This window comes from Balaenoptera physalus, assembly GCF_965194825.1.
Source record: "Balaenoptera physalus genome assembly, chromosome: 1".
NCBI classification, from domain to species: Eukaryota; Metazoa; Chordata; class Mammalia; order Artiodactyla; family Balaenopteridae; genus Balaenoptera; species Balaenoptera physalus.
In genome coordinates this window covers 131,365,532-131,437,620 of record NC_138882.1, presented here as the reverse complement: position 1 = coordinate 131,437,620, position 72,089 = coordinate 131,365,532, and the positions used below count along the sequence as shown (strand labels likewise).

The 72,089-nt window shown below is 38.1% G+C and overlaps 2 protein-coding genes across 6 annotated transcripts; one reads left to right on the top strand and one right to left on the bottom strand.

The window, feature by feature from the left end:
- Nucleotides 1-13,078: 13,078 nt before the first annotated feature.
- Nucleotides 13,079-37,258, bottom strand: CRYZ (crystallin zeta). 4 transcript variants are annotated; one of them, XM_082421011.1, is made up of 10 exons: nucleotides 37,138-37,245; nucleotides 36,485-36,585; nucleotides 32,105-32,228; nucleotides 30,322-30,474; nucleotides 26,132-26,295; nucleotides 21,763-21,814; nucleotides 17,255-17,404; nucleotides 14,007-14,108; nucleotides 13,812-13,907; nucleotides 13,079-13,373 (listed from the first exon to the last, which is right to left on the bottom strand). In XM_082421011.1, the coding sequence occupies exons 3-10, from the start codon at nucleotides 32,213-32,215 to the stop codon at nucleotides 13,209-13,211; spliced, it is 993 nt and encodes a 330-aa protein (XP_082277137.1). In that variant the 5' UTR covers nucleotides 32,216-32,228; nucleotides 36,485-36,585; nucleotides 37,138-37,245; the 3' UTR covers nucleotides 13,079-13,208. The 4 variants fall into 4 exon arrangements, with proteins under 4 accessions (XP_082277137.1, XP_082277136.1, XP_082277138.1 ...); XM_082421010.1 differs by lacking the exon at nucleotides 36,485-36,585 and adding an exon at nucleotides 32,344-32,439 and having other exon boundaries at nucleotides 37,138-37,238; XM_082421012.1 differs by lacking the exon at nucleotides 36,485-36,585 and adding an exon at nucleotides 32,344-32,422 and having other exon boundaries at nucleotides 37,138-37,210.
- Nucleotides 37,259-37,262: 4 nt separating this feature from the next.
- TYW3 (tRNA-yW synthesizing protein 3 homolog) lies at nucleotides 37,263-54,329 on the top strand. Of its 2 annotated transcripts, XM_082421160.1 has the most exons (6): nucleotides 37,264-37,539; nucleotides 40,090-40,170; nucleotides 41,265-41,363; nucleotides 41,581-41,652; nucleotides 43,917-44,050; nucleotides 53,855-54,329. In XM_082421160.1, the coding sequence occupies exons 1-6, from the start codon at nucleotides 37,366-37,368 to the stop codon at nucleotides 54,081-54,083; spliced, it is 789 nt and encodes a 262-aa protein (XP_082277286.1). In that variant the 5' UTR covers nucleotides 37,264-37,365; the 3' UTR covers nucleotides 54,084-54,329. The 2 variants fall into 2 exon arrangements, with proteins under 2 accessions (XP_082277287.1, XP_082277286.1); XM_082421161.1 differs by lacking the exon at nucleotides 41,581-41,652 and having other exon boundaries at nucleotides 37,263-37,539.
- The last annotated feature ends 17,760 nt before the right edge of the window (nucleotides 54,330-72,089 follow it).

The window sequence follows — 72,089 nt, the reverse complement described above, 5'->3', positions numbered from 1 at the left end:
TCTGTGTAAACCACTCCCTGCTTTACAAAGTGTTTTTATTTCTGTATCCAAACCCTAATGGGTACACTTCTAACTGAGATTAAAAATCTAAGTATTTCCTCATCTATGAGGCTCCCTGTTAAATGCACTGTCACCTTCTATTACTCTCCTTCCTCCTCATTCCACCTCAGTCACAGCTCCCTGATCTTCCTGAAACCCACCACATGCTCCTTCCTCAGGCCTTTTACTTGCTATTCCCTCTGCCTCGAAAGCTCTACATCCAGATATCTATCTGCATGCCTGACTCCCTCATTTCTTCTAGATCTCTTGTTCAAATATCACCTTCATGGGAGGCATCCCTGACCAAGCTACATAAAATAGAAATTGCTTCCAACACTCTCTTGCCCCTTACTCTGCTTTATTTTTCTGTATAGCTCTTATCATCACCCAACATTCCATGTACTTACCTGTCTATCTGCTTATCCCTGTCTCTCTCCACTAAAGTGTAAATGCTATGAATTTACTGATGTATATTCATTGATGTATATAACCTGCCTATAGAACAATGCCTGTCTGAGAGCAGGTGCTTAACAAATATTTAAGTGAATGATGTTTATTTGAAGTAGTTACGAAAGTTTTTCATCAGATGGGAAAGGTAGAGGTCTTCACAATTTACCAACTATTTACTATGTGCAAGGACTAGTCTCTACCTTACTTGAGACAAAAGACCATCACCCATCCCTGGACAAACAAACAGAGCAGTGGGAGTCAGACAAGTCAAAGGTAATTGTAGTCAATTATACCTCAGTACAACTGGGAAAAATCAATGATTGCCATTCATTCAATCATTTAACAGGTATTTATTGAGCACTTAATTGAAAAGAAAAATTTTTCACAAGTTTTCTCTGTGCCAAGCACTGTGCGAAGGCACAGTAAGATTTATCTATATATTTTATAATAACCCAATATGGTAAGTAACTATTATCCCTGACTTACAACGAAGAAATCTGAGGCCTACTAAGGCCCCAGGTTACCCCACTAGTGAAAGATAAAGATTAGACCCTAGTTCTGTCTGACTCAATACTGTTATTCTGCTTAAAGGGATGTGGAGAAAAGCCATTTAACCTGTTAGTGAGATCAGAACAGCCTTTTGGGGTAGAACACTGACTACCTCCAAAAGTAATATGCTGGAATTAGGCAAAGATTGGAGGGTAGGGCATGCCTCCATGAATGGCATGCATGAAATATCGTGATACTCTACTTTCCGTACAGAAAGAAACACGGGTCTTCTGGGCTTCTGTTTTCATTAATAAAGTAGGCTAAATTTTGGCCCTCTGAATTACAATAAACACACACACACACACACTCACACTCACACACACACACATCCCATTAGAAACAATGGCAAAATCAATTTAATATGTGATATAACCCAATCATGCAAGGCAAATAATCAGCATGAAGGCATTACATATAAAGATGAGATTGAGGAAGATCTAGTATTCCAGACTCTAACAAACGAGATATGATTGCCTATAAACAATATTTTCCATTTATAGCATATAATTAAATAACTTACATGGCAATTAAATTACATGTCAATTAAATAGAATTGCAAGTTTTAATAAAACAAGTTAAAAACAAGTGGAAGTTATTACTGAAGCACATCAATTGCTTTTTCTTCTACTAAGTTGAATTGACATTCTAAAAATTAATACTGACCTATGTTATGCACTTTCAGTATTTAGAATATAAGTTTAAGAATTAGGTTGCTAAAAGTTTTCAAGGTAAAAATTAAATAAGGTTAAGAGGGTTACATGCTTGTTTCATCCAAACGAAATAATAAAGGAAAATAAATGTTTTGATGGATTGGTTCTACTTTTATTTTTTTAAGCATTCCATTTTTTTCTCTTAATCATCCAAAGTGAGGTTTTCTTTGAAGCAAGATGGCATGAGCTGAGCTTTGATAGCACATACTTGATCCAAATATCAATTTTGTAATTTATTGTTAATGTACAGACATGTATACATACCTCTGTGTGTTCTTCTGTGACACAATTTAAACTTCAGATTAAATACATATACATGATATACATTGTGTGTTTGTGTAACTTGAGAAAGAAAATTTTACAGGTAGGAAAACCTAACCCACCTTTATCCTCTTCATTCCTCAAACATTTGTGTGCCTGCCCTTGGCTAACATTCTGCCAGGTCTTATTCCTCGCCTCAGGAAGCTTAAGTTCTAGTGCAAGACAGTTAAACGGAAAGATGAAAATATTCACTCTTCCTGATTAGCAACTGCTTATCATACTAAGATTCAGCCATTCCATCTTCTTTCCTATTGTGTTTTTTAAATTTATAGAAATTTGCTTTCATAAATGGTTTGAGTGACATCTGATGAATAGCTGCTCCCACATTCCACCTATTTACCAGAGGGAAAAATGTCTTGCTCATCTTCTAAATACTGCACACAGGAATACATACAAATCATCTTAAAATTATTCAACTGATTACTTGCCAACTTTATCTGGAAGAAGGATTATAAGTGGGGAATAAATGGCATGGACAGGAGTAAAGGCAGGAAAGTTCTGAGTCTGAAGGGCAAATCAGAGGGGAAGGCTGAGCAGCACATGCTACATTCGATTGGCTAAACTTAAGTAGATGAAGCCAAGTGGTGAAAATAAGGTTGGAATTGAAGGTTGATTATGGGTTTGGTCCAGGGTTAGGTTTCATTGAGTAGCTTTTGTAGGACGGTGGTTGAAGGTAGTTGAGGGTGTTCTAGTGACCAGCCTAGGCTTGATGGAATGTGAGGGCTGGTTAAGACCAATGGACTGAGGAGCAATGAGGAATCAAATGAATGAAGGGACTAAATGAAGGTGAAGAGCAGGTATAATTAAAATAAGGGAAAAGGATTTTAAACTACCTCTGCTCTGGAAGCTGATTTCTCCCCTCTAATCACTTTAGAAAGGAGTATTAAATTTTCCCAGTCCTCACCCCCTGGGTACTGGAAGTGAGGTAAATGAGGTCACAGTCACAGTAATAACACAAATTCTGTTATTTGAATTCAGTCACTGGCTCAGGGCATCCAGCTCCCTGAAAAATCTTCCCCAAGTATTCCTTGGGGACTCAGGGCTGTCTAGACTGAGTCTGCTTTCCAAGAACCTGAGGGCTGCTGCTTTTCTACTGGGCACCCCAGTCCCCCAGTCTGCCTCTGGCCACCCCCCACCCTTGGGAAAAATGGGCACAGTGCTTGGACCCACCTGGTTGCAAATTCCCTATTCCTTGGTGAAATCATAGTGGTCTGAATTTTTACTTTTAAAACGCACTGTGAGTAAATTTTAATGCAACAATTAGGGTATGTTCCACAAATTAATACATAACGAATATTTATTGATTTATTCAAGAAATGTTTGCTAAGTTCCTTCTATGTGTGAGGCACAAAGACGGATTTAGGAAATGAAAGACAGAGCCCCAGCACTCAAGAAACTTACACCACTCTGGTCAGAGAAGCAGGCAAATAAATAGTAAACTGCAATAGCATACGATGTGCTTATTTGTTTCTATGTTTGCGGTGTGTGTGTGTGGGTGTGTATAGACTCATCTTCTTCCAAAAAGAATTTAAAACCCTAGGCAGGGTGGCAAGTGTTCAGTTTTACTCTAGGAGCACAGAGGAAAGGTGCCTGACTCTGACTAGGGGTGCTTAGGGAAGACTTTCTCCAGGAGCTTATCCTATTGGAAGGCCTGAAATTCCATGTGCTGCCTTGACCTCTTAGAGCCTCACAAGGCCCTAAAAGTTTAGCCGTTGAGCTCCTCTGCTCTTGCCACATAAGCCCTCACCTGGCGGGAAAGCCTCTCCACCCAGCTACTTCCTCTATCAGTCGGACTGGCGGCCATCTATCCTGTCCTCAACTTAATGGGTCTTCCCTCAATGCCAGCCTGTGAAACGCTTCAAACAGACAAGTCATATCCCCCAGTGGGAACCACGGGGTCCCCTATCCTCTTGTTCCTACAAGGTCTGCTTCCCACACCCCATCTGACTTCTTCTGCCCCCAAGTGCACCTCCCATGTGGCCCCGCAGGGCATTCAGTGCCCTCTTCTCCGGGCTGCGAGGATATGTGAGTAATAAATAACTCTTGCTAGTCTCATCTAACTAGTGTTGGGTTGTGTGTTTAGCCATCTCACACTATTTAGGGCAAGAGATCCCTCCTTCACCACCTGGGTGACTAGAAGATGATCAGAACAGTCGTGTCAGTTAAGTTTTGAAGAATTAATAAGATTTAGGTAGATGGAGAAATGGAGAAAAGCATGTCAGAACAGAGACATAAAAGGGTATGGCACATTGTAGGAAGGACCAGTAGGTTGGTAAGACCCACACGTAGTGAAGGCTGAGGCTAAAGAGGCAGGGCCCTCTGTGCAAAGCTATGGAGCTCATCATTTTTCCTAAAACACATTAAGAGATTTTAATCAGACATTTTACAAAGAACACTCTGGCAGTGTGTGGTCAATGGATTTAAAGTAGGGCAAGAATAAAAGCCGAGCAGCCAGTGAGAACGCCATGACAGAATTCCAAGCAGGAAGCACAGACAGTTCAGACCAAGGCACTGGCAGTGAGTCAGGTTCTGTAGGTACAAAGAGAATAGAATCCGTTCAACTTGGTGGCCACCTGGATGAAGGACTGGGGACACAGGAGAGGGAAGAAGAGAGAATGACTGCTGGACTTTGGTCACCAGGTTCAAGTTGTCTTCATGCACTGAGACGGGAAATACAAGAAGAGTAACAGGTTTGTGACTGGGAAGAATTCAATTCTGGACATACTGATTTGGAGAGGTTTGTGGAACATCCAACTGGTTTCCAGTGGGGAGTCCATATATAGGCCTTAGAGCAGCTGGAGATAAATGTTGGAGAGTCATCAGCTCAAAGGTGATACTAATGCCTGTGTTCAGTATAAGCGAATGCATAAAGACAAGGGGGATGCCAGTCAAGGACAATGTATACAGGAAGGAGTCACAAAAAGTAAAGCACATCCACATTGAAGAGGCGAGTGGAAGAAGCGATATTTGCAAAGAAAATTGAGAAGGGTCCAGGGGTATCAGGAGAATGATGTTCTGGAAGTCCAGATGGGAAAGAAATTGAGGTGTTTATATTTTAAAGGAGATAATGAAGGTACAGGATTAAGGGGATAAATGATAGAGCAAAGTTCATGAAGAGGCCAGAGCAATGGGATTCAGAGAAAAGACAGAGAAATTATGCTTAATAAGGGAAGTTATCACTTCCAATGAAACAGGAGATAAAGACAAAAGGATGCACATAAATTTGTATGAATAGGGTTAGTATTTTCTTCATTGAGAGAAAAAAATTCCAGATAAATTGCCTACCACTGGGTGGAATAAAACTCTGGAAAACAGTGTTCCTCATTTGGTTAACCAGCAGGCTGATGATAAAGAGGCAAAAAAATTCCAGCCACTTTAGAGTTTTCATTTATGTGGAAATGTAATTGGATAGACATAAAAGGAACATAATCTGAGATGCACTTAGAAGCTAGTGATAGGTCTATAAACAAGAATATGTGAAACCAGTTAATAAACTCAAAACCTACTCTAGGATGAAAGAAACTGCAAGACATGTAAAAACTCAAATTACATGTATAAGCTGTGAAATAGAATTGCAGTGTTAATTCCTAAGAAAATAATAGTTCACCAAATAATACAAGGGTACGATTTTGTAAAAAAGCATTTGTCACACCTACTAAAACTGCTTTGATTAGAAGTGATGATTTCAGTTGGATCTCAAATGTGATGCTGCAATCAAAATAAAGGTCCAAAACAAATTGATGAACCCAGGTTCATCTTGGGTTTTATTTTAACCATGAGTGAAGTATGAGAGTTCATTACTGGGAATGTAAACACAAAGTTTTCCCAAGATCAGATAGTTCTTATCATCTGAAGAACACTTTATCTTTTTAAAAGAAAATGGAGTATTTTCAGAGGACAATGTATTATTTCAAAAAACAAGAATAAAATAAATAAATCATTATGATCCACTTAGTGCAAATTTAGTACAAATACACTATAATTGTCTATGGAGCATGTCATAAGAATAAATCACGAATTATCAACACAGGTAAGAACTAATTCTGAATGTACAGATGTACAATTACAGAAGATTCAAGGTAAGATAAATGTATGACTCTGAGATGTAAAGTCACTTATTTTGATTTATGATATTAAACTCTAGATCTTTTATTTTAGAAAGCATTTCTCTTAAATAGAATTTAGCTACTGATTTGTCAGAAATAACTTTTTGTTAAAAAATATTTGAAACTGTTAGAAAAACAAAAGTGTTGGGGGAAATTATATATAACCCCCCTACGAAGATAAAACATTTTGATAAATACCTACCAGGTATGTCTTGCAATTCATTAAGTAAACACAGACAACTATATGGAAGTAGAATTATATTATGTATATTCTGTATCTGCTTTTTAAACTTAATATTCTTAATACTATGTCTTGAACATCTTCCCATGTTAGTAACTAAAGATCTACAGGATCATTGTAATTGCTACATTATGTTACACTGTATGAATGTATTAGCTTTTTAATCACTCAATTAATGAAAATTTAGGTTGTTTCCATCATTTTACTATGATGAACAATGCTGCAATAAAAACAATCTTGACATGTATCTCTACAGACATGTCTATCTGTTTAGGATAAATTCCTGCAGTGAAGTTAGTGGATTAAAGTGAATCCACATTTTAAAGACATTGCCTCTCTGTTCTCCAGAACAGAAACAATTCTCTACTCCCATCAATAGTCCTTTGGTGCCCACTTCTTGTACTACTTAAGAGGTTGAACAACTCTTTCCATAAGTTTGGAGCCACATGTATCTATTCTTGTACAGATTATCTACTCATGACCACCTCTCTTGTGGGGTGTTCATCATTTACTAATTAATTTGAAAAATTCTTTTTTAAAGGCTACTAATCTTTATCTGTTACTGGAGATCTTTTTCTACTTTTCCTAATTTGGTCTTCCTTTTATAATTTGGACTTTTCACCTCTCAAGATTGTAAAAATATTCTATCATGTCTTTGTTTTCTATAATTTCATTTATTACATTTTAAATGTTTGAACCATCTAAAAGTCTTTTGATGTTGCATGTGAAGTCAGATTGTAGTTATTTTTTTCCAAATGGGTAGCCAGTTCTCTCATTGAGTAACTTTTCTCCCACTGAAAAGCCTTTTTTATCACCCACAAAAGTGAGAAGCATTTCTAGATTCTATTTTGTTCCACTGCTCTATGGTTATTCTTGGACTAATATGTCTCTACTTTAGTAACTCTAACTTTGGGGGAAAATATTTCATATCTTCTGGGACTTGTTCCAACTCTTTTTTTTTCTGAAGATTTCTGGCTATTTGCCCTATTTTACACACACACACACACACACACACAACTTTAGAAACATTTTTTTCAGGTTTCTAAAAAGTCCTATTGAGATTTTAGTATGAATTACTTTGACTTCCCAGAGTATGAGGGGAAGGAAAATCTTCACATGAATCTGACCAAGAATTCTTTCTTTGAGTGTTCTTCTATGTCACCCAGGAGAGTTTTATAGTTTTTTTTTTTTTAAGATCCTGTACATTTCTTGTAAATTTGGTCACTTATATTTTACCATTTTTGAATTAGTAATAGTTGTACTGCCATTGTGAATGAGATCTTTTCCCATTACATTTTCTAACTAATCAACTGGTTTTTATTAATTTTTTGTATATTTATTATGCAATTAGCCACCTCTCTGAACTCATTCATAGTTTTTCTATTTGTTCTCTTGCCTTCTCCAGGTTTTAAATAACAGAACTGTAAATAATGATTCTTCTGCACACTCCCTTCCAATATCTGATTATGTAAAATTTTTAAAATTTAAAGGATATGCTTATTACTAGTACTTTTCATTAATTTTGCATAGACATAATATATACTATAAGTGAATAAACTTAGCTCTTTTGGTTAGCTCAGTAAAGATTTCCCTATTATTTTTTTCCTGGGTTTTTTGGAGGGGGCACACATAATTCAAAAGTTGCATTTATATTTGTTTTTTGTTTGCTCTATCTTATTTTTTTTTCTCATCCCGTTTCTTTACATTTTTGGAGAGGGATAAAATTTATCCATATGACCAATGAAGTTTTCCGTAGTCAGTAATGCTGACATGTACCTCCTATTTGTGAATAGAGAATTTGTGTTTGGGGTTTCCTTTTATTTTTTGCATATTTCAGGATGCTCCCTCTTCATTCCTCCCCTTTTTCTCAACTTATTCTTTATGGCTAATAAAAATGAAAGAATAATTATTTAGACACATCTTTGTGTAAGACAGAGTGCTAATAAGTACTTCATAGATATTAGCTTAATTTGTACAAACTCTGAGGTAGATGTTACTACCATGTTACATGTAAGGAAACTGAGACTCCAAACCACTAGGTAACTTGCCCAGGACTCCACAGCTAGTCAGTAGTAGAGCCAGGATTTAAAGCCAGGTCTTTTGCCTCCATAAACCATGCTTTTAACCCTACCAGAGGGTTTCATGTGCCCTGGCTCTCCTCCCTGCTCATGAGGGAGCTCAGTTCTTTTCAGATATACACCTGGAGTGAGGTGGTCTCCTAAGTGCCTGTGTCAGTTCCAGTGCCTGCTCAACCAGGGCATGAGCATCTTCTGCTGTCACCTACAAATTGGCACTTGCCATCTACCTCTACAAGGATCAAATTATGAGCCACTGCAGCTGCTGACCTTCAACACCCACTGAAAGGAGTTCAGGGTGGGGATCAGAAATGAGGCACTCTGCTCTGGGAAAAACTGGCAGAACAGGTCTTCAGATAATTATTTTCAGGAGATTTTATGAGCCCAATTCTTGCATCTCCTCGTATTTAGAAAAGCACTAAAATCCTTCATGGTGACATCTGCTCCTCGTGACTAGCAGTAATCTTCATGAGACTAGCAGCAGCCTTCTGCCAAAAATATGTGCTTGATTGCATGTACTTCCCCTTCACCAAAATCACATATATACTGACCTCGCCCCCCCTACCTCTTTGGAGCAGTTTCTCAGAGCTCTCTGGTCTCCCAGGCTATATAGTCTTCATTCTGTCCCAAATAAAAAACTTAACTCGCAACTCTCACATTGTGCTTTTTCTTTTTTTTCAGTCAACAGCTCCACAATTCTTAGTCTGGTTTTGCTACAGTCAGACAAATGTTCTTTGCATGAGTGCTGTATACTCTCCAGCATTTGCTGCAATCTGAGAGTCGGCTACTCTCCATCCATCTACAAGGCCATCTCTGGGGTGACTGTACATCCGAGAGTGCAAAGTTCCCCTTCCTCCTGAATCTGCAGTTGTACCAAAAATTGAATCCTGTAGTCTCTAAAGGAGATGAGGGATCCTGAGGGCTGGGCATACATCCCTAGCTGGCTCAGATAATTTCTGTGTAATAAGGGGTTTGATTCTCTAGGCAGTGTACCTCTTGTGGCCTGCGTTAGAGGCAGTGACTGAGTGGAGGCTTTTTCTTACCTACTCTGCAGCTAATGTGGGTCAATAAATCAAATGACTGACACTGAAGTTAGTATAAATTCCCAACGGATTTTGGTACACCAGTTATTAGTACTGTTGCAGTCTTTGTGGGTATTTTTACATGAAGCTAGCAAAGGATAAAATCCAAGACTGCTAATCTGTGGCCACATTTAACACACAATTAATGAGCATCTGTATCATGCAATCAGTTTGGGATCAGTGTTAGACTCCCTCTTAAAGAACATATGTGGACTGCCCCCATCAACACCGAGTGGTCATTGACACAGGCCAAAGTGAATCTAGATTTCTATGATACATTTCCTAGGCTCTTTCCTTGGGTGGAGGAAGCTCCCACAATATGAGCTATTCCTAAACCCTATGGATTAGCTAAATTGTCTTATGACAATTTTAAATGACATTTTTTTAAAAAATCGCTCTACCAAAAGAAAAGGTAGTGTTGGAAAGAGAATTAAGGATTGAGCTAAGGTGTTTTCCTGTCTGTGAGACATGGTTGAGGAGGCTGAGAGAGCCAGGTCAAAGTGACCTGATAGGTCTTGCTGTTCTTGAGCTATCTTGTGCAGGGAAAAAGCTTTTACACTGTGAATTGTGGAGGTCCCTTGGAACACATAGGATTTCTTGTCTCAGTAAAGCTGAGCTAAGGACATTATACAATGCTACCTGATTTTTTTTCCCTTTCAGAAGCATCCAAGTTATTTTGGTACTTCTATGGCCAAAGCTACTTTGGATAGCAGGAGGTAACAAATGCATTGAAATATTAAATGTGTAACTGGAAATCCCAAGCTACACTAGGTGCCCTTCATCTGTGTCCCATGTCACCCCTTTGTGATGGTCAGTTTTGTGTCAACATAATGTCATCATGTCTTATGTGTTTACAAAGAGTCACCTGATGATTTTAAGTAGATTACCCTCAATAACGCAGGTGGGTCTCATTCCATCAGTTGAAAGCATTGAACAAAAACTGAGGTTTCCCAGAGAAAGAATTCTACCTAATACTGCAATATAAAAACTCTGCTAGTCTACCTCATAGATTTAGACTTGTCGGGCTCCATAATTGTAAGAGAAAATTCCTTAAATTAAATCTCTTTATACATACACATGTTTTACTCAGCTCTCATCCCTGCTCAGCTCTAAGCTCAAGGATGTTGACTGTGTCTTTTACATCTTTGTATCCTCAAATTCCAGCATGGTGCCTTCTGAAACTCTAAGTATTCAATAAATACTTTGAAATAATGGATAAATGGATAAACCTTTGGCATGACAGTTTGCCTTCTTAGGCTCAGGGTGGCTGATCCATTTGATCTTTTAACACATTATATGATTCTAAGCAAATACAATTCTAAGGTCAAAGCAAATAGGAACAGAAATTCAGATGGTTGAAACGCAAAATGCTTGTTGATTCTACAAGTTATTCTCTACTTTGTATCAGGGACAGCACTGATGAATGGGGTAGTAGCCCTTGGTCTATAAGCACCAACAGTGCAGTGAACATAGTTCGCTGAAAATTAGGACAAGAACAGAACTAGAACGACAAGATTTGTACAGGGAACATGTCCAATGCTACATAACCATAAATATGGCAGTTAATGCATAAACTTTGGCTAGTTTTACCTTTGAAATTAACTGAACTGTATCAATGGATTGTGCAGTGTTAAGTGAGCAGTATGCCTTAGCTTATTCTATACATGAGGAAAATGTGAAAACAGATTAAACTGACTTTTACAGAATAATTATTCCTTTATCTTTTTGAATGGCAAGGAATCTTACATTTTGAAATGTATATAAAATGCTAATCTCTAGATTCATGACATTGCTTTTTTTTTTTTTTTAAACTTTGGGTTTATTTATTTATTTATTTATTTACGGCTGTGTTGGGTCTTCATTTCTGTGCGAGGGCTTTCTCTAGTTGCGGCAAGTGGGGGCCACTCTTCATCGCGGTGCGCGGGCCTCTCACTATCGTGGCCTCTCTTGTTGCGGAGCACAGGCTCCAGACGCACAGGCTCAGTAATTGTGGCCCACGGGCCTACTAGCTCCGCGGCATGTGGGATCTTCCCAGACCAGGGCTCGAACCTGTGTCCCCTGCATTGGCAGGCAGATTCTCAACCACTGCGTCACCAGGGAAGCCCCATGACATTGCTTTTTTAACAATTTTTTCAAACGTGTTATTTTTCACTCTACAAGACTCTAACCTGTAAAAGAAATAATAAATAAACTTGGAAAATGCTAACAGTAAAAACACTTCAGCTATGGCACGTAGAGCCAGAAGCCAATGACAGCCCTCAATTATAGACGTTAGCAGTGCTTTCTGTTCACTATGAAAGCAGGATTCCACATTCAAACAAGAAATTGTCATTCAACAGAACAAATCAGGTCAAGAGAATCAACCATATAATATAATAACAGATAGGAGGCTGTGTTCACATGAAGAAAAACAAGAACGAAAATAACAATCAAACCTCATTTCCTGGGACATAATATTGATGGCAAGATTTCTAGGTAATCATTCCTTAATTTAGTTTAGATAAAAACTTCTAACACAGAGCACTGTTAGGAAGTAACACTGATGTAAAAGTGATGTAAGGTGATGTAAGGCAAGTACTATATGTAAGACAAACTAGAAATACAGTTTTTAATTTCCTCTAGAATTTACTGTAGTTACCATGTCATAATAACAAAAGCAGATCATTCTTAATGTGTAAATTCATTTATTAATTTGAATAAAAATATATGATCCCCACCACACAAACAGGTAACTCTAAATCTACTTTGAAGTTGAATCAATCAGTAAGCATCTATTTGGAAACTATGCACCTAGTATCATATTATACCAAAGATAAGGCTCCTGTCCTCACAGAATATATGGATCATTGGTAATCAATCATTAACCCAGTGAATGTCATGATATATTGGGGAATATATTGGAAAACTAACAAATTTCTCTGGACATCATTTATCTTGTCCTTCTGAGAGACTTGTAGATCTAGATGAGATTAGTTTGGAAAAGGTGTCTTGTTTAGTCCAGAAAATCTTCACAGTCCAATATAGTTCTGGGCTAATCAGAGACTAAAGAACAAAGGTTCTTCTTTTGTTGTTTTTTTTAAAGATTTTTGGATGTGGACCATTTTTAAAGTTTTTATTGAATTTGTTACAATATTGTTTCTGTTTTATGCTTTGGTATTTTTGGCCCCAAGGCATGTGGGATCCTAGCTTCCCAACCAGGGAACAAACCTACACCACCGGCACCGGTTGGCGAAGTCTCAACCACTGGACCACCAGGGACGCCCCTATAAGTTTCTTATAAAGAAGTAGGCTTGGAAATCAAGCAGTCTTACTTTGAATTAGCATGTTTTAGTCAAAGGTATGGAATCAATGATCAAGTATCAGTTAGGAATTTCTGTAATGCCCTCCAATGCCAAGTGACCACTAATATTCTATTTCCTACTATGATGAATCCTTGATGAGAGGCAGAAGGCATAAAGAATATTGCCAGCTAGAAAATAAATTGCACTCCAATGTCTATGATCGCTAAAGATAAATCTTTTTTTTTAATATAAGAAACTCACTGAATCAAATGAATGCTAATTAAAGCAAATGTATTGTACGTAAAACTGAGGTAAGAAACCTTTAATTACGCAGGAAATCTGTGGAAGGATTAATCATTTTAAGAGAAGAATCATTTTTCCAGTAGCCCCACTGCTGTGAATGATATCTTCATGAGCCTGGGCCACCTTCTCCAGTGGATACTGGGGACCTATTACTGGTCTCAACCAACCAATTTCCATTCCAGCTTGAAGGGCTGCTGCAAACTGCTGAAATTCCTCCTGAGGAAAAGAAAAAGATTTTTCAGTAGAGGAACACATGACTTAATTTTCAGAAGCATTAAAATTTTTCAGAATCTAAGAGAACATTAAGAATTTCTCACAAATATGTGGCTTTTGTCAACTTGTCCAGAACTACAAAAAAAGTAGTTCTCTATAGGTTAACCATTAGTGCAATTTGTCTGTGGCGGTCTCAGTTTACAAAATACCTATCGTCCTGAAGTAATTAGTAATTGCAAATAGTATCTCCTTTCTCTTTCATAAGTGCCTTGGCTTGGAAAATAAAATTATATTGTCACCCTAGTTATCTTCTAGGGATTAATCCTTAACCCACTTAGTCAGATAACTAACTTTAACATCTACTTAAATTTTCAGTCTGCCTGACTAGACAAATTGTATCAATGTTTAAGGTACCAAAATCAGAGTCACTTCTTTTCCTACCTTGGTGGATGAATAGAGAGCAACTCCTATTATGCTAGATTCCTTTGCCATGGTGTCCCGAGGGTTTATTTCAATAGGACCCCTGCTGCCAACAACCTAGTATGAAAAACAACATGTCTATAGTTAAAGATGACTGCAAAATAGAGTTAAATTATGATAAAACTACAAAGTGGTAAAAAAAAATGAAATACTTACTATTACTCGTCCTCCATGTGACAAAAGATTCAAATCGTTGCTAAGATTTACATTCGCTAGCATTTCAATAATCACATCAACTCCTTTTTCACCAACAGATTTCTATATAATATAAAAGAATGCAGAGTAGATTAGGAAAAATAACTGTTATCATAGTCCCATATATTACAGAACTGTGTTTCAAATGACATAAGATGCTATATTTTAAAGACTAATAATGCAAATTTTAAGATAATGTAATTATATAGTGATGCTGTAATTCCAAGGTACTAGCCACAACATCTAAAATGATAAAGGTCTGTATTAAATAAATTGCTATAATGAAATAAAATTTGTCTAAAATTTTCAGGCGCTTAGACTCAACTTGACTATAAAGTACTTTTTCCTTAGCTGAAAATTTTCTATCTTCAAAATGTACTTCAATAGAGAAAGAAGGAACAAATCAAAAATCCAAAACTGGACATTGGGTTTCCCATTTTTATTAAAAAAAAACAGAAAACAAAAGAAAAAAATCACTGGCTGTTTGCTGTTGCAGGATTTTGTGTGTGTGTGCATTCAGTTTTGTTCTAAGTGGTCTACAATCAGCTTGGCAGACTATTTCTTTTCCTTTGGGCTCTCAGATGTTGGTTCCCAACATCTAAAACTGGCTCTTAAATAAGTTATACAAATCTACCTTACATTCATTTATTTTAACAAAAAAATGAATACCTGTGTCAGGCACTGTGAGAGGTACTAGAAATGCCAAGATGGACATAAGGAGCTCAAAACAAAGTGAGGAAGATGGAAAACACTACAATCTTCACTGTGATGTGATGGGCTAAGTACTATATTAGCAGAAATAAACCACAGGTTACGGAGGGAATAAAAGTTACAACTCTGATCATCTGTAAAGGTCAGAGAAAATTCCACAGAGATGATGACCTGGGCCCTGAGGGATGAGTAGGAGTTCCTTAAGTGAAACAGAAGGAAGAGGGGGCAAGAGGAAGTTAGACATGAGGCAGTCAGTCTGGACAAAAGAAACAGAAAAGCAAAGATGTAGGGACTAAGAGTGCAAGTTGGAACTGGAAAGCGGCCCAGCAGAGCTGGAGTACGTATTTGGGAAAGAGATGGGGGTGGGGGAAGAGGTGGGAGACAAGAAATTGCAAATTGGTTCAGACTGTGAAAACATACCAAATGCACGTTAAAAGATTTGGACTTTTGGGGGGCAGGTGTTCATGAATTAATTCTTGTGCCAGACACTGTTTTAGGCATTGGAGGTGCAGCAGGGAAGAAGAAAGACAAACATTCCTGTTCTCATGGGGCTCTCATTTCAGCTATTTCTGAAGACTTTTTTCTTTCTTTCTTCCTTTTTTTAAACAGAGAACCAAATAATGCTGGAGACACTAGAGAAGACAGAGGGGAGATTAGCTCAGCTGGGAATAATAGTCAAGGCTGAAGAAGATGAGGACTAAACTAAGTCACAACGATGAATGGAAAAGAGAAACAGACATATGAAAGGCATGTCAGAGATGACACTGATAGAGGAGGTGACCAATTTGATGGGTAGGAGGGAGAATGGTGATTGAACAACAGGGACAGGAAATGAAATGTGGGTTTCTGTCCTGAGAGACCAGATGAGTGTCAGTATCTAATAGGCTGATGGCGTGAAGCAATGAAACAGACCAGAGGCAGTGTTGGAAACCAGCAGTATAAGGGTGTGTGTGAGATGAATCAGGATGCAGGTGCAGCACCAGAGAAGATTAGAGAGCAAGGGGAAAGACCTAAGGAATACCAACATTTAAGTAAAATGAAGAGAAGGGAGACTGAAAATGAAGTCAGAGAAGTAAGAAGAGAGCCAGCTTCTAGCAGGTGTGGTCAGGGTCAAACAGGATGAGGACTGAGCCAAGAGCAGCTGCCTGGTAACTAGGGGCTTACCAGCAGCCCTGACAAGCCGTGTAAGCAGCTGGGGTGGAAGCAAAACTGCAGTGGGGGGTAAGGAATAAGAGCAGTAAGTACCCCTGACTTTTTCAAGAAATGTGGTGGTAAAGGAGGGGGAGGGGAGATAAAAGGTTAGGAGAATGTTTTTGGAGAATGAGAGAGACTTAAGCAGAAGGAGCCAGTAGAAGAGACGGAATTAGACTGCAAAACAGAAACATATTCTTAAAATAACTGACAATTTTTCATCTCTGATACTGGTATCATGAGTGCATACTCAATCAATTTTAGGTTCCCTCAACATATAACAAAGGAGTGCCTTTACTCAGTTTTTTGGCAAGATGATTCAGTGGTAATAAACTCTCGCTCATATTTTTCCTCAGTTTGTAATGACCTTATTTACACAGTAATCAGTACCTGGAATATACCAATTCTTTCTCAACATGAGCAAGTAGTTTGGGATTAGCAAAGTAATAGGTGTTTAGTAAACTGCTACTATAGCACAAATGGAGAACTTCAGAATCTGTTTGAATTCTGTTGCAGCAATGGAATGGATGCAATAATAACTAAATTCTATCTCGCGCTTTGGATGAGGTAGTGCTTACTCCTCCAAAGTATCCAGTAAACAAATAAACTTTACTCCCTAGGCTAAACAGATCCAGTTTTTAATCTGTGGATAACTTCTCTTCTATGGAAAATTTACACCAATAGAAATTATATTAAAACTACCTTTTAGTGGCCAGAGGTGGGGTGGGGGTGGGGGACGGGTGACAGGGGTAAAGGTGGGATCAGAGGTACAAACTTCCAGTTGTAAAATACGTAAGTCATGGGGATGTAATGCATAGCATGGTGCCTACAGTTAATAACACTGTATTATATATTTGAAAGTTGCTAAGAGAATAGATCTTAAAAGTTCTCATCACAAGAAAAAAAAATTGTATAACTGTGTATGGGGACAGATGTTAACTAGACTTGTTGTGGTGATCATTTCACAATATTCACAATATATATTAAACAAACAAACAAAAAAACTGCCTCACAGCTGCAAATACAAAGCTGTGGTGGCTTTACTTAAAATGTGATTTGCATTAAAGAGTACCAGTTTTTACAGCTATAAGCCTCTAGAGAGGCTATATTTTACTTAGTAAAAATAAACAAGAGAGAAATGATAGTGAAGGTTTGAAAACTAGACATCTCTGTTAAATTAAATCTTTAAAACACACATAAGCAAAACAAACAACTTTAAGAGGTAGTTGATAAAAGAACTTACAAAAAAAAGTTAAGTCTCCCATGAAACAAAATTTTACTTTTATAAAATTATAGAACAATTTTACCTTAATTTTATCAATGTAATTAGCTTCTTTGTGATTAAACACTTCGTGGGCTCCATTTTGCAAAACAATCTTTTGTCCTTCCTCAGTACCAGCTGTGCCCAAAACCTTTAAGCCATAAGCTCTAGCAATTTGGCATGCTGCTATTCCAACCTGAAAAACAAAATATGGCCCAACATTTTAGATTCTTTGCATCCCTGCAAACATTTATTAAATACATATAATGAACTTTAGGTTTTTCTAGGTTCTAGCTATTGTTAAGAAGTTTAAGAGCCTAAACAAAGAAATAAGAACAACAACAGCTAACTATTACTGAGCATTTATAATATGCCAGGTATTACACTCAATACTTTCTATGTATTGCTTCATTTCATCCTCACAAGAAGCCTATGAAGTAGATATTGTTATTGTCCCTGGTCCACGGATGAGAAAACTGAAGCTTATATATATGGAAACAGGAGCTGGACCAAATCAGATTGCAGAGCTTGAGTTTGTAACCACTGCACAAAATGTTCATTTAGCATCTGCTTTGTGCAAAAGATACAGGGTTTAAAGGTGATGAAAATGTGCTCACTGACTTCATACTTTAATTGTACATATAAAATATTACATAACAAAGGTAAGGCCTCTACCACTTAAGTGGAGGAGACAGGTACATACATGAGCAAGTTAATTTATTCATTAATATGATGAACGTTTATTATTTACTATGTGCAAGACATGATTCTTCATGCAAGAAACTTATGTTCTAAGGTAGGGGGAAGATAATAAACACATGAACAAATAAATGAATAAAGTAAATTCAGAAAATGAAAAGTACTTGAAAAAAATAAAATAGCCTATTGGGTTATAAAGAGATAGGGAAAGGGGCCAGTTAGGTCATCAGGAAAGGCTGCTCTGAAGAGGTGAGACCTGAATGAAGTGAGGGACAAGCATGTGACGGTCTGGGAAGCCTGCTGGAGATGTTGTAGGCAGAATGGTCATGGCTGAACCAGGAATGAGATTGGGACCTTCAAAGGTCAGAAAGAGGGTCAATGTGGGACTTCCCTGGTGGCGCAGTGGCTGGGAATCCGCCTGCCAGCGCAGGGGACACAGGTTTGATCCCTCACCGGGGAAGATCCCACATGCTGCGGAGCAACTAAGTCCGTGCGCCACAACTACTGAGCCTGAGCTCTGGAGCCCACTGGCCACAACTACTGAGCCCGCGTGCCACAACTACTGAGGCCCGCATGCCTGGAGCCCGTGCTCTGCAACGGGAGAGGCCGACGTCGTGAGAGGCCCGCGTGCCGCAACGAGGAGTGGCCCCCGATCGCTGCAACTAGAGTAAGCCCACGTGCAGCGGCAAAGACCCAATGCAGCCAAAAATAATAAATAAGTTTATTAAAAATAAAAAAAATGAAAGAGGGTCAATGTGGCTTGAGGGCGGGACATGTGGGACAGCAGAAGATGAGGCCAGAGGGGCACAGAGAGGCCAAGGCACACAGGGCCTTGGAGGTAAAGGCTTTGGATTACATTTAAGAGCCATGCAGAACTACTGGAGAGTTTAAGCAGGAGAGGCATATGATCCAAATTAGGCTTTTAAAAGAAATTCCAATTATATGAGAGGCAAAAAGAAGGTAGGGGGAAATGGGAGTAGGAAGACCAGGCCTTCCTCATAGACTGAAGGTGGAAGGTGAGGAAAAGAGAAAAATTAAGGATGTCTCCCAGGTCTTTGGCCAGATTAACTGGGTAGATTGACTGGGATAAGGAAGATTAGAGAGGATCAAGTTTGTGAGAGCATCAAGAATTCACTTTGAACATGCTGAGCTGTATATTGCTCACCTAACTGAAGATGTAAAGTCATCAGCTGAATATGGGTATGGGCTAGAAAGAATTCAGAATTGGAAACGTAAATTTGAGATTCATCAGTTTACAGATGGTATTTAAAGCCACGGGACTTGATGAAATCACTAGAGCACTAGATAAATGTGCTTAGTATAAAGGAGAAATAAAATTATTTTAGTAATATAGATAAAAGCAATTATGTAAATTGCAATACTAGGAAATACGTTTGACCACATGCCAAATGAATGGCACAGATAAGCGTCACATACATTTAGAGCAAGCTCTCTCAAACTTGGCACTATTGGGCCGGGTAATTCTTTGCAGTGGGGACTGTCCTGTGCAGTGAAGGATGTTTAGCAGCATGCCTAGTTTCTATCCTCTGGATGCCAGACTCCTTCACCCAGTTGTAACAACAAAAAATGTCCCCAGACACTGCCAAATGTCCCCAAGGGGGAGAAGAGATGATATAAAATCACCCCTTATTGATAACCACGGATTTAAAGGAAGGTAAAATGATTATAGATTGGGCATGATAGAAAAGAATTAAGGTGAAAAATGATGATAGAAATTAGTTAAAATTGTAACAGAATCACAGACTCCCAGGCCTGAAACAGACCTTAAAGACTGTACGGCATTTGGGAGTGATGAGCCTGAGCCCACTTGGGTTACGGTGAGGATCTGTCTGATTAACCAAAACAAACACTGGGAACTCACTGCCCACTGAGGGCAACAGACATTCAATTCCATGAAATAACAATACACTATGTGGTTAGCATGACTGATTTTTGCTACTTTAATTTTCAATTAAAAAAACAGGGGGCTTCTAATAAAACCACATTTTAACCTAAGAGTTAATGTAAATATACCTCCTTATGCTCTAACTACTTCAAAAGGGCACTCAGTAGCTATTTTAAAGGCGCTGTTTATTCTATTCTTGTCAACAATTATACTAACAATATTCCTTCAATAGATTATATACCATTATGTGTCAACTATTTTTTCTTCTATTTATTTTGCTGACACTAAAATAGGGTACTCCCCACCAACATATCTGAATAATAGCTGTGTTCATACATTCTACACCATTTTAAATACACAGCATAATCCCAAAGGAATTTGATTTAAATGAGGACAGAAAGTACAAACAGAAGCTAGACAAAGCCCAGCACTGGCTCCCTCTGATAGGGCAGGCAGGATCAGAAGCGCTTCACACACCAGGTCGCCAGCCTATCCCCGCCAGCCAAGGATTTAACAAACTCAGCCAGCACAGAGAACAGTGCAGACTCTGTCTTTTAAAAAAAATCATGGTGAAGCAACATGGCTTTTTACAAGAGAGTAAAGGGAATAAAAAGAGATTGTCTTTAAACTCTTCTCTCCCCTTCCTACTGAAATCTCTCCCTTTGATACAGAGCACAAGGGTAGCTCTCTGAAAGCCAAAGCAATTTAAATACATGAATGTTTGACAGATCCTTTAGTTATTTAGGGTTAAAGTTAATTTAACCCCAAAACAGCCTCTTCGCTGAAGCTAAACAAGGGGCGTTTTTTGCCAAGGTATGTCTGTCATATTTTCTCAAGCCCCAGAAAGACAATCCTGGTGTTTTTTGGTAAACAGTCTGATCTGTGAAATCCTTCAGAATTAATCTATTGAAGGTACACAAGAAGCTGGGTGTGAAACCTGGTGATACATTCACGTTAAGTAACAGATATGCAGAGGTCTGAATTCTCTGTTTGTATTATCTGGCCACTTTTAGAGGTGAATTCACATTTTCAGGATGCCTCTCATTATTCTGGGAACAATGTGCCATTAATAGGTTACTTCTTTCCATCTACTCTCTGGAGTACACAGTGCCCCGAAAGGGTTAACCAGCTTCCTCAAGGTGAGCCATCCAGCCCCAGGCCCTGTATTTTAAAAATACGAAATCTTGTCTCCAAAATTTCTAAAGCCTTTATGTGCCAGATAGAGGTCATGTGGATTTCTTGTTAAATTCCAACCTCAGAGCTCTAACTTTTCCTCTAAGCTCTTCGGAGGCAGATTGACAGCCAGTATCTTGAAGAGGTTTCTGACAGCCTTGCGTTGAATGATTTCACTGCAGGGCTGATTTTATAAGTTCTGAGTACCCCCCCAGCCCCATTAGCATTTTAAGCCATGGGTTGTGGTGTGAAGGACACAGCTGTATACTGTGCACCCCACGAATGTCATCAAAGCGCAGCAGGCGAGGAGGAAGGGAGCTAGAAAGGACGAAGAAGACTCGCAGTGTGGCTTTGCAGTGCTGTCTGGGGCAACAGCGGTAAAGCTTTAATGAGCCTTAGTTTCCTTATCTAAGGGAATGTGGAATTTACATTAACATTAAAGAACTGTTTAAAATTCTAAATATTCTTATAACATTCGCTACTTGAAGAGAAAAACAAAGCCAGTTTATCTTGGTCCATACCCAACACAGGTGGAAAACCTAATGCATACGTTTTTGACCGGGTAATCTATTGAATTTATTAACCAAGAAATGCTAAACTAATGACAGGGAATCACCTTCAGAAGACGGAATTTAAAGAAGCCTCGCTACAAAAAGAAAAAAAGCACCCTTGACTATATTTACAAATTTGGCTTTTAAAAACAACTTAAAGAAATACAACGTGAAACGCACAAACGTAAGCTCTTTTAAAAATAAACTTAAAGAACAAATACTTACCCCTCCACTAGCCCCATGAACCAGAACACTTTCTCCAGCTTTCACACGGGCACTGAAAAAGAAAGCATAGCTTCATAGCCTTACTCTGGAGCTAATTAAGCTCAATGCTTGTCAAAATTCTTAAGAGAACTCTACCCTCAGTTCAACTAACACTTACCCAAAGAGGAAACTCATCCTGATATATAACCCAAGACATTCTCCAAGCTCCACAGGATCAAACAATGGTTCTTCAGAGCCACAGATAAAAGTAAACCTTCAATTCACTTATTCATTCAACAAATGTTTATTGGGAGTCTATCACGTGCCAGGTACCGTTGGGATGCCGGGATCACGTTATTGGGCTACCTTCTCAGAGGCCTTGTTGGTGTGTTAAGTGAAATTGCTTCACCTAGAGGAACTGGAGTCTGCCATTCATTCCCACAGAAAGTGTCTCAAAACAGGGTCGTTACAGCTCAGTCTTTATTCCACGGTAAACACAGTAATACCCAAGTAAACACAGCAGCTACTGCCTTCCTTCTCCATGCCTCTGAACATCTGGCTGCACGGCCTCTAAGCCCTCGTTTCAGGAAGCAATGCTGAGTCAGCGATGGTAAGAGTATGAAATACAATAAATCCTGTCACACAGGTTCCCCTATCAGCCCCTAAAATGTCCAGACCCGCTGGTGAAATGACATATTCTTTTTACTTCTGGTTCATACCACTGTTTTTCTATTACACTGAAAACACGGAACGTGGAACGTGCAGCAGGACAGAGAGGGATGCCTTATCATTTCAGATGGACAAGTGCTGGTGTCACAAGCCAGCAAGCAACGTGCGATCCGGATCTGACGCCCAGCAAGGATCCTTTACCTACCAGGACAATAGGGCGTGGCCACCCTGTACAGACATTATGTTCAACCTGGGAGTGAGAACACGGTAGCCTGGACGCCTGCTCAAGCCCCCGTGCCAACAGCTGACAAATGGCAATTGTGAGTCAGTAAATGAAGTTTCTCCAACATGCTTGCTTGGAGATGGGGGGTTGAGGGCAGTGAGTTAAACTGAGGGTTTGCAATGATAAACTGAGATAGGTATTACCAAAACACTTGACATTTTAAAAAGTAAAATACAAATGTAAGGGAATAGGATTACTAATGTTACGCTATGGGTCATGAAATACTTCCCAATGATTTTTTTTAAATCTTATAAACAACTCCTCACACACTAAGCACATTCTCCTAAACCTCTGGGCCTGCAGTGGGCGGAGAAAAAGCTGGCTAACCTTCTCCTGGATCCCCATGGCTACGATCCTGCTATCCTTGTGTAGGGTCACTGTGATGGTTAATTTTATGTGTCAGCTTGGCTGGGCCATGGTGCCAGATATGGGTCAAACATTCTGTGAAGGTGCTTTTTTGGATGAGATTAACATTTAAGTCAGTAGACTTTGAATAAAGCAGATTATCTTCCATAATGTGCATGGGCCTCGCCCAATCAGTTGAAGGTCTTAATAGAACAAAGACAGACTTCTCCCAGAGCAAGAAGGGATTCTGTCAGCAGATTGCCTTTGGATTTGAACTGCTACTCTTATCGGGCTCTAGAGCTTGCCAGTCTCCCCATCAGATTTTAGACTCACCAAGCCTCCACAAATCAATCTATCAATATACACATTCTGTTGGTTCTGCTTCTCTGGAGAACCCTAACTAACAGTCCTCTGTCCCTGGGGCCCACGGCAGGCCCGGAGCACGTGGCCTGGCCTTCTGTGCTGCTGTAGTTCCCCATCGTAGTTACTGAAGACTAGGGCCTGGCACATAGGCTTCCTCCTCCACCCCAAATCCAGCCCCAATCTGGGAGATTTCAACATTCACGGGAGGAAAACCGCAAATCACAATTCCTGAATTCTCCTCTGCTTTTACCACTCTCTCCCTACACCTGGTAGCCACCCCTAACCATTCTACCTGAGGAATATCAGACACTAATAAGCGATATTAACCTCCTATCCTGATTCTGTAAGCCCACATTCTCTCGAAACTTCTTCTTCAGCTTCACAGATTGCTGTCTCTCAGCTGCTCCTTTTCTGCCCTCGTGCTGCTCCTGGCCTCACTTCCGTCCCTAGTCAGCCTGGACCCCACGGTACATTGCCCTAACTTCTCTCTGTCTTTCTCCTTCAGCGTCCCACCTCCCTGCCCACAAACTTTCCATAATTACACCACTACCTCTTCCAGGCTTTACAGATGAGTTCTCCTTTCGATCTGAAGCCCATCTCTCTATCTCTGTCCTAAGTCCTCTCCTTCTTGCCTTGCTCAGGATCTTGTCCCATCTGCCACTCCGCCCTCTCTTCCAAGCCTTCCATCTCTGCCTCTCTGACAGATCCTTTCTCAGCTACAAACATGTCCAAGTCCTGTCCATCCTTAAAAAAAACCTTTTGCTCCCAAACTCTCCTCAAGTACTCTTCTACCCCTTCCTGCCTGTCTCCCCCGCTTTTTAAGAGTAGTCTCCATTCAAGAATCGATTTCTTTTTTCCTTCCTCAACCCACTCAATCAAGCTTCTGTCCACCACTCTACTGAAAATGAACTGACGAAAGCCACCAATGACCTCCTAATTGCTAAGCCCAGCTGGTATTTTTTCCTAAATAGCCCTCACTGCTGCATTTGACAACTAGCTTACCTCCTTGGTAGCAACATCAACTACTACCCCTAACACTACCCACACTGACTGTACTACTCACATGCTAAGAGCTTTACATGCATTAATTACCTCATTTAATTCTCACCACACCCCATGAGGTACGTGCTATTATTATCCATGTTTTTCAAGTCAGTAAACTACAGTTGAGACAGGAAAGCAATTTGACCAGTAGTAGGTGGAGACAATACTATAACCTAGGTCTCCCTGTCTTCAATACCTATGAGCTTAACAGATGTTTACCAGACATGGTGACTCTGGACTCTCTTGCCCTTGGGATACACTCCCTTTGGTTCCCTTAGGACTCTGTTCCCTATGTTTGACCACACTCTTCAATGTTAATGCTCACTAAGGTTCTGGTCTCACTCCACTGTTCTTCTCACTCCTTGAGGGATTTCAATGACTTTCATTTTGTCAGCTCTCATCACATGCTGACAACCCCAAATTTATACCTCCAAGGTTCAAGCTTCAGACTCTTTCATCCGACAGACCACTGGACTTCTCCATGACGATGTCTGTCTTAGTTTCACATCCAAAACTGAACTCAGTTTCCCTTTGAAACTTTTTCCTCCTTCTCTTTGTCAAAGTAAACATTACCCAAGTTTAAATCTTTAAGTATTCTTAAGCTCTTTCTCTCCCTCATTCTCCACATGCAGTCACCAAATATTTCTGATTTTACCCCCTAAACAGTTGTCCTTTCCTCTCCATCTCTACCACAACCCTTGCTCTAGCCCTTAAGTAGTGCTCCTAGAGGGTACTTCTATAAGACCTTCCCATCTCTTTCTCCATTCCTGTCATCAAATCCATCCTTCGCATAGCAAATAGGTGATCTTAATGAAACACAAATATGACAATATCACTCTCCTGAAAAAAACACTGTATGACCCCCCCAATCCCTTAAAGAAAAATGTGTGAGCGTTATAATCTAGCTTTTTATTATCTGAATCCCGCCTATTTGATAATGGCAGCTAACATTTATTGAGAGATTACTATGTTCCAACCTTATTCTTCAGCACTCTTTGCCTTGAAATCTTCTATCTAACAAAAGCAAACTGCTATAGCTCTTTCTCCCCAGATACCATGATGTTTGCCCCCCACACCAACTCTTCCCATTGTCTAGGACGCCCTCCCCACTCCCAGCTACCCTTCCCCAGGATAAGTCCCTCTGATCCTTTTCAAATATCTAGGGAATTTAATTACAATATAGATTCTCAGGTATCATCCATGGAAACTGACCAGTGGGTCTAGGGTAGAGCCCTTTTAAGTTGCAGCAATTAGCTTCTGGAGCTGGATAACAAGATTTTTGAACCGTGGCTTTAAAATAATCCAAGTCTTACATCTTGCCAGGAAGCCCTACCTCATCACCTCAGGCACATCCCTTGTGATCCCACAAATCCCTATGCACATCTCTACCACTGTCCTTTCCACATTATACATCGATATTATTACTCTTTCGTCTCCCTCCCTTACTAGGCTGTGAGCATGCTGAAGACAAAGACAGTGTTTTGCTCTTCTTTGTTTTCTTCAGTGATTAGAACAGTCTCCCAAATTAGCAGTTTCCGCTCCATAAATCTTAATGGGAACCAAATGGGAACCAAAAAGGACCGACAGTGGACGGGTGGTAGGAAGCATAAATTATATATTATCCTCCTCCAGTTAATGTCACCCTCCTCTAGTGCTGATTATAAAGCTGACAGAGTGTGTTATTACCTGTGAAGCAGAGCTCGATAAGCAGTAAAATACGGGATCCCGATGGCAGCTCCTTGTTTAAAGTCCAGTTTTTCTGGCAGTGTGTAAACAGTGTGATCGGCTGCCAGAGCGTACTCTGCGTAGCCCCCAGAGATTGTGCTGGTAGTGAAAACCCTGTCACCTTTCTGGGGAAAGCAATAAATTAATAAATCTTTAGGGATTAAAAATGATGTCAAAATGGGTACGATCCTTTATAATGCAACCTTTATAACAAGAAATAAATGAGCATTTATATATTTTTTTCTACATCCTAAGGTCTCATAAAAATAACTTCAAAATACTGAACAGTTTTAAATGTTTTATTAATGGGAACTAGTAAGAAGTAAAATCAAGGGAAATAGGAAAAATAAAAGAAAGAATGTCCAGCATGGTCTAATAATAATGTTGAAAACTAACCTTTATTGAGAGCTTGCTGTGCTAGGCACTGCATTAAGTGTCTAATGAGTATTATCTAACTTGATCTTCATGACGGCCTATGAGGAAAGTACTTTCATTATCTCCCTTTAGATAATCCCACTACACAGATGAGGAAATTGAGGCACATACAAGTTCAGTAATTAGCTCAGATCAAGCAGTTAGTAAATGGCAGTTAATATAAACCTTTTTTTTCTTTTTCTTTTTTTTTGGCCCAAAATACTAGGGAGAAGAAACAAATAAAATGTAAGGTTTCTTCCACACACAAAACACCTGTTCTAAATCTTTTCCATAGATTTGTTTCTGTATTTCCCTCATTTTTCATGCATACACCAAAAAGCAGGCAACTCTGCCTGGATGCTGACAGCAAAGATGAGCCAGGACAGATGTCTTCAGCTGTCACAGCACCAGAAACATGAAAACTCTCAATAAACGTCTGCTGGGTCCTTGCTACTGGAAAGCAGATGCATGACTGAGGGTAAGGTAAGGCACCACACAAGCACTACAGGCCTGCCCAAGGTAACCTGCGCACTAGGGAAATTAGACTGCCCAGTACAAGCACCTCTCCTAACTCCTATTTCTATTTTTTCTCCATAATACATGGAAATCTTATAAGATTTCTTTTTAACTGAGCATGAAATAGGCAACAGATTTGTTGCCACCTATGTAGAATTACAGATTCAAGAATAAATATATATGACAGTGTACACACACATATACAATAGTTTACAAAGATACAGGAAAATAAAAAACACCTGTAGAAAATATTTTTCATGTTACTTGTTTTGCAGGTCAGCCTAAAACAAAACTTAGTGGCCAAGTTTGAGAAAGAACGGACTTCCATTCCTTTCAGTAATATAAGAGTATACCGTACAATGATGAAAATCATTATCATTTTTTGCCTCTTCTCATTATTGCCCCCCTGCAACACACACACCCAAGATAAAGTAAGAGAATACAGTTTTTCATAATCTATTTCACAGGTCTATTAAAGAACTAGCCTCAACAATCTCAATGTAGTAGAGAGAATATGAACATTAGAGTCTGCCATACCTACATTCAAATCCCGGCTCAGTCATTTATTAGCTGAATTCTATGTCAGCTATGAATTACAATAAAAGCTAACTCCTATTTCTTGAAGAGAAAAAAAAAGTAAATATTCCTTGGAATAAGCAAAACAGTAAGGTAATAATTCTCAATATACTTAAATTTGCCCTATAATAAAGCACTATGTGGTGAGGTAGAGATAAAAAAGGTTCAAAAGGCATCTAGGAGTCAAAGACAAGCATCACTGCTTAACAGTGTTGCCTGAAAATGGTCAAGTATGACTAACTTAAGATTAATTCTGTTTTTACAGCTTAAAAACACATTGCATTGATTTCAATATAATTCAAACCTGTTCTGAGACTCCACTATGGAAAGTAGTACTTCAAGTTCTGTGATGGATATTAATAGCAAGACACTCTCCCTAATCTCAAGCTTCTTAAACGTTAGGAAGAGGAAAAAAAAAAGGATAGAAATAATTACAAAGCAAGGCAAATATGATAGGCCATCAGAGATAGGTATAAGAGAAAGAAAGGAATTATTTCTAAGTTGAAGGACTCAAGAACAGCTTCACTGAGAAACTAGTATTTGAGGTAGGCTTTGAAGGACAGAACAAGATCTTGAATTGAAAACCAGACCTGGGAAAAGTCATTATGGGTGAAGGAAACAAAGTACGTCAAGGAACAGTGGCAGGAATAGGTGCTGAGAAATCACCAGCATTCATTCCCAACGAATAAGTAGTTTAATGTGTGGAAAGTAACAGTTTCAGCAGATAAAATGAAAAGAAATGAAAGCTGGAGGGTAAAAGCCCTTGAACCCATGTTTATAAGTTTCAGTTTAGTTCTGCCACGCAGAAGAGCTAATATGAACAAAGACACAGAGATGAAAGAGCATGGGGTATGCAGGGAAGAACAAACAGTTATTACTAAAGAATAAACTACAGGGTGAGAAGGAACGGGAGATAAGAATGGAAAAAGATAGGTGGGGGAGAGAGCACGAAACAGTCTTCTTTCATAACATAAGCAGTTCCAGCAGTACCTTGAAATCTACAGAGAATTAATGCAAGAATTGTAACAGAGGTGTATAACAATCATAAGTACATTTTAGAAAATTACTCCTTATAGAGCAAGGATGGATTCTCGGGGGAAGAAGGGAGGGTGGTAAGTTGTATCTATTATAGAAATCCAGGTAAAGGACCATGTAAGATAACTGGAACTACACTACAGGCAGTGGGGAGGAAAAGAGGAGAGAGGAAACAGTTCCAGTAAGGGAGAGCTGAGTGAGGGAGAGTGAATGGAGAGGTAAGCCTCAAATCCCAGATGTCACCAAGACAGTCACACAAGAGAGCAGCAGATCTGCTGTGAGAAAAGATGAGCTCCCTTTTAGACACAATGAGTAAGAGGTTCCTGGAGGCTGTCGACGTGGGTGCTGTGCCCTGCAACACAACCTTCTGTGAGGATGTAAATCCTCTGCATCTGCACTGCCCAGTAGGGTAGCCACTAGACGCCTGGGTCTATTACGCATTTGAGTAAATGAACTTTTAATTATAATTGAATCTGAATTTTAGATAGCCACGTGTGGCTAGTGGCTACTGTATTTGGACAGCACGGGTCCAGAGCTTATCAGAAGATTCTAAGCTAAAGATATCACATGTGATAATGGAAACCAAGGGCGTGTATGAGACCATCATGAGGGAGAAAATATAAAAAGCAGAGTCTAAGTAGGGACGGCGAGCGCTGGGCAACACCAAGATGTGAGGAGCATGCAGAGAAAAAGGGGCTTGAAAAAGGATGCCCAGAGAGGAAGGGCGAGAGAGAATGTCACAGAAGCTGAAGAAAAAGTTTTTTTTAAGAAAAAGTAAGTGGCTGAGAGTGTCAAATGTCACAGAGAAGTCAAGAGAGATAATGACATAAAAGGGCCCATTAGCTCCAGCAATATAGAGGCCATTAGTGACATGAGCAAGCATCGTTTCAGTGGAGCAGTGGGGGGCAGAAGCCAGAGTGCCACAGGCGGAGGAGTGGAAAGCTGCAGGAATTTGCCGGCTTCCTGGGCCCGGGCCACGTTAATCTTCGCTGTCTCAGTTCAGTTTTGGTAAATGTGCTGCCATAGTTGAGCAGGTCAAGGAATCATGAGGAAAGATGAAAGAACACGAATATACTATGTTTTTTATGACTTTTGGCACATAAATAACGAAAGCCCTGATCATAACATTTTCACTGACTCGGTCACCTCGGTCTGAGTCACAGCTCTAAAAATGTAGAGCTGACCTTGCATTTTTTCATCTTTTACTTATTATTCAAAAGAATTAGCCTTCCCTTTATTCTGTGAAACAAATTTTATAGAAGGAATAAAAAACTATGTTGGCTGTGTATTACCAAGAGTTAGGAAATAGTATAATTTCCTTGCTTCTTTTCTTTCTTTACGTATTTCTGTTAAATCAAAGGATCACAGTTCAATTCTGCAGGGATATGGAAACACAGAAATGACCTAGCACTTATTCCCAACAATCAGACAAGCAAGGTCTCTGGATAAAAGGTAATTTCTTTTTTGACTAGAGGAGTCCCCCAAGTGGCAGAAATTGTGTAATGGGGCCTTTTAAAGACTTAAACACAGACACATTTTAAAGCTACGTTAAAATGTTAAAAAAATATATACATATTAAGCTAAAATAGGAATAATTAAAAATGTAATACCTTGAAAGCAGATACACTCTCCCCGACAGCTTCTATTATTCCAGCCACATCTAAGCCAGGAGTATAGGGAAGAAGTGGTTTTCTACTGTAAGTACCAGAGCGAATATATGTGTCCACTGGGTTTACACCACATGCTTGGACTTTAATTAGAACCTGCAATAACAATGTACTTTAGTTCAAACAGAGCATTTAGGCATTCATTCAGCATTACGCTAGGACTGTAGTGATTATGGGAGCTATAAAAATGGTGAGGAAAACCCTGCCTTCAATGAGCTCACGTTCCAGTTTTACAAACCAACATATACACACACTATAATATATAAAATAACTAATAAGAACCTGCTGTCTAGCACAAGGAACTCTACTCAGTACTCTGTAACGGCCTATATGGGAAAAGAATCTAAAAAAACAAAGAGTGGATATATATATATGTATAACTGATTCTCTTTGCTGTACACCTGAAACTAACACTACATTGTAAATCAACTATACTCCAATAAAAATTTAAAAAATAAAATAAAATCTGAGTGCACTCATAAAAAGAAAAAAAAAGACACGACAGAATGGTTTATGTGCTATATTATAAACATTTGGGAAAAACAGTGGTGGAAATATGAGCGGATGTGTGGCAGAGACCACTATGTGCTCATCAAACCTATTTCCTCCTCCTCCTAGGCAGGTAGGAAGAATATTCCTTCCTGGCTCCTTCACAGTTACGAGTAGCCAAATGGAATGTGAACAAAAGTGACGAGAGCTACTTTCAGGCCTGGCCCACAAAGACCTTCCTAGGCAATTCACATAGTGTCTCCACCCTTTCATAGCAACCTCAGAAGAAAGGTGTTGAAGGTGGCAGGGCCACATGATGGAAGAAATCCAGGTCCCTAAATCACTTTGGAGGAGAACTCTATCCACCAACATTTTAGAATTGTGGAATTTAGTGAATGAGACATCATTTTCTACTGTTGAACCCTTGACGTTTTGAGGCTACATCAACAATAGAAGCTAATTTTACCTTAACTGATACAGAATGATTACTTCTGCTATAAAAGTAAGGAAAGGTCTTACAAAGGAAGTGTATTTGAGCTAGGTCTTAAAGAATGAGTAGAAATTCTTTCAGAATGGGAGAAAAAGGCTATTTCATGTTAAAGGAATAGTATGTGCAAAGACAGAAGGAATGACAGGACCTCTTGGGGAAACCAGATAAAGCTTGTGTTGTTACAGCAGTCTGTTGAGAAGGAATGATAAGAAATAATCTTTGCCAAATTATAGCCACACTGTAAAAACTCTCATAAGGCTTGCTAAGGAAATTAGACTTGAGAGCCATAGAAGGTGCAATAATAAAAATACACAATTTTTATTGAAAAAGTATATTGTTGAAGTCACTGGAAATGATTAAACTCTGCATTTAAATTTTCTTATATGTGAATAAGCATGTATGCAGAAGAAAATTATTTTCCCCATGCATAAAACAAAGATCATGACTGAAAGTCTGTAATAGAATAACTTGTTCAAACCTACTTATGACTCCATTCAGAAAAATCCAATTACAGAGATGATTCTCAACTTTAAAACTTTTCTTATGTTATTCCTTTTCATACATTTACTTCACTAGTTAGAATTATGTTAGCTTTGTGAGAGCTTATAGATGCAAACAGTGTAAACTCTGTCCTAATTCAATGTCTTTATAAAGCATTGTGAGTTTGCTTCTTTCGAACATTAGCTTGATGTGCTAGAGACACACACTCAGTGTAATTATCGCCTGTTTTTAAGTAATGATTTCCACCTGATGGTCTTTCGGAATTGGTATGGCAACATTCGACTGGAGTTTTAGCACTTCTGGTCCACCAAATTCAAAGACTCTAATAGCTCTCATCAACTTCTGTCCAGTCGCCATGGTGACCTAGATACTAAGACAAAAAATTAACATATTGTCATATTGTATCTAGGCTATCACTATGTTCTTTCCCCTGGAGGGAGAAGATCAAACAATTTTTCAAACAACAGTTTAAATCATGAGCTTACCACTGATCTCATTTCATGTTTGAGGACCTTTCATCTTACAAATCCTTCAGCTATGAAGCAAAGTACTTCATATTACTTCCTGTAGGGATTTAGTGCCTTCAACAAGGGAATCAAACATACAAACAAAAACATCTGGATAGGTGAAGCATGATACAATATCTTAGGTTTCCTTTGCTGTAAGCTTGGGCTGCAACATCTTGGAATTCTAGGAGCTAATTTAAGTTTTCTTAACATTAGATAAATAGATCTTCTTTTGTTAGATTATGTAATATTTCAAATACAGAAAGAAATATAAAGAATATAGTAAACATTTACCTGCCACCCAGCTTTAACAAATCTTAACATTCTAAAAACCTAAAACATGTAGATGTAACCAAAGCCTCCTGTACCCATCCCCAAACCCATTTCTGTCCCACAGTTTTAAGAGATGACTATTCCCATAAACTCAGGGCTCATCCTTCTCAGGCATGATGTAATACCACTGCCACATGTATTTGCATTGGTAAACAATATGTGCTACTGTTATTGTTTTGCATGTTTTCAAACTTTATTTAGATTGGATCATATTGTACTGAATTCTGAAACTTGCTTTTTCCTCTCAGCATTAAGTTTTTGAGATTTATCAATGTTGAAACATTTAGTTTTATGAAGTTAATTCATCTTAACAAAGAAAAATAAACATTAAAAACTAAAAACACTGCTTTGTATGTAATCTTTTTTAATCACGAGGGTAAATTATAGTTAACCTTTCTCTGCTACCACTGTTAATATTGAAATGAAAAGAAAACTCAAGAGTTAAAATAAGTTTAGAAAAGGTAAAGAACATTTATATATAGAATTGGATAACTTTGAAAATCTTATAGAGATGCAATGAAAGGGCTTTGACTGATCTCCATAATTTTATTTGTGTGCTATGACAATTTCTTGAAATTAACCATATCAAATATCGTTAGACTCTGCCACCACCGGGAACATCTTTGCTAACTTCTGGAATAATCATATTCACTAACCACGAGCCACTGAAACATCAAAAAGAGTTGCAGAAACTAGGGCTTGAGATGAAAGATCTTTACTGTACTGCAGTTCAACACAGGACTCCTCAGAACAGAGCCCATGCTAACTATAAAGTAGCCTTCCATGTGTGAAGGAAATCAAAGCACTTTGATGGTATTAATGGGAAGTTCTTGATATAATTAATCAAAAGTTGTGTCATTTTAAAACCCTTTATTTAAAATGATTTAATATAGTACCTAGCACAGAGGAGAAAGTAAACTCTCCATTGCTAAAAGGCTGTTTAGCAATGACATATCCTGAAGGGCAGCCCTCTTATTAAAAAAAAGGGGGCAGAAGCAGGCATAAGCCTCCCTGCACTGTAGAGCCCCAAGCAGTCCTAGGGTGAGAAGTCCTGTGCAGGGAGCTAGCACCAGGAAAAGGCAGCTCATGCCATGCCTACCTAGCAGTCTCACTACTGCATTTTTATTTGGGTCTTCACTCAAGCTGAGTATTTCTTAGAGAAGAAAGTGAAATATATACGTAAAGAAAATAAAACAGAAAAAGAAAAGGTTGCACAGATCAGACTTTTCCACTCTGGAAATAAGATAGTTTTTTTGGGTTTTTTAATTCTCCTTTTTGTTTTCAGCATGGTGTTGTGGAAAGAGTGTGGGCTGTGGAAAGTGACAGCTCACAGTACGAATCCCAGATCTATCCTGTACTAGCTGTGTGGTCTTGGGCAAGGCAGTCACTTTTTTTGAGCTTCTTCATCTGAAAACTGAGTTCCACTCAGGGTTACTATGCAAGAGACGGCAAACATCAAGCACAGAATCTGACAACTGTTTACTCCTATATATAGTGATATCACAGTTCCTTTCCCATCTATTTTCTCCTTTCCAATTTCTTATTCGTTAAAATATCTTTGGTTCTATAATTCTATAGTCATCTTTGATTTAATGTGACAATATTTACAGTACTCTTTTTGTAAAATCAAGTCCTTAGCCTCAAAGACTTCACAGTCCAGAGAATCATGTAAACAAAACACTAATACCAAACATTGGTTGTTATTCATTCAACATGTATTTTTTTTTTTTCAACATGTATTTTTTGAACGTTAACTGTAAGCGAGGCACTGTACCAAACTCAAGAGAGCACAGAGGGCAAAGAGAACAAGCCCCACCCCTCCCCAGTGCCTGCTCACTCCGCCCTCATCTCCCCCCAACGCGCACACACACCATGTTAAGAGGAGTAGCTCTTTTACCTACTTCCTACCTATTTATTTCTTTCAAGCTCTCGCATCTACCTTTTCACCAACAGACATCACTGGTACCCTCAAAAAGCTGTAGCAATAATAAAAGCAAAATTAACCTGAAATAGGATCTGTCAAAAATATCTAGCGCATACATTTTTTTCCCTCACTTTTGGACATTTGCTAAGTTGGAAGAAAAGAACAAAGGAATGAGGAGACTCATCCTTAATCCTGGATTTAGAAGACACCCCCTGCTTTGCCCAGTACTACACCTTATCCTATGGAGCTCGTAAGGAAACAGGGCATGACGTTGACAGCTCTGACTCCTACTTTGTTTCTGGCGATCTTACTTCCCCCTGAGCCTTTGCCACCATGATTGATCAGGCTCCAATCTGCACTCATTGCCTTTGAACCCCCTCAACTACCCACACAGGATCATCATCTGCTTCATAATATAGGTACTATGCTAAAAAAAAATAATAAAAAGAATAAAATAACACAACACACTAACGGTAATTACAATTCTTAAACCCTTGCGATACCTGATTTCTTCTAAAAAGCACATCTTTCACACCCATTGATATAATTTTCACAATAGGTAGAAAAGCAACAGTTATTAAAACCACCATTTAATTGTAGGCAGAAGTGGAAATAAAATCACCATCCATGTTATGGATGAGAAAACATTCAAGGGGTTAAGAGACTCACCAGGGTCACACTGAAGCACAGCTGGAACCCAACACCTTAAATGTTGTTAGGTGTTTTTTTCCCCTTACTGTAAAATCCTTTTCATCTCACCCTTTGAAAAACTGGCATATAGGACCTTTAATTTCTTAGAGATTGCAGGTAGCATTACATATTTTATGATTAAGGTATCTGCTCTGAGTCTGAAAATTTTCAAATGCCCATAAGTTAAGGGCTCTACTAGAGATACACAGGATGTGATTCTATTAGGAAAACTAATAATTTCCTTATCTGTAAAATGGGGCCAATACTCCCTAGCATAGGATCCTTGTGAAGATGAACTGCAACAGCGCATGGTGAGTGCTTCAGAGCACGCCTGACATGCTGTAAGCTCTATTATTCAGAGTAAATCATTTGCAGTCAGCAGCAGGCTTGTCACACTGCTTGTGTTTTTTAATCAAGCCTATACTTCAAATAGGTTTTTCTATTTATCAAATATAAACTTTAAAGAACTAGAGCACCTCGGTTTAATGTTGGTTTTACTTTTTACCTCTGAAAGGTTGCCAACCATACTTTGCAAATGGAGGAAATACAGAATTTAAAATTTTTCCTCAAACAGTGATCTTTTCCAAGCTATACTTGAATCCATGTGGCTTAAATGAAAATTAAAGAGATAGGGAAAATGTTGGAAATATATTTTCACACAAAATGAACAGATCAATTCACAAAGCCAAAGCAAAGGCATATCATAAAAGCAAACAGAAAATTCTTAAATAATTCTTAAGTAAGAATTTCTGGCAAGAAAAAACACTTGGAAAGAGAATCAAGCATTACAAAATGTGCTTTTGATCAAGAATGACTCATGTCAGCATATTATTTATTATTCTTAACCCAGAAAAAATTTTAACAATTAAAAGTAGCCACAGAAACGTCTCTTCCTGGCCATGTGACCTTGTCAGGTTACTTCAGCGGCCTGGATCTCAGTACCCACTTCTGATAATACGGGGTGGAGGAGGAGTTGAATAGATAATTATTCTAAACCCCTCCAGGTATTCTGAGGAAAAGACTGGATGCAGCAGAGCTGGTGGGATTTACTACTGCTGACCAGACACTCACGGAGCAGCCCAGTGGCTTCAGTGGGAATCACACTGCCATTTCTACTCGTTGCGGACTAACAGTCCAAACCTTAGCGTTTCAGTGGTTCAATCATTAACACACCTTTCTTGGTCACTGAGATAAGTTTCCTCTAGGAACTGCGTAAATATCCCATGATGTGTTCACAGGGTGTTTTGTTAATTTTCTTTCTTTTGAAGATTCTTCTAGGTGGGAGCCGTGGTGGGGGGGGGGCGGGGGATGAAAAAAATCTACACATTTCTCTCCAAAAGTAAGACGGCAACTCTGATGGCAAAGCAGGAGGAGAGGCCGGACAGAAAGAGCCCTGGGAAACAGGAGCCTGAAAGGAGAAATTGGCTCCTCCGGTTGCCTGTGGCGGGGGTCACAGCAAACGCGCGCGGCCGCAGGAATCCAGATCCCAGGCCGGGCCGAGGGGAAATCTAGCGGGAGGACAGGCAGGGGGAGGGGGATGCGGGGAGTAGCAACGGGCGCCCCGCCGTGGGCCCCGAAACGCTCATCCTGCCAGAAAGCAAAGCCAGGCTCTCAGGACCAGCAAGTAAAACTGCCCTGGTGATTGACGGATGACCACCTTGCAGCCCCTGGAGGGGAATAACTTCGGCCACGAACACCTTATTCACTGGTTCTAGGGGAGGACGGAACGCAGGACAGGAGCGCAGCCAAAATCCGGCTCGGTTCCTTTTGGACGAGCGCGGGGGAGGTCCGCAGCCTGAACTAAGGGGGCTTTTTAAGCCACTTACCCGGTTCTACAGTGGGAAATCAAAATCTGTGAGCGTTCCCTCAGGTTCCACGGAAAAAAGGCACCGGCCGGGTCGTCCGCGGCGCCTTCAGGCTCCGCCTCGCCCCGCCCCCGGGGGCGGGCCCGAGGAAGGAGTTTGGACCTTTCCGGCCACCACTGGCTTCAATATGGCTGCCCCCAGGGAAAGGCGAGGCTAACGTGAAAGCGCAGACCCTGACTCCCTCGTCGCATGGATCGTAGCGCAGAGTTCAGAAAATGGAAGGCGCAGTGTCTGAGCAAAGCGGACCTCAGCCGGAAAGGCAGTGTGGACGAGGATGTGGTAGAGCTTGTGCAGCTCCTAAATGGGCGAGAACAGTTTTTCACCACCAGTTCCTGCGCTGGCCGCATCATCCTCCTAGACCAGGTGAGCAGGACCCTTTGTGCCCTTCCAGCGCCTGCTCTGTAGTGTGCAACACCAGGAGCCTTGTGCTCACCCAATGTAACACCCCGTCTGTGTTTGTTCTTCTGACCGGTGGTCTCGGTTTCTTTATCAAGGAAACTGAGAGGGTGACTTAAACCAATGCTTCTAAAATTTTAATGTGTCTGTTAATCACTTGGAGATATTTTAAAATACAGATTCTGATTCTGTAGGTCTAGAGGAGGGTCTGATCTGTATTTCTGACAAGCCCCCAAGTGATGCTGAAATTACTGGCCTGGGAATGATCTTGAGTTGCAAGGGTTAGAGAATTTTATTTTTTTAATACTAAGGAAATTTAAAGACTTCCCAGCCTGGCGAGGCGGCTGTCTTCTCGTTAACCGCTCTACCAAATGGTTGTTAACCACTTGATTGAAGATCGCTATGGTTAAGAAGTTCACTGCCTCCTAGTGGCTCACTCCGTTATTACAACTCTGGTAATTTTTACATTACCTGAGAAAGTACATTAGTATGTAGTCTGTGATAGTGGTCAGTCCCTCAGGCTTTGGAGTGATACTGCTTAGATTCTAAACCAGTTTTGGGTATTACTGGCTATGTGACTTTAGGGAAGTTATCTAAACTTAGCCCCTTCTTGTTCCATGAACTAAGGATAATAACGAGTATCCACTTCACAGGGATTCTATGCAGAGGAAATGGGATAATTTATTTGAAACCTTTAGCCCCGTGCCTGGCATATTAAGTGCACTGTAAAAGTTAGCTGTGTGTTCATTTTAACATTAGGACTGAATTCAGAGCATGAAAGACAGCACACTCATAAATTCATTCTTTAGCTCCTCACTGACAGACCATTTGCTGGTCTCCCAAGTTAGCAGGGCCTGCTCGTTCTTATATTGCTTCCATTGCCCCCTGAGCACTGGCACTCTTGCTTGTCTTGATCTCTCTCTCTTCCTCCATTTCTCCTGCCCTGTCTTACCTGGATTTCTGCAGTGGTTTCCTAACAGGTCACTGAACTCTACCTGTTCACTGAACTCTACCAGTCTTTCTACCCCAAACCATGTTACACACCATTAATAGATTCCCCTTTCTAAAGCACAACTCTGTGCATGTCACTCATCTATGCTGAAATACTCTAGTATACCTTTCAGCTGTTTTCCACTATTCCTCTTCATCTTAATCTGTTTACTGAAACAACTATTCTCTTTTTCCTCTTATATTTATCTGCCTTTGCCTTTGCTCATGTTTATTTTTCCTAAAATGTCTTCCCCCATTTCTGCATATCTGAGACGTACTGCCCCAAACTCCCCTTTTCTACCTGAATATACACACACACATCCATTTGGAAGCCATGACTATTTCTTCTGAACTGCCTTAGGACTTTTTCTGAACCTCTTTTCATTTTATGTATTATCTTATAGCTTGTATTTATTTTCACTTTGCCTTATTTCTGGAAGAATTTGGATCAACTTACAAACAGGCAATACAAAAAGAAAAATAAAAAGTGAGAAAATCTGCATAAAGGGAGTATAGATAAGATAAAGCAGAGATGGCATTAGTTCTCAAAATATACCACTAGACTCTGTAAATTTGCTAGAGGTGGGCCACACGTTTGGCTGTAAGATTTAGAGCAGCCAGCATAAGATCAGAAACATAAGTCACTGAGGTCATTCAGTGAAAACAAATCAGTTATTTAGGACAAGCACAGCTCTTCTCCTTTCCAAAGCCAGACAGCAAAGTCTCCTGTGTACCCACTGTATAAAAGTTACATTGTAAAAAAAAGAAAGAGAACATGCATAACTTTAAGAAAAAAAAAAGAAGTTACCTTGTAGAAGTATAGTCATTTAAAAGTGCATGTGTTTCCTGCATCCTCTTTCCAGTGTCCTTGAGGGTAGGATCTGTTTATATCTAAAGTACCTAATAGAACTTAGCAAATAAACATTTTTCCAGTTAATAAGCAAAAAGTTACGTTAAAATATTTGCCCTCTTGAAATTTTGATCTTTCAATCCTAGCTCTGCCCTTTGGGACTACACATAAGGTCTAATCCAGAGGTCACAAGTTTATGCCTATAGCGACTAGGGACATAGGAAGGTATGAACAGATCAGGTGTCAGTAAAAAGTGGTAGGTCCTGTGTGGGACTGGAACAGTGCTTTCTTACAAAAGGAATTCAAAAAAAATGTTTTTTAATATTGTGCTAATCATATAAAACAGCTAGAGTACAATTTAGGGGCTACTCGTTATATCACAACCCCTTGTGATAATCCCTTTGCTCCTGACAAAATCATGACCGTATTTCAGAAAATATTTATTAAGTTCTTTTACCTTAATAAACAAATTACTTTCTTTCTATCTCAAATAATTTGGTTTCATTTTTGTTAACATTTACGTTAACTTTACCCAAAAGCCTGTTGAATTGTTCTCAGTAATACTTAAAATCACGTCGGATTATTAATTTAAGAAAGCCTAAAATATGCTATACATTGTACTTATTATTTTGTAAATATTATATGATAAATTAAATTATGTTATTTTTTCATTTTAGGGTATAAATGGTTCTGAGGTTCAGAAACAAAACTGTTGCTGGCTACTGGTTACACACAAACCCTGTGTGAAAGATGATGTGGTAAATTTTTATATATAAATTTAGAAATAAACTTTAATTCACAGTCACTTTAAATACATATGAAAAGAATAGAAAATTCAGGGTGGTTTATGTGCAGAATCATAATGACTGTAGATTATAAAGCCTAAAGAGAATTCATTACAATGGCTTTTTTTTTAGTTGTGGGAGATTATTATCTGTGCTGGATTATTTAGTTTCCTAAATTAAAATGTTTAGATAAGTTCGTATAAGTTTGCATTAGTCAGGCATTTTACGTTACTGACTCAGGTGCTTAAATATTGTCTTCAAAGCTCACTCAGTCTCCATCTCCTTTGGGTACTGGTTCTCTCTGTATGTTTGCCCTTCTCCTCTTCTGTGGCAGATAATCTTTGTGGCAGGAAAGATAGCTGCCAGCAACCCCAGCAGAAAAAGATGTACTTTTTAAGATCCATGTTTCATTTCCAAAGGACACTGAGTCATCCTTCCTGGTTAGGTGTTCTCCCCCCTGAGATCAGCTATTTTAGCCAGTAGAATGGAATGCTATCCTTGATCACACCTAGGCACTTGGCATCTCTGATATTATGATAGTGGGAGTGATGAGTGACAGGGTCACACTTGACAGTCCCACCGGAATCAAATGATGTGAAGGAGGGAGGATGGTGCAGGGAGACTAGGCAGACAGAAGTAACGACTGCCTTATATAGCTTCTAGCTGAGACATAATAGTATATGTGCCTCAAACCTCAATCTAACAGCAAAACATTTAGACAGACCTTCTAGTACCTTCTAGACCTTCTAGTCTTTATATACCATATTCCTTAATGAAAAATCTGCTATGGAATTAAATAGAGTAGTAGTTTACTTTTTTGAGGTATGGTTGGAAAGAATGACACAGAAGGTTTATGGGAGAATTAGAAATCAGGTCTCTTAAAAGAATAAGCGGATCAATACGTTTTGGAGAAAGAGGACCAAGAAAACAGAGTGAAAAGTTACTGTGGAAGGATGCAGAATGAGTCTGAAAGTTCTTTGGAAGAATTGAAGTTACGTAGGATAAAGGGTCACCAAAGAACAGGATCATGTATTTGTGTCTGATCCTAACATTTTCCGTTTATTTAGATTGTAGCCCTAAAGAAAGCGAATGGCGATGCCATTTTGAAATTTGAACCACTTGTTCTTCATGTGCAGTGTCGACAGTTGCAGGATGCACAGATTCTGGTAAAATTTTGTGATTATACTTGAACTTATAGGTATGTGAGTAGATTTAATTTTAAACTTTAAATTTTCTACCCAAATTAATGCAATGCTAGTTTAATCAACTAGTGTTTTATTTAATTATAGATTTGGGATTATAAATGTTTCTGCAGTTTGTAGGGCTAAAGTGTTTATTTGATTAGCCAGATGGTCCAAATTTAACAAATTTATTTTCTTACAGCATTCAGTGGCAATAGATTCTGGTTTCAGGAACTCCGGCATAACAGTGGGAAAGAGAGGAAAGACTATGTTGGTATGACACCTTTTGTTTGGCAAAAAGCACTTTTTTGATCATGAAGTAATCCAGATTATTGAATAACCTTCTACTCAAGTCTTCTTGTCATTCCCTTGCTCAGAAGCCTTCAGTGGCTGACTTTTCTGTACAGGGCAAAGTCCAGAGTTGTTAGATTTACATTTGAGGTCATATTTTACAGTATTCCCCTCCACTTACTTTTAACTCGATTCTCTCCGTCCTCCTCATCCTAAATAGTCAAGGCCCAATTTAATCAGCACCATGATGTAGTGGAAAGAATCACAGACCCGGGGTCTAAAGTCTTCTGCCTGGATCCATCAGGGACTGAACTTTCTCAGCTATATCAGGTATCTCTCGAACTACTGCCCTAGGGCCACATTCAGCCCCCGGGCAGGCAGTTCCAGTACACCCATTTGATTAATTACTGTCTAAGGTTGCTTTTGTGCTGCGATGGCAGAATTGAGTAGTTGTGACAGATATTGTATGGCCTGCAAAGTTGAAAATATTTATTATCTATCCTTTCACAGGAAAGGTTTGCCGACCCCTGGACTAGAAGATCTTTAAGGTTCCTTCTAAGTCCCACAGCCTCTCTGAGTCCTTTCCTGGCCAAGCCAACCCCTAGTGATTTTGCCCTATTCTCTCTGATCACACGTGGTAGCTACTGTTTGTGTTTACTGTTTGGCATGGTGTACCTTGTTTGCTTCTGAACTACTTCAGATCGTCTTCCATTCTAGCTCCCTAGACTTTCCTTTTTTCTATCTATTTTTAACAAATAGCCTATTTTCCAAAAAGAGGTGGCTTAAAAAGAAGACATCTGTAAAGCATGACTAAACAGAAAATGAAAGCTCACGGTACTGACTTGCATCCCCATCTCAGTCCCCACTGCGAGTGGTGGCCCAGGCAAGAACAGAGCCACTCTTTCACCTTCTCTCCTTTGTCTTCCATATTCAATTAGCGACAAGTCCTGTCCCATCTGCCTCTGATTTCTCACTCCTGACTCCACCTCTCCAAGCCCTCTGCCACTGCACCTGCTTGAGCCGTCATCGTCCCTCACCTCTATCTTTATAGTGGTCTCCTGACTGGTCTTCCTCCTACCCATCTTCTCCTTCAGTCCCTCTAGCCAATACTGTCAGAATCCCCCTTTTAAAGAAGTCAAGGTCTCCTGGTGTTTTCTCAGGCCTTATATAAACTGTTTTTCATCTACCTTATTTATGCTCATGTTCCGCCAGCATACTTCCACCCCAGCCAGATAGAATACTATTGGTTGTTTCCCAAACGTATTATGCTTTTCATGTTCCCATGACTATAGAAAAGTTAATCCTCTGGCTGGAATGCTCCCCTTCTCCCATTTTTACATCTGGTGAAATTACACTTACCCTTTAAAATTCCAATTCAGATGCCACCTTTCCCATAAAACCACGACCTGTCTCAGTTAGTTGCTCCTCTTCTACATTTCCTTAGCATTTTGTGTGCACATGTATGTGCATGCATGCACATGTACACGTATGTGTTTCTTCTGTCATAGCACCATGATGTATTGTGATTCTCTGTTCGCTTGTTTGTTTCCTGTTCAGAAGTGTTAGCTCTTTTAAGGGCAGGGACCATGTTATATTCATCCTGTACCTTCATACCTTACATGGGGCCTAGAACATTGCAGATGCCTAGTAAAGGCTTGTTGAATGAATTTTTATGCCTCATAATAGTTTTTGTTGTTTCTTAACCTATATCCAGTGCTTGGATTTACTTGGAATATGTTGACTGTTTCATCAGCAGGGTTAGTAACATTGGCAACCCTAAAGCATTGAGAAAGCAGCCACTTTGTGAGAGAGAAAAGGCATATGGTTTATCTTGTAACAACCCTGCTCAAGCAGTGCTAAGAGGCCCCTTAGCATCCAGTCCATTCTGATTTTCCCTTGAAGCTTCTGTTGAGGTTTCATTTATTTCTTTTCTTTAAATAGTGTATTAAAGCTTTCTTAGCTTTGGTGAGAGTGATACTGTTAAGTTCATTGGATTCTTTGATAATATGTGCTTCTCTGAAAGACAATGTATAGAATGACTTGCTTTACAAATGATTTTATACGATGGGAAAATCTATTTGAATCTCCTTTGATTCAACTGTATTTAACAAAATTATATCAAAGCACAAACTTAAATATTGTAATGGAGCTAAACTATATATAAGCACAGCCCTGACTGGGACTTTTCTTTAGTTATCTTCAGTTTCTCTAGTACATAAGTCATCGTATCTAAATTGCTCCTTGCAGGCTGTCCGGAGCACACATGGCTTAGAAGTTCCATTAACCCATAAAGGAAAACTGATGGTGACAGAGGAATATATCAACTTCCTGATAAAGATAGCAAATCAAAAAATGGAGGAAAACAAGAAGAGAATTGAAAGGTATAGTCTTACATGCCTAGGTCTTCTTTGAAAATATTAATATACACCATCTTCAGTTGATACTCCCAACTGCTTTTATATTTGTAGCCTTATCACGAATAGTTAAGGTGATGAAAGTAATTGATGAGAGTAGGCCAGACTGCAATGGGTACTAAATGGAGCATAAAGGGGAGGAAGCTCCATGGAGGACAGTGGGACACGTGACTGCCAGCAACAGGCATAAAGGAGAAAGTCACTCAGGTAAGAGCCCAGCAGCCCCAGGGACCATAACTGATCCAGCTGAAGGCAGCCAGGGAGGAGGTACACTCTGCCTCCTGGATGTGACCTACTGAAGACTACCTAGAATCTCCTTTTGAGGAGAACAGCCTGGTTAATTTTAGTCTGATAAATACTTTATACCTCTGGCTAGTTCAGAACCCGGCTCCTGTCATGCATTAGATTTGAATTGGCATAATTGTACCAGTCAGAAGGATAATGGCTATCAGTTCACATCTTTATATTTCTCTGTTCTTAAACTTCACCTCCTGGTAGATTAATTTTACATGACTTTCTTTTTCAACTTTTTCCCAAGAATAGAATCTTTGATGTAAAGAAGTGACTATTATGCTGCCTTTTATATATGAAGATAAATGCCACTGACCTACCATCAGTAAGATGTAAATTTCTGAGTTATTTAAGGACTGATGGTCATCTTGTTGTCATTTATAATTTTCTTTTTGCTTTTTCCCCCACCCCTTTGGTCACCTCACAACTAGCCAATCACTGCCTAAATAACTCCTGAGTCATTCTTCTCTCCCCACCCTTCCTGCCGTGTTCTTTATTCAGGACCATTGCAGTAACCTTATTAGCTGGTCTCATAGTAGAATGCTTCCAGTATGTCTCTCTGCTAAGCCATTCTCCGTATCACCATCAGAATCCTGTCTGAAATGAAAAGGAATCCTATTGCTTAATTTGCCTGCTTAAAATTCTTTAACACCTAGAACTTTTTACGAAGCAGCTAAGGCCAGAAGTGCCAATGGCAGCAGTGTGGCGTGGTGGAAAGAGGTAGAAATGGGCTCCAGAGGCAGAACTGAGTTCAAATCCTGCTTCCTCCACAACTTACTCAACCCTCCTGGCTTCATTTTTCTTGTACCTACTTATCTTAAAGAACAATTTTAGTGTACACTGGACAGCATATGTATAACGACAGGCCCTGTCCGTGTCACCTCATGGATTCTTAGGATAGGATAGCCTTTCTCCTTCTTCACCGACTCATACAGAGAATAAACCTATAATCACATCAGTACCGCCATCCAGGCTTTCTTAACCAGGGCTCCTTATTTGAACCACAGGATTAACAAAATTATTCAAGTGACTATTTCTCAGTTCTCCCAACAGTGGTATATAACTTGTACTAGTCTAGATACATTGGAGAGAAGTAATTCATGACATACAATGGATGTCTGCAGGCATTAGGGCTGAATTTTTTAGCGGAAGCCTGGCTGAGAAAAGCTGAGAGCTTACCTGGCCACAAGGTTCTTTGAGCAAACATTCTAAATAAAGTGATGATTTCAAGTAAGCAACTGAAGGTACTCAGCCCCTCCACCAGACTACAGAGTTTGAACTGTATGTAGGTACTTACTGGTACCATTCCAAAAGTTGACTACGGTTGTTAGATAGTATTCTAGTGAGACTGTTGGCGAAAATGTACGAGGTAGCAAATCAGTTTCTCTGTTTCCTTCCTTGAATTTCAATAAGATTATAAATATAGCCCAAGATCAACTAACTATACACCTGGTGAAGTTAATTGAGTCACGTTCACCAACTATAAAATCAAATTATGCTTTAAATCCATTGACTCAAAAATATGTTTTGAGATTATGGTGTGCATGCTGCTATCAGGAGAGTCATGCTCATCATGTAAAATCAATGAAAAATTAAAGAAGGGTAAAAAGTTTCTTAAGATACTGATTAGAAGATTACATGTGAATTCAGAAAGGGTGAACAAATTAGGGAGCTCCTTTGGGAACAGCTGTATATTCAACCAAATGCAGAGAAAGAGTTACTCTTCTGCTGTGGAAAAGAGAAAAAATAAACACTGGAGGTGATGAGTTCTGCAATCAGACGTTGAGTACTAAAATTGGACCAAAGTTTCAAATTCAAACAACTATAATAAGAGAATTTTTAAAAGTTAAAATCCTAATGCGTAACATTCCAGCAATAAGAAATATTCTTGAGATATGAAAATCAAAAGGTAAAATAATTTTAATAGAAAAAAAGCCTCTTCTGTAAAAAACAATTCCTAAGCCCACTTCTTAGTGGGAAGAGTAAGATAATTTCATACATAATGATTTCCAGGTAAAAAATATGAAGTTTGGAGATCTATTTACCCATTACAAGTGGAGGGCTATCTTTGTAGCTATTAATAAGAGATCAGGACTGACTTGGGTTGGATGGAATTAGCCATGTTCTTCTCACCAACTGTATAATAAGACAATAAATGTTAAATAAAATGTAGAATAAACAGAAATAGAGTTACAGATGTAGAAAACAATCTTACGGTTACCAGGGTGGAAGGGGGTGGTGGGAGGGATAAATTGGGAGGTAAGGATTGACATATACACACTACTATCTATAAAATAGGTAACTAATAAGGACCTACTGTATAGCACAGGGAACCCTACTCAATGCTATGTAATGACCTATATGGGAGAAGAGTCTAAAAAAAGTGGATATATGTGTATGTATAACTAATTCACTTCGCTGTACACCTGAAACTAACACTACATTGTAAGTCAACTATACTCCAATTTAAAAAAGCATGGCATCTTAAAAAAAAATTTTTTTTTTAAATATAGAGTAGAAGGGCCAAATATATTGGCATATAATATTGATAAAAATAAAGCAAATTAGACTGAAAAGTAAATGAATATTTCCAATGGTTGGTTTTTTTGTGGTAAAATATACATAACTAAAATTTATAATTTTAACCATTATACAGTTCATTGGCATTAGGTACATTCACATTGCTATGCAACCACCACTATCACTGCTATTTATGTCCAGACCCTCTTCATTATCCCAAACTGAAACTCCATCCCCATTAAACAATAATTCTCCACTCCCCAAACTCCCAGCCCCTGGTAACCACTCTTCTGTTTTCTGTCTCTTATGATTTTGACTATTCCAGGTACCTCATACAAGTGGAATCATATAATATTTGTCCTTTTGTGTTTGGCTTAGTTCACTTAGCATAATGTTGTCAGGGTTTATCCATGTGTAGTGTGATCAGAAGTTTACTTTTTTTTTTTTCTCTTTGCAGGCTTTCTTTTTTCTTTTTTTTAATTTTTATTTTATATTGGACTATAGTTGATTTACAATGTTGTGTTAGTTTTAGGTGTACAGCAAAGTGATTCAGTTATGCATATACATATATCTATTCTTTTTCAAATTCTTTTCCCATTTAGGTTATTACAGAATATTGAGCAGAGTTCCCTGTGCTATACAGTAGGTCCTTGTTGGTTATCTGTTTTAAATATAGTAGTGTGTATATGTCAATCCCAGACTCCCAATTTATCCCTCCCCCAACTTTCCCCTTTGGTAACCATAAGTTTGTTTTCTAAGTCTGTGAATCTGTTTCTGTTTTGTAAATAAGTTCACTTGTATCATATTTTTTAGATTCCACACATAAGTGATATCATATGATATTTGTCTTTCTCTGGCTGACTTACTTCACTTAGTATAATAATCTCCAGGTCCATCCATGTTGCTACAGATGGCATTATTTCATTCTTTTTAATGGCTGAGTAATATTCCATTGTATATATGTACCACATCTTCTTTATCCATTCATTTGCGATGGACATTTAGGTTGCTTCCACGTCTTGGCTATTGTAAACAGTGCTGCAATGAACATTGGGGTGCATATATCCTTTCCAACCATGGTTTTCTCCAGATAGATGCCCAGGAGTGGGATTGCTGGATCATATGGTAGCTCTATTTTTAGTTTTTTAAGGAACCTCCATACTGTTTTCCACAGTGGCTGCACCAATTTACATTCCCACAAATAGTGTAGGAGGGTTCCCTTTCTACACACCCTCTCCAGCATTTATTGTTTGTAGACTTTTTGATGATGGCCATTCTCACTGGTGTGAAGTGGTATCTCATTGTAGTTTTGATTTGCATTTCTCTAGTAATTAGCAATGTTGAGCATCTTTTCATGTGCCTCTTGGCCATCTGTATGTCTTCTTTAGAGAAATGTCTGTTTCAGTCTTCTGCCTATTTTTTGATTGGGTTGTTTGTTTTATTGATATTGAGCCATGTGAGCTGTTTGTAAATTTTGGAGATTAATCCCTTGTTGGTCGCGTTGTTTGCAAATATTTTCTCCCATTCGGAGGATTGTCTTTTCGTCTTGTTTATGGTTTCCTTTGCTGTGCAAAAGCTTTTGAGTTTAGTTAGGTCCCGTTTGTTTACTTTTGTTTTTATTTCCATTACTCTAGGAGACAGATCGAAAGATATTGCTGCGATTTATGTCAGTGTTCTGCTTGTGTTTTCCTCTAAGAGTTTTATAGTGTCTGGTCTTACATTTAGGTCTTTCATCCATTTTGAGTTTATTTTTGTGTATGGTGTTAGAGAATGTTCTAATTTCATTCTTTTACATGTAGCTGTCCAGTTTTCCGAGCACCATTTATTGAAGAGACTGTCTTTTCTCCATTGTATAGTCTTGCCTCCTTTGCAGAAGTTTACTTCTTTTTAAGGCTGAATAATATTCCATTGTATTTAACATATATTGTTTATCCATTCATTCATCAATGGATGTTTGAGTTTTTTCTACCTTTTAGCTATTGTGAATAATGATGCTGTGAACATGGGTATACAAATATCTGTTTGAGTGTCTGCTTTCAGTTATTTTGGATATTTACCCAGAAATGGAATTGCTAGATGATATGGTAATTTTATGTTTAATTTTTTGAAGAACCTCCATACTCTTTTCCACAGGAACTGCACCATTTTACATTCCCACCAACAGTATACAAGGGTTTCCTTTTCTCAACATCCTTGCCAACACTTGTTGTCTTTTGTTTTTTTGATAATTGGCGTTCTGACAGGTGTGAGGTGATATCTCATTGTGGTTTTGATTTTCATTTCCCTGATAATTAGTGACATTGAGCATTATTTCATATACCTGTCGGTAAGAATTTCTGTTACATCACTGCTGCTTTCCTTCCTGTTTGTGGTGCTTTTTCTTAGCTTCCTTCTGGATTTCTCTTGTTTAAATGCTATCGTTCTCCAGGATTCCTTTCCTGGCCCATTGCTTCAGCAACTTCCCCAGATACTGGTAGATCTTCCAAATCTCTCCTGAGTCCTGGGCCCATATGTCTAATAACCTATTGACTATATCTAACCAAAATATCCCATCAGCCTTTCCTTAATATCTTCCTTATCTTAATCTCAACCTCATTTACCCATTTCCTTGGTTCACATTCTTATTATCATTTACCGGCATTATTACAATTTATGCCTAAGTGAAAACAGAAATGTGAACCATATTAAATTACAGTTATTTAATTGCACATATGTCTTTTTTTCCCCAGTACGACTTGGTCACATTGTGTATAGGACTGACTTTCCCCTCCCACCAACCAAACACATACCCATACATACACACACTTCAAATATCTCTCATCCTAAAACCTTATAGAGTGTCTGGCTCACAGTAGAAACCCAATAAATGTTTATTGAGTTTATCCTAAACAATAAAGGAACTTAAAAGTTAACACATTATATTGAGTTCACCAAAGGCAAAAGACAGTTTCGTATTATTTTCTGAGTGTCTGACAGGAGAAGTGGTCAATAAATATTTGCTCAATTTAGCTGACAGACTTTTTCTAGCAGTAGTACTACTTTTATGGCTTCAGAGCCTTAGGGTGATTATTCTGGAAGATGTAAGATGGCTTACTCATGGGGCAAGCAGGAGTAGGCTCTTGCTACACAGTCCAGGCAAGAAGTAACAGGACCCCGAGTAACAAAATGAATGGGAGAGATACTGCAGGACATAACCCGAATGTGGCAGCAGATAGAAACGGGGGGAGAAGAGAAGGAGTCAAGTCTTAAGTTTTTAAAATGGAACTAAAGCTGGTAAATAAATAACTCACACATTTCCCTGTATACTTAAGATCAGAGAAGTAGATAATGAAGATCAGAGAAGTAAATAGTGAAAACACATATTTTCTGATAGTTCCTCCTTGGATGTCCCCTCCCTTCAATTTTTCCTCTCATAATTCCTCTCCCTTTACCTAGCCAGCTTCCACTCATCCTTGCAATTCAGCCCAGGCATTGGGTTTTTTTCCAAGGAACATTTCATGATCTTACTTAGAGCAAAGTGCCCCCAGTGCCCCCAGTGTGCTCCTACTTTATCTTAGCTTTCTCATGGCACGTTGAATGTATCTTTACAGCTCTGCAGCCCCCATTAAACCCTGAGCTCCCTGAGGGCACAGACCACATTTCTTACCTGTTTCTAGCACTGGCACAGGCCCTGTCACATACATGTTTTTTAATAAAAAATGCTAGAGCTTAAAATCAGTTAAAAATCCAAATACATGATATATGAGAATAGCCTTCTTTTGTTTTTTGTGAATAATGCAAGCCTTAAAAGGGTATGAAATTGTGCCTAGATTTCATTAATTTTATGTTCCTATTTCAGAAGTCAACGAAATACCAACTTTTTATTGCACATGGTCCTCTAACTGATCCAAGAAACAAGAATTCATTTTCCCAGCACTGGTCTGAAAAGTTCTCTCATGAAGAGAACTATATACAGGTTGCCCTATGTCATGATAATCTTGACTGTGGAGGTAGAAAAACTGAAGACAATTTGATTTTCTTTTGAGGGGGGAACAAAACAGTTACCTGAGCATACATTTCGTTTTATACTCCAAGCTCTTTTTGTTGCCTTTGAGAGCTGAGAAAATTACACTGTGAGAATTGGGCTTTAGAATGCTGTGTAAAGGGTCATATCATGAGAAGAGAACGTGTAATTGGAAAACAAATTTCTGACTTAGTAAGACAGTTTACCAAAGGACATTTTAAAAGTTCCCTTAACCAAGGAAAACAAAAAAGTAGTTGAAGTTTTATTCTTGGCTTTCAACATGGAAAGGTCTTTGTTCCATTTTACCAGTTGTTTTTTTGGTACCCCAAGGATATAGCTTTGAATTCTTAGGTTGTTTGATGGAAGATTAAAGTAAGGCACCTGTTCCTCTTTAATTACCTTTTTAATGTAATTGACAAGGTATTTTACACAGCTGTTAATTTTCTGTGATCATAAAAGAGGAATTTAGTCTTATCTTTAATTTTCTAGGAATGCAGTAGAATCCAGAGAAAAGACTTGGTTACCTAAGTTTAAAGAGCAGGGTTGGGTAGAGAAAGATAGAATATAAAGTTGCACATCATGAATAACCTCTTATTATCAGATAAGGGTGATTCATACCCTTTTGTAGCATGCTTGGATTTGTTTTAGATAAAATGAGTTATGCTACTGGGTCATTTTTTAAAACCATTCTAAATAGGCATTGTGGAAGATGAGAAGAAAACTAGTCATTGAAGTCACCCAGGATGATGGCAAGACCTGGAGACAAAGATCAAGCCAAGTGTAGAAGTTTCCATGAATGTAAAGGACTGAACAGAATATTGTTAGATAACCAGAGGGGCACATGAAGGAGTTTAGTCTGGCAAACTGTTGGTGAGGCAGGTGAATTCTGACCTTATCGCTCAACTCTGAGGCAGGATATGGAAAGAATAAGCAGTCTCCACTTAAGAGGAATGCAGGGCAGTGGAGTCCTTGTGGGAAACCAGGTTTCAGTTAAGTAAGGATATAAGGAATGCATTAAATGAAAAGGTTGTTACCATGTTATGGGGTCTAAAAAATTAAACATCAGTTAATATTTTTCAAAGCCTTTTGCTATAACTCTTAAAATACTGTTTTCCCTTTTACTGTACCTCCCTCTTTGAGACTGATTTATTCATTTTAGAAATATCAATTAGCCCTTATTATCTGCCAGGCATGGTGCTAGATATCAAGGTGTACAGTGATGAGTATATAAGTTCTTGAAATATGGATAGGATATTAGTAATCATGTTAGGTATATATTAGCATTGTGTGGAGTATTTGGGAAGAGGTGATTATCTTGGGTTTTTTAGGGCAGTTTTAGAGCTTTTGCAAGCAGAACTTAGCCTGTTCATTGAATTAAAGAAAGAAGAAAATTGGTCCAAATAGCAGTCTCTTCTGTAGATGTCAGAAATTTCCTGTCATAGCTTCCCATTATAATAGGATATTAAAGCATGATGAGATCCCTGCAGTGGCAAAGGAGTTCTCAACTTTCAGATCATTTTATTTGGGACCTAAGATAATACATCCATATTTACCTTTTTTGTTCAGTAGTTATTTATTCACTTACTTGGCATACTTTTACCCAAGTGTGGCTGTACTGTACTCCATGCTAAGAATATAACAGAAGACAAGATAGATGGAGTCCTTGGTCTCATGGAGTTTATATTCCATAACAATAGTCGTTTTTGAGAACTTACTCGGTGCCAGGCACTGTGCTAGGTACTTACATATATATCCCTCCGACATCCCTGCTAGGTACAGGATAATAGCTAGTTTTATAAATGAGGAAATCGAGACTCAGTGAGGTTGGAATTAGCCAACCTCAGCTTTCCCAGGGGACCACTCGTGTGACGCACACACAGCATACCAAGCCATCCTGCTGCTTTCCAACGTATGCTGAAAACTAACACAAAAACTCCAGCAGGAAAATGAGTAAAGGAAAAGAATAATTTACATTAAAAAATTAAAATAGCTAATAAAAAATGTTCAATTTCACTTTCAAACAAAGAAATGAAAATATAAATAATGAGAGACCGTAATCACCTATAAGTAAAGCGTGTTTTTTGATGTAATATTCACTGTATGAGTGAAGTGGTCTCTCAAGTTCTGCCCTTAGAAGCGTATTTTTTGAATACCCATTCTGGAAAACAGGTAGTGCTTATCAAGAGCCTTAAATATTTATAACCTTTAACCATGTAGTTACATTTCTAGGTATCTATCCTAAATAGCTAGACACTCAGATCACATTATTTCCAAAATGTTTATCACATTGTTGTTTGTATTGGGAAAATTTGAAAGTAAATTAAGGCTAGTCTAAGTGGCATAATGTTATACTACCATTAAGAAGTATTATTTTGTAGTTCATTTAGTGACATGGAAAGTGTTTTCAATAAATATTAAATTTGAAAAAACAATGTAAAACTTTATATGTAATATCACAGTTGTATAAAAGACAGTAGGTATATGTATACACGTACAGATGTATTAATTCAGAATACACTAATAAACTGGAAAGAATAAAAATATGAGAGTCATTATTTTTAGGTAGTTATGTAAAGGTGATCTGTATTTGTAACTTCACATATTTTGCAAATTCTCTAAAATGAGCCTCTATTACATTTATGATTCTTTTTAAAGAAATATATTTTTTTCTTTTTTTAAATCTTTGTTTGATTCCTGTATCTGGAATAGAAATTAAGGTAGGATAGAGGTTATCAAGAGGTGATTCCAATCCAGTTTTCAGGACTGTTCTTAAAGAACTGAAACATTTCTTTTCCTAAGTAAAAAATCATAAAAGCAAGAAGCACGTTATTTCTGTGATTTATTCTATATCTTGAGGTTAATATGAGACACTGGTTTATGTAATTTATAAATTCTAGGTGTATTTCATTTTGTTTCAGAACACACAGATATAACAGTAATACTTTATTTCTTTACAGGTTTTACAACTGCCTACAACATGCTTTGGAAAAAGAAACTATTTCTATGACCTCATTTCCCAAAGAGAAAATCAGAGAAAAAAATAACTCATCATATACTCACAAGAAAAAAAGAAACCCAGAAAAAGCATGTGGCAAATATATTACTGAAGAAAATAATAAAGAACTTGAAAATGATGATCATGATGATCCAGGACTCAGTGTTACTATCTTCCCTGAAGATTACTGAGATTTGGTTCTGAAGTGTCTTGGTAGAATAATGTTTCTAATAGATATTATAAAGCTGCTCTTTATAGGAGTATTTTAGTTTGTTGAGTGTATCAGCCTTTCAGAAAAACAAGATTTAATTTTTCTCTATATTTTAGGGAAACCCTTAGCTTTTAAAAATAGCTGTGTATAGTATCAATATTTGCTCTTAAATACCATCTTTTTTAGTCACACAGTCATTGCAAAAATAAAATTATGATTTTTAATGCTTCTCTCTCCTTAAGTTTCAGTTTCTACTTCTGTAAAACAGGAGAACTATAATACCCTTTCAAGAGAGCCTTAACATTAGGAATATTAGAGTAAAAATCATAACAACATTTTACGTATTTTTAACTTTGAAATCTCCAGCCTTCAAGGGGGTCACTTTGCTGCTTGTTGCCATGGAGTCCAAGGACAAGTTTTTTCCTCTCTTTAGCCATTGTGGATAAAACAACTGATATCCTTTTTGTTCAGGACAAAATATTATACTTGAACCCTCTTTCCCCATTATTTCTCACAAACCAGAGCTTGCCACTGGCACATCCTCCATGAAGCAGGTGGGCTTAGTTTTTCACTACGCCTGGTCAGAAATGATAACTTATGACACAGGAATCTCAATAGAATAAATGTGCTATGAAAAATTGCAAAGAATCAGAAGCCTCGGGTTTGAGTTCTGACTGCTACAGAGAAGTTGGTGGTCCTTAAGCGAATCACTTAATTTCCAAGGGCTTCCATTTCCTCTTCCGCATAATAGTAATTCTGATCCCTCCCATATTTACACCAGAGGAGTGTTGACAGGATCAAGTTAAATAAAAATGTGAAAGCGCTTAATAAGACCATTTTGCATATATGTTACTATTTACTTTGCTATTTATTTTCATTATAAATTGAAGATTTTTCACAATGTATTTTCAGAATATCAAATCATAGAAAGTATACATTTAAAGAGAAATTTCTAGTTAGTCATAGAACTAATAAATTGAAAGACAAAAACACCAGAACATCAAGTAAGAAAAATTATATGAGGTAGTCAACATTGAGTTGTGATTTTGGCCTTTCCTAATATTTTTATAACTTGCTTAAGTCTTTATATAAATTATTTTTAGATTTGTATCCCAGATGCTTATCTTCTGACACCATTTCGTACTCTCATTTTTTAAAGTCAATCGACTTTATAGCTATCTATTGTCCTCTAAGCAAATTTATCAGGGATGGGGTCCAGGAAGCTCCAAAATTACTGTGAGATTTTTCTTTACTTCTTTTTTCTTTCTTTTTTTTAAACTATTATTATTTTAAAAAATTTTACTGAAGTATAATTGATTTATAATGTTGTGTTAATTTCTGCCATACAGCAAAGTGATTCAGTTATACATATGTATATATTCTTTTTCATATTCTTTTCCATTATGATTTTATCACAGGATATTGAATATAGTTCCCCATGCTATACAGTAGGACCTTGTTTATCCATTCTATATATAATAGTTTGCCTCTGCTAATCCCAAACTCCCAATCCTTCCCTCCTCTGCCCCACTCCCCCTTGACAACCACAAGTCTGTTCTCTATGTCTGTGAGTCTATTTCTGTTCCATAGAAAAGTTCATTTGTGTCATATTTTAGATTCCACGTGTAAGTGATGTCATATGTTATTTGTCTTTCTGACTTCACTTAGTATGATAATCGCTAGGTCCATCCATGTTGCTGCAAATGGCATTATTTCATTCTTTTTATGGCTGAGTAATATTCCATCTGTATATGTACCACATCTTCTTTATCCATTCATCTGTCGATGGACATTTAGGTTGTTTCCATGTCTTGGCTACTATAAATAGTGCTGTTATGAACATAGGGGTGCATGTATGTTTTCGAATTATAGTTTTGTCTGGATATATGCCCAGGTTTACTCCTTTTTTCTATCATGGCTCTGAACTCTCTTTGGCCTTTAGAGTAAGATACTAATATTTCCCTTAGTCATTTTGAGTCCTCCATCTTCTTGCCATCCTGCAACATTTGGCCCCGTTAACACTCTTACACCCCTGAATCTGCCCTTTCATTGGCATCCTGAATGCTTTCTTCTCAATCATTTCCCTGTTTATAGTGAATCATCAGTTATTTTTCTCTCCAACACTTTAATATTTTTCAACATTTATTGCACCTTAGAATCATCTTTAGAACCTTGAAAAAATGCGGAAAAGACCTGAGACTCTCCAGGGATAAGCACGTGTATTTTTTCTTTTAAAGCTCCCAAGTCGTTCTCTAATTGGAAACCAAAGGGTAATAGCGCTGTAGGCATTCCCAAGTTTCTGTCTTTGGCCTTCATCTTGCATTCCTGTCTGCACCCCAGCTAACTCATCCATCCCAGTAGCCTTCACCTCTGAGACAATGATTCCCGCCTCTCCTGGCCTGGTCAGTCTCCTATACTCTGACTAACTGCTGGGCCTCTCCAGTACAGCTGTTACTTTTCAGAAGTGTTCTCTTGTTTGACTGTTTCCTGGTTCTTTGGCTAGAGAAAGCAGACTTTTGTTGGGGCTTTTTTTTTTTTTTTTATCTGAGCCCATTGACATTTCCGGGTTGCTGGGCATTTCCAATGCCCAGTCTGGGATATGTGAGGTAAAAAGAAAACCCAGGGAACTCACAATTATGTTGTTCTTTAGGTCCCCAAATCCCTAGCTGGTCTACCTTTCCCTTGTCATCTCTCAGAGTCTTCTTATGTTTGTTCTATACGTAGTGTCTAGAGTTTTTATTTTTATTTTTGGTTGTGCTGCGTGGCTGCAGGATCTTAGTTCCCCAACCAGGGGTTGAACCCAGGCCCCAGCAGTGAAAGTGCCAGGTCCTAACCACTGGACCGCCAGGGAATTCCCTGTCCAGAGGTTTTAGTTGCACTTAGTGGAAGGAATAAGAAAAAGTATATCTACTCCATCTTCCAGAATCAGAAGTCTAATATATTTTTAAAATTAATAATATTATCACATCATGGGGTATTGTTGAGGATACCTCTGGAACCCATCCAGATGGCCCAGCTCCCTCTCCTTAGTGCTGTGCCCCATCTCCCAGTTTGTATGCTTGGCTGCTCTTGCTTTAGGCTGCTGGAGCCTCTTCATTCTAAAATAGAGGACAAAAAACCTGGGAGTCTGTTTCCTGCCCTCTACCCACCCCCACCACACACACACTCACTGTCTCACAGCCAATAATGACAAGTGCAGAGTTTCAAAAGACAGTTCTGTTGCCCAGAAATGGGATAAACTTGGATGTGCAATTGCCATTTAAGCTCCCAGCAGCATCAGGCTAAGGCTGGGACGTCACCTTAATCCTATCATGTTTTTCCCCCTCCCTTCCGCATTTCTCCTGGGAGCTCCTGCTTAATAAATCACTTGCACTAGAATGGTGTCTTCTTCTTCAAGAACCTGACCTAAAGTACTGAGTTTATTTTGGCTATATTTGAGAAAGTGATGGCATATGTTTATTATAAAGAGCTGATTTTTTAATGTGCTACAAATTATATCATTGGTAGTGATTTAAACTTATGAGGCAAATAAATTTTTATATTAAGTACAGAGTTTTAAAAATTCTTTTGGGGGAAGTATCTAAACAATATTTGAGGATCACTTCTACAATACATACTGTTATAAGAACTTGGCAGGAATAATTGATTCTAGGCAAGGGAGTACTACCATCACAATTCAAGGGGATACCATGTCGTTTAGGTTTTAAAGGCCAAGAAACAAGTTCACTTGACAGAAAAATCCAAGCAAAACTCTTGTAGACAGAGGAATGTGTAATATGAGGCACCAAAGAACATGATGTATTCAGTGATGGTGAATATTCCATGAAAGCTGAAATACAACATGTGGTCTGAAATGAGTCAAGCTGGTTGAAGCACAACTGTGAAGGGCCTTGTGGTCCAGCATGGAGGTAGACCAGTGTTTCCTAAACAGGGCTGTTCAGCAGAATTCCCTGGTGGGAATGGGACTGGGCATGCCAGGCTGCTTTCTAAAACACTGAATCCCAGGCCCTACTCTAGACCTCTCAAGCCAGAATCTTCAGAGTCTTGGAATCTCTTTTTATTTTTTCCTTTCTTTCTGGGAATCTTTATTTTTTAAACAACTCATCCAAATGGTTCTGATAAAATCAACCCACCCCTTTTAGAAGCCACTGGTAACAGACGTAATCCTGAAGGCACTGGAGAGGAATTAAAGATTTTTTAACGAAAAAGGAAAAAGCAACAATTATAGTTGCAATGTATCTATATCACAGATTTTGTGTATTCATGTTATATTCATGTCATAGCTCCTCCTATAATATAGGAGGAGCTTCCAATATTTTAATTAGTTAAGTCACTGTCCTTATCGTTAGGTCTCAGGCAGCTGCCAGGAGGAACGGCCACATGCATAGCTATGTGTTGGACTCTGTACAACTCCAGGAGAAGGAGACATTCCCCACAGATGACAATGTGCATGGCACTCTTTGAAGTCGTGCAGTGCACATTCTTATATACAGTACTGCCAGGAGGGAATTTGGGGAGGAAAAAATCTTAATCTCAGAATATCTGGAACATTTCTTCTAATTTAATGAGTAGAATATGGAAATACTTGCCAGGCAGGTAGACGGAAAAAGAAGAGAAACAATTTTAGAAAATAAGCCCTAAACACATAAGAATTGTAGGAAAAGCATGTGTGTGTAGAGGACAGCATCCTGTGGTGGAATGACTACACATTCCGTTGTTTAAAAATCTCTCTAAAGGCCTTGTAATCCACTGACTTTCTTTCACTCATCCAAACTGACCCCCAAGGGAACTGTTTCAAAGATTCAGTAAACAACAAGGTCCTACTGTAGATAAACAATAAGGTCCTACGGTGTAGCACAGGGATAAACCATACTGGAAAAGAATATTAAAAAGGATGTATATATGTGTATAATTGAGTCACTTTGCTGAACAGCAGAAATTAACACAACATTGTAAATTAACTATACTTCAATAAAAAAGAATTCTATAAAGTGAGTATCTGCATGAGACTCCGGAAGAGAGGGGCTGCCTCCTAATCCCTTTGCCTGAGGTAACAGAACCACCCTGGACCTTTTAGGTTACAGAAGAGTGGCCAGGCACTGCCAAGAGCCTAAGAAGACACTGAATCCCACTCACTCCTTAGCGTCCCTTAACATGTTATTTTACTTATATATTCTATCCACATGCCTGATCAACAATATTAATAACTGCGGCAGGGATATTTAGTAATAAAATACAAGATAACCTATTGAGAATTGCCTTGTCATTTGTTTTTATTGTCATTGATCCATCCATAATAAGAGGAAATTTTTTCCCTTCCCCCAGGACGGAGGCAAGCACCTATTGCTAAGTCCCAGATTCTCCATTGTTTAATTTTGTTAACTACCTTTGTTTTCTAAAAGAGAGGGGGAAAAGTTGTCAAGTTTATTGAGGAACAGAGAGGGAAATTAAAAAACATGGTTTTGTTTTTGAAATCTTAGGCCAGACATCATAAACTAGTGGCTGAGTTACAGCCAAGCACATGTGTTTCGTTTGGCCCACACAGAGGATATTTTTCCTAATTGAAACAATATTTTAAAATATGATGACTTTTTTTTAAAGTACATCGTTTTTCTTGAAAAATTGGAGGATCTGGCTACACTGAGCCAGCTCTTAGCAGAGCCGAGGACTGGCTCCCCCTTTTGGACGCGCTTGTTTTCCTGCTCACTACAGCTGCAGCACCCCCTACTGGCTCCCTGTCTCACCTGCTGCAATCATTCACACTTCAGTGCTTGGTTCCTGTGGGCACCAGGGTTGGCAACACTTGGTTAGAAATTCGGGGGAGTTAAACGATGATGTTAGTGTACTATATAATAAATAAGAGATTAGAGCAGGACAGGCTATATAATTTTCAGAGGACACTGCAAAATGGAAACGTGGGGCCCCTCGTTAAAAATGTTTAAGATAAACATGAACGATTCACTGTATAGCACAAGGAACTATATTCAATGTCTTGTATTAACATATAACGGAAAAGAATCTTAAAAAATATATATGTATAAATGAATCACGTTGCTGAACATCTGAAACTAACACAATATCATCAATCAACTATACTTCCATTGAAACAAAAAATTCCTTATCCATATACACACACTGAAACAGAATTTTCATGTAAATCCCAAAGAAAAGTTAATGGACTTACAAAAACATCTAATGCTTTCTTAAATAAACCTTCTCATCTCACTGTTTAAAAAAGAAAAGAAAAGAATAAACCTCCATTGTTTTCAGCTAAAAAAATAATGTTTAAGAATTACAGGGACTTCCCTGGTGGTGCAGTGGTTAAGAGTCAGCCTGCCAATGCAGGGGAACATGGGTTTGATCCCCGGACCGGGAAGATCCCACATGCCGCGGAGCAACTAAGCCCGTGCGCCACAACTACTGAGCCTGTGCTCTAGAGCCCGCATGCCACAACTACTGAAGCCCGCACGCCTAGAGCCCGTGCTCCACAACAAGAGAAGCCACCGCAGTGAGAAGCCCATGTACTGCAGCAAAGAGTAGCCCCGCTTGTCACAACTAGAGAAAGCCTGCGTGCAGCAACGAATACCCAACACAGCCAAAAAAATAAATAAAAAAGAAAATTAAAGAAAGAAAAAGAATTACAAAATGGGGCTTCCCTGGTGGCGCAGTGGTTAAGAATCTGCCTGCCAATGCAGGGGACACGGGTTTGAGCCCTGGTCCGTGAAGATCCCACATGCCGCGGAGCAACTAAGCCCATGCGCCACAACTACTGAGCCTGTGCTCTAGAGCCCGCGTGCCACAACTACTGAGCCCACGTGCCACAACTACTGAAGCTCACACAAGAGAAGCCACCACAATGAGAACCCCGTGCACCGCAACGAAGAGTAGCCCCCGCTCACCACAACTAGAGAAAGCCCGCACACAGCAACGAAGACCCAATGCAGTCAAAAAAAAAATTAAATTAAAAAAAAAAAAGAATTACAAAATGGTAACAACAGAGCATTAAGGTAAGTGCAGGGCTCTTCTAAGCAGGGGGACCTGTGCAACCACACATGTTATTATACCCATAAACCAGTCCTGGATTGCGGGCTTGGTGCTTCAAGAGCTGAAGACGGGAATGGCTGCCGGGATGTTTAACCCTCCTCCCCCACTAGGAAAGGGGCAGAGTGCTGCAGGTCCTGTGATGTGCCTGAACTTGGAGCGCCCCTGAGGTGGCGGGACCATGGGTGGCTGTTTGGGAGCCTGCAAGGCCTGAGCACTCATCACTGATGTTCTGGAAGCCAAGGCAAAGGTCTCGAGGGCTAAACTTAACCCCAAAGAAATAAAGCCTCCTTTATTTCTTATTTATGCAGAGCCACCTGATTTCAAATGAGAGCAAAAACAGTGATGAACACCACGTTTTGAAAACAAGGGCTTCCCCCATTTTTGACAGGAGTTGTGTATGTTCCTGGGCTAAGTGCTGAAGAATCTTGAAAAATGGCTGCTGTCACCCTTCTGTGGGTGGCCCTTGAACAGGCTTTAATTTGGTTGTTGGTGAGGGGGGAGTAAATCTAGCCCTGCCTTAGAAGTCTTATAATAAGGAATATTTTTTGGTTAGGACTTTTGGCCTTTAAAAATGTGCTTTGACCCTCAAGCCTCTCCTTTTCCTGCTCTACCATGCTGCTCTCAACATGCAGACTTCTCTTACTGCAAAAGAATTTTAACACCCGTAAATGCTTATGTTCAATGTCCTGGATTTTTAATGCATTTGTTTTTTGCTAGTCATTTATTTCTCAGCCCTTTTTCTTTTTGCCCCTAAAATGGTTCAATTTAAACTTTAATTTTAACCCATTGCATGTGTTACTATTTATTTATTTAAATAGATTTTATTTTTTAGAGCAGTTTTAGGTTAACAGAAAAATTGAGAAGAAAGTACAGAAAGTTCTCATACATCTCTCCGCTTCCCCCTTCCCTGGCACAGTTTCCCACTTAAATTAGTGTGGTGCTTTTGTTACAATTGAGGAGCCAATATTTAAACAGTATTATTAACTAGAGTCTATAGTTCACACCTCTCCTCATCTCTATTCTCTCCTTCTGAAACTGCTATTAGTCATATATTGGACCTAGTTTATCTATTCTCTATCTCTCTTAACCTTTTCATCCACCCCCAGCCCCTGCCCCCATCTCTTTACTTTATGTGCTTCAATCTGTGTCATTTATTCAGGTTATCTTTCAGGAAATGCATTCCCTCTTCAGCTGTGTCTAATCTATGGTCTAGCTGGCCCACTGAGTTTTACATTTCACAGACTATACTTTATTATTTTATTATTTCTGGACATTCTTTTTGGTTCATTTTCAAATCAGCGGCAGATTATTTAAATGCTCTAGGAATTTCTTTCCCTTTCTATATACCTTTTTCCAGATATTTCTGTCAATTTTATTAACACAAACTTTTCACACATCTGAATATCACAGAAATGACCTACTTTCTTTAGCTATTCCAAGGATAACTGAAAAGAAACTCCTTCCTCCAAATATACACCATGAAAGAGGAAAAGTGAAATCTTTCCCAATGACCAAATTGTTTACCTGCCAGTAAACAACTGTTTACTGCACAGTAGGTCCTTATTAGTTATCTATCTTATATACAGTTGTGTATATATGTCAGTCCCAATCTCCCAATTTGTCCCTCCCCGTCTGTCCCTTACCCCCTGGTAACCATAAGTTTGTTTTCTACATCTGTAACTCTATTTCTGTTTTGTAGATAAGTTCATTTGTACCCTTTTTTTAGATTCCACATATAAGCGATATCATATGAATTTTGTCTTTCTCTGTCTGACTTACTTCACTCAGTATGACAATCTCTAGGTCCATCCATGTTGCTGCAAATGGCATTATTTCGTTCTTTTTTATGGCTGAGTAATATTCCATTGTATATATGTACCACACCTTCTTAAAAACAATAAAAAAGGGCAGTTTGACATGTATTAATTGCACATATATATATCCACCACCACCACCATATTGAACTTTGACTACTTGAAGGAGAAAGCTATATTTCCATCATTTTTGTATCTCCAATGCCTTGCACATTGTTGGTTTCTAACAAATATTTTTCCAATTATTTTAATTTATAGTTTGTTTCCCTTAATTGAGGTATAACTGACATATAACATTACATTAGTTTCAAGTGTACAACATAACAATTCTATATTTGTATACATTGTGAAATGATCACCCCAATAAGTCTAGTCAACGGTACATCACCATACATAGTTACAAAAAATTTTTTTTCTTGTGATGAGAACTTTTAAGATTTTCTGTCTTAGCAATTTTCAAATATGCACTACAGTATTATTAACCATAGTCACCATGCTGTATACTACATCCTCATGACTTATTTATTTTATAACTGGGAGTTTGTATCTTCTGATCCCCTTCACCCATTTCCTCCACACCTCCCCCATCTCCCACTTCTGGAACCACCCATCTGTTCTCTATCTATGAGCTTGATTCGGGGGGTTTTTGTTTTTGTTTGTTTTTTTTAAAATTAATTAATTTATTTATTTATTTATGGCTATGTTGGGTCTTCGTTTCTGCGTGAGGGCCTTCTCTAGTTGCGGCAAGTGGGGGCCACTCTTCATTGCGGTGCGTGGGCCTCTCATTATCGCGGCCTCTCCTGTTGCGGAGCACAGGCTCCAGACGCGCAGGCTCAGTAGTTGTGGCTCACGGGCCTAGTTGCTCCGCGGCATGTGGGATCCTCCCAGACCAGGGCTCGAACCCGTGTCCCCTGCATTGGCAGGCAGATTCTCAACCACTGCGCCACCAGGGAAGCCCCGATTCGGGGGGTTTTGTTTTTGTTTTTAGATTCCACATATAAGTGAGATCATACAATATTTGTCTTTCTCTGACTTATTTCACTTAGTATAATGTCCTCAAGGTCCATCCACATTGTCACAAATGGCAAGATTTCTTTCATCTTTATGTTTATGGCTGAATAATATTCCTGTGTGTGTGTGTGTGTGTGTGTGTGTGTGTATCACATTCTCAGTCAAAGAGATCTGATTCCCTGGCATTTAGAACCTACATTCTGAACTCTAGGTGTGACATGACAGCAAGTGGCTTTTTTTTTTTTTAATAATTATGGAATGATTCATCAGTGCGTAATAATCAGTTACTAAGTGATCGTCATTCAAAGGTTGGATCCAGGGGTTTACACCATCCATGAGATGTGTTGACAGAAATGACATCTAAAACTGTCTACAAAGTTCATTCCTCTGTGATGTAGCAGCAGGAATGTTCATATTAATATGTGGAAATGCTGTTTCATTATATTCATTTAATGAATTCCTTTGTTCTTTAGCTTCTCATGACAATATCTATCCCTACCTAGTTTGCAGAATATGGTAAGACTTAAATAAGCTGTTCCTCACTCTTTGGAGGAAAGCACTATGCAGAGATGAAGAAATTCTAGCTAATTTCATTTTACTTAACAATTGCCAATAACTTATTTGAACCTCCTGTTAATCTTGCAGCTAATTTGTACTGATGCTTTGAAATGAGGCAAGAGAAAATTAGTAAGTCACATGAACTAGCCAGTGTTTCCCATAGCAACAGGCATATTGTCAAACTGAAGTTTAATTCATCAGTTCTGTAAAGGAGAGGATAAAGGAAAAAAGAGAAACAGAATGCCCACACTGTCTAGATCTTTCACAAGTAGCCACCAGGTGGCAGAGCACCACACACAGTGGACCTAGCAGAGCAGTTAGAGCATCATTTAAAACTGAGATGGTGTGGGTTTTGCTTTGTTTTATTTTCTTTACAACACCAATACAGAATATTTTGGTGTTTTTATTTTTAAGAAAAAATAGTACTAAGAAAATTAACTCTGCCACTTACTCTTCTAAAAAATAAGATCACATAACATCAAATGATATTTTCATCATTTGGTATTTTAATAACAGAAGCTAAATATCCAGAAGTTTTCACCTTTGTTGTTCCAGTATGCTATTAAAATTACATTATGTCTAAGGCATAAAATGAAAGAAATACTGGGAACAAGCTATACTTCAAATTTTTAGTCTTCTTGAGTCTAAAATCTACATAGAATTATAAGATCATCTTCATATCTTTAAATATTTTTCATACACATAAGTCATGTGTATGTGTAAAGAATTATAATAAACATTTTTATAAATTCAAAAGATAAATCTATATATCTATATGTGTATAGGCTCTGAAGGAAATTGCTGTCTCTCTCTGTACAGTATATCTGTATTCCACCTACAGGTGTCCTAGAAAAAGGGTGGGTAATTATAGTGAAATATATCTGGATTATAGATTTCCATGTCAAACTTTTTCTTTAGTGTTTTTAATGTTACTATGCCTCATGCAGTCCTGTTTATTCTTTATGTTAAATATAATGTTCAATACTTAGACAAGTAGTTACAAAATTTAAATATCTACATTCAATCGCCAAGTCTATAAATAATCCATTGCTGTTGATTTAAAACAATCATTCTAAGATTGATGTTCCTTGATTCCTGATGACAACATATTCTAGATTTTGTACAGGCGCTGACAGAGTTTTTTGATCTCTGGATTTTGAGGGACTTCTGCGACACTGAATTTTTTTCCTGATCGTATAGGTAAAATGTAAAAGGTACACTTTCAATTTAGAGTATAGTGCTGAGGATTTCAAAATACAGCACAGCTGGGTACTTAGGACTACAATTGTGGTTTGGTGTGGATGTGAAGCCTGGTATGAAAGAGTGTCCTTAAAGTTCATCAAATGCTGACAAATCTTCAGCAATTTGTTTCCTTCTTACTGCTGTTGTGTGTTAGATGTAGTCGCAATAACACCTGGTTTGTCCTTGTAATCTCTAAATTACACTTTGCATTTGAAAAATTAAGGAGCATTTTTCTTCAATATTACATTCGTATTTTCACTTACAAACTTCTGGAGGGACTTGGCATGTTTCCTCCGTGAACTTAGGTTTTTGCTTTCTTGCCTGGATCTCCTTTTTGGATCCTAAACTTAACTGTTTCCCCAGACTTCTCTATACTGCACTCTAAGCAAATCAACCCTCTAAATGGGAAAATACTATTTGTGGGGACATTCTTTCACTCAAGCAATGAAGAACAGTTCCTTAAAAGAGTTACTTTTCATCAGCCATTTCTACAGTCACTACTTATTTCTGTTTTTCCATATTTTTTTAAATTGGAAAGCTACGTAGGATGCCTTAACTCTTGGTTCATCAGTCAGTGGACTGCCGCAGTGTTGACGCTGAGCAGTCTAAATATAGAAATGAGCATATAGCTTGCATCAGTTCCAGTATCATGCCTTGTTTCTATGGAAAATACACGATTCAATTTAATTACATAATCTGCTATTCCCTAAGACAGGGCTTCCAACAGGGCCAAACAATTCTGAAGCAGGTTCCTCTCTTTTTTTAAGATGGCTAATCAGAAGGGATTTGTGATATTGAAATCACTAAGAGGTAATTATGAATGATTTTGTGCAATTCAGAAATGAAAAATTCCTCCCCAAAGCCCCAAATCTTCGAGTCTATTTTGTTTTAAAATAATGGGAGTTTGTTGCTTCACTTACCTTTCACGTTAGTGTTGTGCGTGGATTTCTCAAATGCCGAAAATGAAAATATATTCCTATAAAGAAAAATGAATAAAGAAAGATGAATGGATTCAAAGTGACAATAAGAAATGACACATAATACACTTCTGGAAGCAGAAATTTCCACAATGATGAAAGACAAGAGAATTTATTCCATGAAAAAATATTAATAATGGGTTTCAACAGTGAGGTTTTTTCATTGTTTCTTTACAATCAGAGAAGAAAAATATTTTCCAGAAAATTTTCCATAGTCTGTTGACACGAACATCAATTTTTGCTATTAAAGTAGAAACTAGTAATTACATTTTTTAAAATGACACTCTGGTAATTATATATTTTAAATATGAATCCCAATGTTTAATTAGGTCATATGACTGTAATATCAGCTTGCATTAACAGCAGATTATCAAATCCTAGCAATTCATCCCTTAGAGAAATACAAGAAGAAAAGGCTGCTATAATTGTGAGATTTACATAGAATAAACCATAATGCAGTACAATATTCTTTAAATATTTTAATGTTCACTGATGTTATTGAGTAATGAAGTTTATCATCACGGCATATTCTTCTTAGATAATTACTCTGGTAGCAATAAGCACATAGGAAGAAGCATGGCGTTTTCCTTTTTCAGGAAATCTTTCAAATTAAACTGAGAACAAAATTCAAAACATATATTTGAAAGTGGTTTTGTGTATTTTTAACATGCAAAATGTATGTAATATTAACTTATTCTGAAATTAATTACATTGTGCTTGATGTTAGGTAAGTAATTTTGATTTTTTAACCTATATCATAAATCTGTATTTTATTAGCTCTTACTTTCACATTTTTTCTAATGTTCATTGATAAATTATGCAGTGCAAACAAAATCTCTTATTTTAACATAAGTAGCTATCATTTACAATCAATAGCTTCTAAAAAGCTTAAACATATGCCTATATTTTGTATTTTAATGTTTCATTTTGCGTTTACTCATTTATCACGAGCGCAGGTTTTTTCTGTTAATTTTTGTTTTCATTCCTCTTTGCTTCTTAAACCACACTTGACTTTACTAGTTTTATTTATTTTCCACACACATAAAAAAGTCATAATTGTGTTTAATTATTCATTACTGAATCTTAATGCAACCTTCTTTCGGTACTGTTTTTCTTGGTAAAGAGATCCCTTTACAATGCATGTGTTGCACTTCTTTGTTACCTTGTGGGAACTTTATTCTTTAATATTATATTTTCCTTCCAAAATTTTCTCTTTAAGATATAAAAGTTAACTGTTAAATGGCTACTACAAAATTCTTTTGTGTAGGTTTAATGATACAAGTGCTTTTAAATACTTACAAATTGTAGAGTTTCATTATAATGTGTCTAATGATTTACACAGCTAAAACAGCTTGAATACTTTCCCATTTAGTCCATAAAAGCTAGGATTTCTTATACAGAGGTAACTGTACTACTCAAGAAGCCTGCCTTGAAATCGTTCCACACACTGTCCTTGACAATGCTACCAGAATTTTTATTAAAAAATCCTGCCTTTTTTTCTCTTCGTAGTTACATCTGCTATAACTCATAGCTATAAGCATATGTTTCGTAATGAGAAAAAAGTCCTTTCTGAATGACAAAAATCTAAAATTGCTTGAGTGGATCTGAGGATTAGATATTCTTTTATTTAATGGGCAAGAGAAAAGAGATTGACTATCATATGCTTTATGTCTTTGTGTACGCTAAAGCAGCTTATTGTATTACAAACAGTGACAAAATGTGTGTGCTAACATTATTTTTAATGTGTGTGCTAACTATATTTATAAATGATACTGTGTGCTTATGATTTACCCTAAGGAATCTATTTCCTAACACTAGGGGTCATTTTTGCTTGTGGAAATATTCTAAGCTGTTTAGTTTTAATAAAATAGAAGGTTAGGAGTATGACATTTCCTAGAAAAGTACTGTCCTTGAAAAACATTTTCCTGGGCTCAGATCCCTAATTTTCCCTTAGTTGGACTGTGAATGAATTTTGTTACTTTGTCTAATTTTAAAACTGTAAAACAAAAGTATGCTTTGAGTTTCTTATCTAAAGTTCATTTTTGTTAATTCTACCAAAATGCTTAGGCTACTTCTGAGGGCATGATGCTTCATCTCATGTTTTTGCCTGTGGTCACTACTTTATATTTTGTCAGCTTTTGGGTTTACTTGGTCTTTTTCTTCAAGCCTTTACATTCTGACGCTCCTGAGCCACAGTGCAAGTCTTACTGATTTTTTGCTAATTTTCAAACTGCTGTGAAGTACAGCAAATGTATCCATTAGAACAAAGCTCTTTCCTTTCCAAAACAAAATGAATACCTCCCATTACAATATCTCAGATTTCCTACTCTTAAAAGTTTTAAAATTTCAAGCTCCTTTCTAAAGTACTTTGTTGTCCCACTCTGGGACTTAATAATATCAGTCCCTTATTTCTTTTAAAAAATTCATTTTAAGGCCATGGTGAGGGATGTGAGAGATGATATAAGAAAATATTTTTTCCAGAGTAGCATTATGTACTTTAGAATGTGCTACAGATTATGTAATATGAATTACGATCCTGTTTATATTGAATGGAGTGGGTAATTGCAAGCTATAAATCATTTTTGGGTATCCGAAAAATTTAGCCTCCTTACTCCAGTTACACACATAAATAAAGATAGTTATATTTGTTTTTCTAAATCCAATTTTTTAGATCTGCTTAAAATCTGTTGTTCTTCAAAAAGCATAGTATATTATGTTTAACATTTTCAAGTTAAAATCAAAGTATTTCCTTTGATTCAAAAATTCAAAAAATTAGGTATATTTTCTATACCTAGTATTTGCTAGACATATGGAAAATACCAAAAGGAAGTTATTTTTTCTACTAAAAATGAATAATTTTAAAATGCTCATTACGTTTACATTCATTCAAACAATAGGGAGTTGCACTTTTTCTAACTTAGAATCAGAATTATAGCCTGATTTCCCAGACATGTCAATTGCCTTTTGTACAGCTGCAGAGGCCGGTAGTCTGCCCACAGAATTCTTCTGCTGGTTGTCTACCTGAAAAGAGAAATGAAAGAACAATACTGTGTTTTGGTTCTGCTACTAATGGTCTATTCTGTTTTGGGTAACTGGTCTTAATTTGGGAAATAAAAGAGAAAGAAGTATATATTCAATTGATGATATTTTAATCATCTTATACGTAAGGACAAAAGGGTTCTAAACTACAGCGAAATTTTACTACAAGGATAATGGAAAGTGGCGAATCATGCAGAAATAATATTATTGCTCACACGATAGGCTTGAAGCTGCATGTTGATGTTAAGCATATCCTATTACAAAACTCACCAGTGTCTGCCCTATATGAGGCTAACATGGCATATTACTAAAAACACATAATTTAAAGCCACTTCGAAGAATGGTATTGAAAGAATAAGATACAATGCAAAAGGTGTGGTGGTGGGACTACGGATATCCAAGTCTTCATTTAATCTCTGTCACTTACTAGGCTGTGACCTTCAGGAAGTTAGTGCCTTTTCCCAGCCTTTGTTTCCTCATTTGCATAATAATTAAGAGGCTGAAAAGAGTGAACTCCACTATCTTTTCTGCCATTGTGATTATATATATCCCTCTGTTCTGTACTCTTATCATCTAATTTTCTTTCTCAGAAGGCAGCATGGTCCAAATCTGTTTCGTACATTACATGAAATATGTATGCTCAGCTGCTTTGTGAAGAAAATGTTACATACACGTGTGTGTGTGTCTCGCTCAGTAGAAAATAACTGCATTATCGCTCAGTAGAATATAATTACATTAATCTCCAAAATAGGACCAATGTAAAAGGTATCTCACGTTTATGAATGTAAAAGGTTAATGAAATGATTGCCACATATATATCCATTCTAATGTACAAATTCAAAAGTAAAAGTGTAGAAGATGACTATATATCACTATATTTCTATTAGCAGAAACCTTACCTGAGCCAAATCCATCAACACTGAATGAAAAACCCCATGGAGCATTTAACGGTATTATTTTTTTATGAAGTCAAATTCTTCAAAAGGTCAAAATCCTTTCCAAAACAGAGATACTCAAGGACATTCCCTCAGACTTATTTGAGAATATTGTAGGTAAATGTGTACAAAAGAAGTGACAGCTCCTCTTCCTACCTGTTTCTTTGGAGACCCATAACTTGGACTGTATTGAAACACATGACATGGCATAAGATATCACCATTAAAAAAATATTTCCAATATATATTAGTTGCTATTCTAGCATGGCAACAATGGGATTTGATGTCACGTAAATGGTAGCCCACAAGAGAAACATGTTACAAAAGCAACTCCTTTCCACCCTCCTCCCCTCCCCCTGAAATAATAACAATTTGCTAAATTGTTGGGAAGTTGTTATAATTCCTTTTCCAAATTATTACTCGCCCTTTAGATTAGAAATGAGGCCAGGGTTAGCAATCAGCTATAAATGGTAGGATTTTTCAAGTAAGAAGCACTTGTCTGATTGTGAAGTGGAGGCCATTACTGCCTTGATTGGGCCTTTTTTTTTTTTTTTCTCAGCTTGCTTGATTTGTGGTTGAGAGCGTGTATTCACTCCTGTACTGTGAGCAATCAGAGCCTCCCCTCTTTCTCATTTTTGATCAGTGATTTAGGGTCCACTACTTTGGCACAGCTGCCTCCTTTTAGCCTCCATCATGCAGAATATATCCTTTAAAAAAAGGGGGGGGGGGTGGGGGATGGGAGCAGGTAACTAATGTACATTTGGCTTCTTAATGTGCCTATTTTACATTTTCAGAGAGAACTTTTCACTCAAAATATATAACAGTCATGTTGGAACTTGGATTTCTACACTTAATAAATAAGTTTGGACAGAGACCTGAAACTTGTTAGAACATATTTTCCATTTCTTTAATTATCCCACCGGTGGGGGGAGGGGAGACAGGTATGGGGTACAAAGCTGATACTAAGGCATCTGAAGGCACATGTAGCTTTTGTCCTACCATAGTCTTTGTTCTCTGGGAAATGATACAGAAACAAGGGCCTTTTTCTTTGCTTTTGCAGGGGGGGAGCATTTTATAAGTTTTTCACCAGATTTAAGGTCTATAGGAAGAAGGTATGAACAGCTCTTAAAATTAGAGTCCTGTTGTCAGATTTAAAAATTATTTAATACCTCTTCTGATTTAAGACAATCTATGCTTGTTGTCAACAATGAAGGATTATTTTTGTTAGGAGTTAAGTTCAGCACATCTTACTCCTCGGAACTCATTAGAGAACCCCAGGAAGAACCTGGAGTTTCAAAGTTGGATTAGCTGATTATCTTGGGCAACCTCCTGTATCCTGTCAATCACAAGCAAATAATAATGCACGT

Bases quoted from the DNA above. Each gene is read 5' to 3' on its own strand.
- CRYZ (XM_082421009.1), bottom strand. From the start codon at position 32,215: ATGGCGACTGGACAGAAGTTGATGAGAGCTATTAGAGTCTTTGAATTT. The intron at 17,405-21,762 runs GTAAGTATTTGT...TTTGTTTTTCAG, and splicing joins TTCATGGGGCTAGTGGAGGG to GTTGGAATAGCAGCATGCCA. The intron at 13,374-13,811 runs GTAGGAAAAGAA...TCTTTTCCTCAG, and splicing joins CTCTCTATTCATCCACCAAG to GAGGAATTTCAGCAGTTTGC.
- TYW3 (XM_082421160.1), top strand. From the start codon at position 37,366: ATGGATCGTAGCGCAGAGTTCAGAAAATGGAAGGCGCAGTGTCTGAGC. The intron at 41,364-41,580 runs GTAAAATTTTGT...ATTTTCTTACAG, and splicing joins TGCAGGATGCACAGATTCTG to CATTCAGTGGCAATAGATTC. The intron at 44,051-53,854 runs GTATAGTCTTAC...ATTTCTTTACAG, and splicing joins AACAAGAAGAGAATTGAAAG to GTTTTACAACTGCCTACAAC.